The sequence below is a fragment of the Chlorocebus sabaeus genome, chromosome 20 (assembly GCF_047675955.1).
Source record: "Chlorocebus sabaeus isolate Y175 chromosome 20, mChlSab1.0.hap1, whole genome shotgun sequence".
In the NCBI taxonomy this organism is placed as follows: Eukaryota; Metazoa; Chordata; class Mammalia; order Primates; family Cercopithecidae; genus Chlorocebus; species Chlorocebus sabaeus.
The window spans coordinates 70,454,050-70,526,138 of NC_132923.1; positions in this window are offsets into that span (position 1 = coordinate 70,454,050).

Below are 72,089 nucleotides of genomic sequence, written 5' to 3' on the forward strand. Positions count from 1 at the left end.
GATCATACTTTTCACACATAAAAATGAAAATGTAAGTAAAATAAATTATTTAAACAATTTCTAAGCCTCATTTACATTTGGAAGTTGCCCATTCTCAATCAGTTTTGACAAAATTGCCAAAGTCCAGGATTTTCTACATAACGAGCGTCAGAGTCATGAAGAGACTCGTCCTGTCATTTTTTTTTTTTTAAACCAATACTTCACTCCAGGATTCCAGTTCCAGGAATTTTCTTTCAAGCTGCTGAAACCCATTTCCCAGTTTTGATACTTGAGCATCTTAGATCTGACTATAGGGTGTCACACAAAATGTTTTCCAACAATCACGCTTCTTGTTTCTTCCTAAAATAGTCCTTAATGTTTTGTGGCACAGAGCAGATGCAAATGTCGTGTCATGCCACCTGGGACGCAACTGTCTTAGCTCCTGAGCAATCGCTAACCACCTCATCAGGACTGCTGCATGCCCATTAGTGAGTGTAAGCCCTGTTCATTTTAAGAAGTCTTGAGATGTCATCTTGAGATGTCAAAATGTGGGGAAAAAATACGGCCTTATGACTGATGATATACTATTAAACCATTTAATCCTCACAATACCATGAAGCAATTACTCTCATCTCCATTTTACAGATAAGAAACTCAAGACATAGAAAGTTCTGGAACCCTCACATAGAACCAAGATTTTGACCTCAAGCAGTCTGATTTTGGAGCCCCTCATCACATGGTTCTATCACCAATTCATGTCTGTGCTTAAAGGTCACTTCTCCAGGGATGCCTTCCCTGGCCACCTAAAGCAGGGTAGCCCCCTTTCCTCTCTAGATTGTAAACTCCATGAGGTCAGAGGCCCTCACTTTGTATCCAACTATTTATAATAATGTCTGGGACTCAGTATGTCTGGGACTCAGTAGGCTCTATTTGATGTTTCTACACATCCTGGGGGAAGGAAGGGGCTAATAGCAGGGCCCAGGGCATATATAGACTCAGATGAAAATACACAGGGACTTACCATTGTTTGTTGTGATCATTATGGTAATAGAATAACTTCAAAAAACAAAACAAAAAGAAAAACAAAACAAAAAAACACACATTGCAAGGAATCAGCCCATTCAAAATGCATTAACATCTGGTTCTCTCCATGAGTCCATCAGCTCCTTAAATCTAAGGACCTGTCATCCATTTTTCAATGGCCCATCACATCCAACCTGTTGATGAGAGAAAGCCTAATGTCAGAATATGCTTCCTCTTGTGGTCAGACCCAACTGGTCTTGTCCAGTCAAGATAGTCATTTTAGATGCCCAACACTGATTTTCAGGGAGACCTCTATTTGCTAACAGATTGAAGGAAAAGATCTTCTTGGATTAAAAAATGTGATATTTACTAAACAAACACTTCCTCCAAAGGTTAAACTTGCTCCTGTCTACATTGTTTGCCTTCTTGATTAGAAACAACAGCAATAAGGCAGAATATGCTTTTTAAAAATCTTCTTTACTTTGGTACTAGTAAAAACTGTTGGGTTGGGCACCATGGCTCACACCTGTAATTCCAGCACTTTGGGAGGCTGAGGAGGGAGGATTGCTTAAGGCCAGGAGTTCAAGACCAGCCTGGGCAACATAGTGAGACTCAGTCTCTACCAAACAACATAATGAATAAATAAAAATAAATATCTGTGTTAGCATCCAATCACAGAGACATACTTTGTTGTTTGGACTGTCAGTCATTATAGCAGGCACTGCTTTTCATTTTTTTTTTCTGCTAACATACTATTGCTTCCCTTACTAAATATCAGTCTGTTCTTTGAAAAATATTTTTACTTTCCTTAATTTGATGTAGATTCAGTTGGAAATGAGCTAGCTTGATCCTGTTCATCAACTCAAAAGGGAATCCTCAGGTGATTATAACCTACTGTTCCAAAGCAAAACTCATAATGAGATGATGAAGAACAAATAGAGGCACAACATCTTCATGTCTTTGGCAGGAAAAAAAAAAAATTACTAAGGATGTTTTAAAAACCTATATTGTGTAAAGCGATATTCTAAGTGTTTTACAATAGTAACAAAGTTAATCTTTAAAACAACTCTAGGTAACCAGCCCAATGAACTGATGTAACCAGCCCAATGAACTTCTGTTACTTGCCCAGATCACAGGCTGGGAGATGGGGAACTTGACTGTGGGCTCTGGCAGGGTGACTCCAGCACCCAACTGCTTTTTGTTGTGTGTGTATGTTTCATAACCTGCTTATATTTGCTTACACATTATTTAAACATATGTGTACACAAAGCCACATGGGTATTTTCAGAGGAGCACGTGGAGCATTACACACATGTAAATAACATAGTCATTGCCTCAGGGGCTTTTTTCTCAGGTGGCAAATCTGTTGCCTCTCAGAGGCTCTCAGTTACCCTCTCACTACATTTTTCCAGATAAAAAGTGTACCCTGAAGTGAACCAGGCTCTGGAATGTTCCTGAACCTCCTTTCTCCCCTTGGAATGAACTGCCCTTCTAAGCGTCTAATTTAATGGAAAAATAATACATCCTAAAATGTTAATGATTTCTTACAAGTTAGTATCATAGCCTTCCCAGATAACATATCTTTAAATCCGTAGTACTCAACCTTAATGAAGAGAAGTTTAATTAGGTTATAAGGAAGCTATTTTCTGCCAAGTAGATCATACAGCTCCCTTCTCTTACAAAAAGACCTTGGATATACTTGACATCAAGTTAAAATGAACTAGAAAGTCAAGCTTGTGCATAGTAGGAACAAAAATGAAAAAAGAAGCAATAGATACTTTTAGATTAGGCAGGTACTCTTAGCTAAAATTGTGTATCTCTTCTGAGCCTCTTAGCCTGAGACTGAAATAGATGCAAAATTTTTCTCCTTCATCAGAAACAATCAGTTAACTAGAACCTAGTATATCCTGAGCTAAATTAGGTTTTTTACTAGGTACTAAATATAATGCGAGAGAGAAATGAATGTTAGATAGACATTGCGGTTCCCAAAGCTTGCTTTGTTTAAATGGCATGGTTTGGTCCAGTGACAGGTGATTCTTTTTTCTCTGTCTTCAAATTAGTTAAAAAAAAATTTCCGACAGTGAGAGCAAAAATAATAGCTGTTTCCAGCTGAGTATTTACTCTGGAATAGGCACAAGCACAGCCCTTCACAGTAATCCTCACAAAAGGTCTATGGAGTGAGTATTCTTGTCCTCACTTTACAGATGAGAAAACAGGGTGCTCAAAATAGCCACTAGCTTGTTCAAGTTTACGTAGCTAATTGGTAGCAGAGCCAAGATTTAAACCAAACACCCATGTACTGTGTTGGATAGTGTCGCCTAAAATTCGTATGCTTCCCAGAACCTCCAAATATGACTGTATTTGGAAATACGGTTGTTGCAAATGTAATTAAGTTAACATATAATTAAGATGAGGTCATGCTGGAGTAGGGTGGGTTCCTAATCCAATAAGGCTGGTATCCTTATTAGAGGAGAGGGAACACAGAGACCCAGACACACAGGGAGATGCTGTGTAATGACACAGGAGTTAGAGTGATGAAGATTACCGGTAACTTCAGAAACTGGGAGACAGGCATGGAACAGATTTTCCCCGAGAGGCTTCACAGAGAGTGTGGCCCTGCCAACAATTTGATTTTAGATTTCTAGTCTTCAGAACTGTGAGACATTAAATATGCCCGTGGTTCTAAGCCACCCAGTTTGTGGTATTTTGTTACAGTAGCTCTAAAACACTGTTGGAGCTCAGGACAAATAACCCCTAAATATTCCTCTTGGGCATCCTGTTTATTAGCAGGTTATTTTGAGAAACTAGAGCAGCTCTGAATAGCTGCCCTTTTGTAAAATAAATGTGCACCTATAAGGAAAATTTGCATTAATAAAGATAACTGTATCAAGGAAAGAGCTGCTCCTGAGACAACTCTTACCACCTGAGAGATCCTTATCTGTATAATGAGACCACATTTATTCACTGTACATTTCCCCCCTCATCCTCCCATAACTTGTTCCCACTACTCCTTAGGAGCCCCAAGCCCCTCCCTCTGTCTGTAGCACAAGATGCTATAATATATAAGCATCAATCATTCAGCTCTTCTTTGAGTCTCATATTTTTGTGGGACTCCTGTGCATACATACATAATTCAAATTATTTTTCACCTCTTAATATGCTTTATGTTGATTTAATTCATGGCTCAGCCAAAGAACCTAAAGGGTAGACAGAAATCAGTTTTTCTTCCCATGCAAACCTAATACAGCTTGCAATCCTAAGCAATAGACCCTGTCTACCTATGTATTGTAGAAATTTTAGAAAATAAAAAAGAAAGTGTACAAAGCATTCATGATCCTATGTTCCCAAGTCTATCACTACAGATTGTATATTTTTACGTTTGTTTTTGCTTCCTCCCAAAGACCATTTCATTCACTTTCATCGTTTAAAATAGCAGCAACTCTCTTGTGTATTTTCTTTCATTTTGTCGTTTGATCAACTCTACTCCTTGTGGGATGTGGGTATTCAGTTAGGAAAAGAAGTCAAATTGTTCCTGTTTGCAGATGACATGATTGTATATTTAGAAAACCCCATCATCTCAGCCCAAAATCTCCTTAAGCTGATAAGCAACTTCAGCAAAGTCTCAGAATACAAAATCAATGTGCAAAAATCACAAGCATTCTTATACACCAGTAACAGACAAACGGAGAACCAAATCATGAATGAACTCCCATTCACAACAGCTTCTAAGAGAACAAAATACCTAGGAATCCAACTTACAGGGATGTAAAGGACCTCTTCAAGGAGAACTACAAACCACTGCTCAGTGAAATAAAAGAGGACACAAACAAATGGAAGAACATACCATGCTCATGGATAGGAAGAATCAATATTGTGAAAATGGCCATACTGCCCAAGGTAATTTATAAATTCAAAGCCATCCCCATCAAGCTACCAATGACTTTCTTCACAGAATTGGAAAAAACTGCTTTAAAGTTCATATGGAGCCAAGAAAGACCCCACATTGCCAAGACAATCCTAAGCCAAAAGAACAAAGCTGGAGACATCATGCTACCTGACTTCAAACTATACTACAGGGCTACAGTAATCAAAACAGCATGGTACTGGTACCAAAACAGAGGTATAGACCAATGGAACAGAACAGCACTCAGAAATAATATCACACATCTACAGTCATCTGATCTTTGACAAACCTGACAAAAACAAGAAATGGGGAAAGGATTCCCTATTTAATAAATGGTGCTGGGAAAATTGGCTAGCCATAAGTAGAAAGCTGAAACTGGATCCTTTCCTTACTCCTTATACAAAAATTAATTCAAGATGGATTAGAGACTTAAATGTTAGACCTAATACCATAAAAACCCTAGAAGAAAACCTAGGTAATACCATTCAGGATATAGGCATGGGCAAGGACTTCATGTCTAAAACACCAAAAGCAATGGCAACAGAAGCCAAAATTGACAAATGGGATCTAATTAAACTAAAGAGCTTCTGCACAGCAAAAGAAACTACCATCAGAGTGAACAGGCAACCTACAGAATGGGAGAAAATTTTTGCAATCTACTCATCTGACAAAGGGCTAATATCCAGAACCTACAAAGAACTCAAACAAATTTACAAGAAAAAAACAACCCCATCAAAAAGTGGGCAAAGGATATGAACAGACACTTCTCAAAAGAAGACATTCATACAGCCAACAGACACATGAAACAATGCTCATCATCACTGGCCATCAGAGAAATGCAAATCAAAACCACAATGAGATACCATTTCACACCAGTTAGAATGGCAATCATTAAAAAATCTGGAAACAACACGTGCTGGAGAGAATGTGGAGAAATAGGAACACTTTTACACTGTTGCTGGGACTGTAAACTAGTTCAACCATTATGGAAAACAGTGTGGCGATTCCTCAAGGATCTAGAACTAGAAATACCATTAGACCCAGCCATCCCATTACTGGGTATATACCCAAAGGATTATAAATCATGCTGCTATAAAGACACATGCACACGTAGATTCATTGCAGCACTATTCACAAGAGCAAAGACTTGGAATCAACCCAAATGTCCATCAGTGACAGACTGGATTAAGAACATGTGGCACATATACACCATGGAATACTATGCAGCCATAAAAAAGGATGAGTTCGTGTCCTTTGTAGGGACCTGGATGAAGCTGGAAACCATCATTCTTAGCAAACTATCTCAATGACAGAAAACCAAACACCACATGTTCTCACTCATAGGTGGGAATTGAACAATGAGATCACTTGGACACAGGAAGGGGAACATCACACACTGGGGCCTATTGTGGGGAGGGGGGAAAGGGGAGGGATAGCATTAGGAGATATACCTAATGTAAATGACGAGTTAATTGGTGCAGCACACCAACATGGCACATGTGTACGTGTGTAACAAACCTGCACGTTGTGCACATGTACCCTAGAACTTAAAGTATAATTTTAAAAAATAGTGAAAATGGCTATTAATCTTGCAATCCTCAGTTTTTTATCATCATCATAACCATGATCATTTCAGCTCACTATCTCGCCTTACCTTCCTAATTGCTGCTTTGCAAGCCCTTCTCTTGCTTGTGCACCAACTTTTACTCCTGTAACTCCAAATTAGTTGTGTTAGAATTTGCTTCCATCATCTCATCTGTGTCTCTTGATCATCTGTTCGGATACACTATCTTTTTATATCTCTGGACTGTGTTATAGGTAATTTATTCGAGTTATATTTTCCAGCTCTCTAATACTCTTTTCAGCTTTGTTTCATTTGCTGTTTCATTCAGCCATTGAGGTCTGGGTGTGTATTTGAAATCTACACATTTTATTTAGTTGTTTCTAAAATCTGCCATATTGGTTTTGAATTTTTTTAATTTATTTTTTGAATGTGTTTTTTTGTAGATATGGAGGTTTCACCATGTTGCCTAAGCTGCTCTCAAACTTCTCGGCTCAAGGACTGCCACCTTGGCCTCCCAAAGTGCTACAATTCCAGACATGAGCCATTGCGCCCAGCCCGTTTTTACATTCTGTTTTTCTTGCTTTTTTAAAATTTCCTTTTCCATTTCTTTTGACCTTATACACATGGTTGTTTCTGTTGACAAAAAGCCAAACTCTGTAAAATATTTGAAGAGATTTCTTCTAAGTCAAATGCAAAGATCATGATCTATGACATGGCCTCAGGAAGTCCTGAGAACATGTGCCCAACGTGATTGGGTTACAGATTGGTTTTATACATTTTAGGGAGACATAGGACATCAATCAATACATATGAGGTATACATTGGTTTGGTCTGGAAAGGTGAGACAATTTGAAATGGGGGCTTACAGGTCATAGATGAATTCAAAGATTTTTTGATTGACAATTTGTTGAAAGAGTTAATTATTATCTAAAGACCTGAAATCAACAGAAAGGAGTGTCTGGGTTAACATAAGGTGTTGTGGAGACCACAGTTTTTATGTAGGTGAAGTCTCATAGGCAGCTGCCCTTAGAGGTAATAAATGGCAAATATTTCCTATTCATACTTTTAAAAGTGCTAAACTCTCATCTAATTCCTTCAGGGTCAGAAAAATACCTGGAAAGGGAAGGAGATTCTCTGCAGTATGTAAATTTTCCCCATAGGAGACAGCTTGGCAGGGCCATTTCAAAATATGTCAAAGAATTATAATTTGGGGTAAAATACTTTTGTTTCTTTCAGGCTCCTGCTATCTGTCATGTGATGCTATACTTGAGTCAGGTTGGAAGTTGGTATCCTAACGTTACAAGAATCTGTTTTGTCAGTCTTGAGATCTCTGTTTTAGTGTTAATGCTGGACAGTTGTGCCTAAATTCCAAAGAGAGGATGGTGTAATGAGGCATGTCCAATTCCACTGCCCTTCCCATCATGGCTGCAGCCAGTATTTTATGTTTCTTTGGAATCCCCTTGGCTGACAGGAGGGGTCCATTAAGTTGGTTGGGGGTGCTTAGAATTTTATTTTTGGTTTACATTTCACATTCTTTATCAGATCACTCCAATATCTGAAGTCTTTGAAAGTCTAATTTTTCATGTATTATTTCTACTGTCTCTCATGTACTCCTTGTGTGTTTTTTGGTTTTGGTTTTTCTGTTTTCGTTATGAGCTACATTTTATGGAATAAAATCTGTAAGAATCCAATAATCTATATTGGAGGTGCTGATTGCAGCAATGTAAGCATTTATTTCCAGACAATCCAATTTATAACTCCCTCCTCTGCTCACTTGCTTATTGCTACAGCTGCCTGCTCAGGTTGTAGTGCATTGTTTCTGTTACTATTTATTTAACTCTTAGAGCCTCAGAAGTTTTCCTTCACTTTTTAATAAGTGTAACAATGCATTAAAATTATGTTTATTGTGTGTGTATAATTCATCATTGGATTACATTTTACCTGGAAGGTCTTCTAGATTAAAGAGTGTGCCATCTTGCCAGAAACTGTCATCCACATTTTTCTTTGATGAGTTAGTATTTTCAGGTCAGGCTAAGAGTTTGAGTTGTCTGAAGCTCTAAGAAATGTTGCATACATTTTTCCAGAAGGATAACATACCTTCTGGTTATCTGTGTCAAATTATTCTGAATTCTATTTTTTTCCAGTGGCAGAAATGAAAGTCAGAGGGATGAAACAATTTATCCAAGTTACTTCCAGCATTTGAAAAAATACTAGGATTAGAATTTATCACTACAAACTGATAAACTTCTCAGGTTTATCGCCTAGTCTGTAAATTGAACTCAGAAAAATTCTAAGGCAATGGCAAAGAAGGAACTCTTTCAGCGTCAGATTGCTTGACCTCTGCAAGTAATCCAGGACTTCAAGCAAAGATGCCTTCTTCACCCTGTAATTTTCTCCATCTGGACTTTGATCAGACCCTACAAGGTAGAGTCATGATAAATTGGAAGGAAAGGAAATTTACCAATTAGTCAGATACTTTTTGAGCCCTGAGCATCATAGGCTGTCCTCTTCAAGACATCATATAAAGTCCTATTCCATCATAAGAATCTCTCTCTAAAATTCCATGAGAATGACCTGAATCTTGATGTCTCATTCTCCAAGACTCAAGAAGCACATATATTTGCATTCTCAGACTGATAGCAACTGAATGGTTATCATTCAGGGAGAATTTGTGAAAGCCTCCTCTTCCCCAGAAATGTCCACATCAGGTGCTTGGCGTTTAAGAGGTCTCTATGTTCTGGGATCTGAGTTGTCTGAGGATCACTTTGGATTACAGATTCAGGAGTGAGAGGGACTTGGTAGTCAAGACCGCAGACTAGAGATGCTTGTAAGAGTAACAGAGAGAGAGATTTCTGAAATTGGTATATGGTTTTTTGTAATTAACTTTTGCTATGTCCCCAGTGTCTAGTGTAAGCTCTGACAAATTGGAGACTTTAGAATAAATACTTGTCGGCTGAATTAAAAAATCATGAACCATTTTTGAGCTTTAGCGACAGTATTGCTTTCTATCACTAGATGGTGGTGTAAAACCACTTTCTGTCTCTCTCTCAGGTACACAAAATGGCCTTCGTTGCTTTCTGGCCTGCCAAGCAGAAGATTCAGCTCCCCAGTCTCAGCGTTTCAAATCATCTCAATCTGATATCATGTAGCCTTTTTTTTTTTTTCTGAGGAAAGTTTGAAATCTTTCAGATTCATTCTTGAAAGCTGTGATTGTTCCAGCAACACATCTACTAATATTTGATTCACACTGGGAAGATTTCTATGGCTCTGACATCCAGAATGCAGACACATCTATGGAGCATGGTTGTTGTTGTTTTGGTCAGAGGTGGCAGTGTAGGTTAATTAATGGAAAGAAAAGAAACCAGGAATTGTAAGATTTGGATCCCAGACTCATCTCTGTGGCTTTCCTTAAAGTAAAAATATCCAGCTTGGTTGGTGGTTTCCAAATTGTGAACTTGTTCCTCAATGACCTAAGGAGTCTTCAGAGACACGTCCAGTTGACAAGGTGTGTGCATGTGTGGCTGTGCATTTGCACATGTGTGTGCATGTGTTTGGTGATTGGAGCAAGTATGAAAGGTTCAATTATGTTGATGCCCCTTCTAGCCCTCACATTTGTGGTTCTAAGTTCTTTCATTTTCATGATTGAATTTTTCACCCTAGTCTACTTGTGTGCATACTAAGAGAATGTGGGGCTCTGGACCAGCCTGAAAGGAGACCCCTGCCGTCTCTGTTCACCTCCAACACTCTCCTCTTCTCTCTCCTGGTGCTGTCTTTCTACTGTCTTCCTGAGCTCTCGCTGCCTGGCTCAAATAACTCAACACAGCAACAAGAGGTATTTGGAGAAGGATTGGAGAGACAGAGTTTTCATTACAGTACAATTAATTGAAAAGAAAAGATAACCAGTTCTTATAATGAGCCTGAGTAAGTACATAAACAGAAACGGAATGTCAAGACTCTCAAACAGGAAAGCGTCACCCCAGCAGGCTGTGCACAGAGGCAGGAACAAAGCCCACAGAGGCAGGAACAAAGCCCACAGAGGAAGGAACAAAGCACACAGAGAAGAGGGTCGCAAAGATGGGCAGGTGGGACCGTGACGTCAAACAGTTCCACAGGTGTGCTTTGAGTGTCTACTATGTGCTGGGCTCTAAGAATATGGAAATAAATGTAAGGAAATCTTAGGAATTGGGAGAGAGGTTCCAAACTAGAGAGCTACCAGGCCCTATTTAAGTGCTTTGACAGTAGGAGGGACAGAGTGCCAGGGAAATTCAGAGAAAAGGTACCAAATTTAGTGATGGTGGGTTTGGGAGACTCCCTGAAGGAACTAATGCACAGAAAGAAAATGGAAAGGAAAGGAAAGGGAGAAGGGAGGGAGGGAGGGAGAAATAAAGAGAGAAAGAACAAAGTTTGTATGAGCTTAAAATTGTCGCTCCAATCCTTCTCCAAACACCTCTTTCCTGATGCTGACATGTTGACTTATTTGGGCCAGGCAGCCAGAGCTCAGGGCGACAGTAGAAAGACAGCACCAAGAGAGGGAAGAGCAGGGTGCTGTGGGTGAGCAGAGACCCGCATTCATTTTTAGCTGAAGGGTTATCTCTTTTCAGGAGAAATTTTTATCAGACTTCTTTAATATATATTTGGTAGTTGGTTTTATACAATTATGTAGTATTAATAGCTACTTTTTGTTAAGTTCTAAGCATAGTTCTAGGCAATTTACATACAATTCCACATTTAATCCTCACAACAATCCCTTGAGCTAGGCAGTAGTTTCAAGATCTTTATGTTGAAAACTGTTTTATGGAAAATTTTAAACTCACTCCAACTTTCTTTCTTTCTTTCTCTTTCTTTCTTTCTTTCTTTCTTTCTTTCTTTCTTTCTTTCTTTCTTTCTTTCTTTCTTTCTTCCTTCCTTCCTTCCTTCCTTCCTTCCTTCCTTCCTTCCTTTCTTTCTTTCCCTCCCTTCCTTCCTTCCTTCCTTCCTTCCTTCCTTCCTTCCTTCCTTCCTTCCTTCCTTCCTTCCTTCCTTCCTTTCTTTCTTTCCCTTCCCTCCCTTCCTTCCTTCCTTCCTTCCTTCCTTCCTTCCTTCCTTCCTTCCTTCCTTCCTTCCTTCCTTCCTTTCTTTCTTTCTTTTCTTTCTTTCTTTCTTTCTTTCTTTCTTTCTTTCTTTCTTTCTTTCTTTCTTTCTTTCTTTCTTTCTTTCTTTCTTTCTTTCTCTTTCTCTCTCTCTCTCTCTCTTTTTCATCCCCATTTTACCCATCACCCAGTAAGAACACTTATCAACTTGGAGCCAATTGTGTTTCATCTATGCCCCCCACACTTTCAGATGTCAGTAGTATGTTAAAGAAAATTCCAGATGTCTTATCATTTTATCTGTACATCACTCAATATGTTAATCTAAAAGATAAGGATACTTCAAAAAATGTGAACACGAGTCTGCTTCCAGTGAAGGTGGAGTAGCAGGGATTGAATTTATCTTCCTGCCTGAAACAACAACAATAACAACAAAAGAAAAAAATATGTGAAAGAGTGTTTTTGAAGTTTCTAGACATCAGGCAGTGAGGGACGGTGACACCTGAAGCAAGCGAGCTGAAGTCAGTGCCAGAGCTTATTGCCTTGAGGAAGTCCAGGTGTGACCAGGAGGAGACAGGAAGTCCAGGCGTGACAAGAGGAGCCTGATGAACTTCCGGAGCAGGACTTTGTGAAAATTAATAATTTGAATCTAGAATTCAAATGGAAGTGCAAATGACTTGGAATAGCCAAAACAACTTTGAAAAAGAAGAGCAAACTTGAGCCTGGGAGGTCAAGGCTGCAGTGAGCCATGATCATGCTACTTCACTCCAGTCTGGGCAATAGAGGGAGGCCCTGTCTCAAAAATAAACAAAATTAGAGGAGCAAGGTTGGAGGAGTAGCCTTACCTGATTTCAAGACTTATTATACCTCAAAGACATGGAGCCAATGCAAAAGCCCATGAATGGTAGACTAGATAAAGAAAATATGGTACGTACACATCATGGAATACTATGCAGCCATAAAAAGAATGAGATCATGTCCTTTGCAGGAACATGGACGGAGCTGGAGGCCATCAACCTTAGCAAACTAACTCGGGAACAGAAAATCAAATACTTCATGTTCTCACTTATAAGTGGGAGCTAAATGAGGAGAACACATGGATACATAGAGGGGAACAACTCACCCTGGAGCCCACCTGAGGGTAGAAAGTAGGGCTAGGGAGAGGAGCAGGAAAAACAACTAATGAGTATTAGACTTAATACCTGGGTGATGAAATAATCTATACAACAAACCCCCATGATACGAGTGTACCTATGTGACAAAATTGTGCATGTATCCCTGAACTTAAAATAAAAGTTAAAAAAAGGACTTATTATAAAATTACAGTCATCAAAACAGTATATGATATTGGCATTAAGATAGGCAACTAATATCAGTGGATCACAATAGAGGTTCCAGAAATAAACTACACACACACACACACACGCACACACACACATATATGTAGAGAGTGAGAGAGAGAGAGAGAGAACTGATTTTTAGTGAAGGTACAAAGGAAAGTCTATGGAGAAAGGATGATCTTTTCAGCAAATAGTGCTGGAAAAAATGAATAGTTGTGTGCAAAAAAATGAAACTTGATTCATAATTTGTAGAATAAACAAAAATGAATTTAAATTTAAAACCTAAAGCTATGAAACCTCTAGAACATAGGAAACTTTTGTGACTTTGGGTTAGGCAAAACCTTCTTAGATATGACATCAAAAACGCAATTCGCCAAAGAAAAAAATTAAACATTTGGACTTCATCAAAATTTAAAACTTGTAATCCTTAAAAGACACTCTAAAGTGAATGAAAAGACAATCTACAGGCCAACAGAATATGTTTTGCAATGATAAAATACTTGATTATATAAAGAGATTGAGTATTCCTTATCCAAAATGCTTGGGACCAGAAGTGTTTCTGTTAGATTTTTCAGCTTTTGGAATATTTGCACATATATAATGAGATATCTTGAGGATGGACCCCAAGTCTAAACATGAAATTCATTTATGTCTTATATGTGTCTCATACACATAGCTTAATGGTAATTTTATACAATATATTTAATACTTTTGTGCATGAAACAAAGTTTGTGTACATTGATACATCAGAAAGCAAAAGTGTCTCTATCTCAGCCACCCAGTTGGACAATCTGTGGTTGTTTTGCATCACCATCATTCCTGACTCTGCACTTATATGCTGCTTATAAGCAATCAATTTCTTACACTTACTTGCACATAGGTAATTAATAACAAAAATTATGACATACCATTAACCCAATAATGGAACACTAAGCATGCGGGAGTTATTTATATCCTACTGCTCAAGGTCATCACCAAGGTTGGAGTGCAAAAATTCAAAAAATTGTAACCTCAGGCATAAATGGGTTAATACAGTGAAAAAAATAATGTGTTCAGGGTAATGGAGCAACACAGTAGCTCCTCCAGAATACCTGTATTAGCTGTTAAACAACAGCAACAACAAAGCCAGGCTTTCAGTCTCTAACTGTGAAGCTGTGTTTTGATTAAAAGGTTACTGTACACTGTATTCTACTTTTTTTAGGTGAGAAGAAACGTTAGAGCAGTTGAAGGAGCAGGAAGTGGAACCTCCAGGGATGAGGAGGCATTCTGCTGGATGGCTTTTAAAAATGTTTTCTCCAGTCATTTGCTCCACTAACAACAATTTTGTCTTAGAACTTTTTCCTTGATTTTATTAACTGACATAATGCCTTGCTCTAGGATGCACAGTTTTCTTATTTCTTAATAAGCCCATCATACATTTTCACTATGTCATCTATAGGCACTTTCTCTGTGTTGTTTAACCAAGTCATTTATGCTCTTGATCTCTATGTATATAAATACTTGTGTATATATATACACCCACATACATACATGTAAGTGTGTGTACACACATATATATGTATATATTTCTGGACCCCTTATTCTGATCCACTGATTTATTTGCCTATCTTAATGCCAATATCATATACTGCTCTTGATGACTGTAACTTCATAATAAGATTTTTTTTTACTTTTATTTTAAGTTCAGGGATACATGTATACATGTACATATATGTACACATATACATATATGTATATATACATACACATATAAATATATACACATATACATAGATATGAATACATACACACATATATACCTCCCTACATATACACACACAAACATATATACACACATATGTATATATTAGCATTCTCTATATACACACATATACACATATATGTATGTGTATAAATTCTTATATATGTATCATACATATGTGCATATATAGACATAAACAATGCACATATGTATGTATATGTGTATGCATATATGTATACACAATTATGCATATATGAACACATATACATACACCCATATATATAAGATAGATATATATAGTGTGTGGTATGTGGAGTATATATACATATATACATATATGTATATTATACACACGTGTGTGTATATATAAACATATATGCATGTATATGTGTGTATATATGTGTATGTATATATGTTTGTATACAAATGTATGCATGTATATACCACCACTCTCTCTTCCTATATACACACATGTATACCTACATGTACATATGTATATATGTATAAGTATGTACATATTTGTATACAAACTGATACATGCATACATGTATACATACATATGCATATGTATACACATAAGTGTACATTCCTATATGCACATATATACACACATACTTATACATATGTGTGTTTGTGTATATATATATATAGAGAGAGAGGTGATATATATATAAACAGTCATTCATGTGCTACCTAATAATGGTTCAGTCAATGAAAGACCACATATATGACAGTGGTCTTATGAAATTATAATGTTGTGTCTTTTCTATGTTTAGATACATAAATACTTACCATTGTGTTACAATGGCCTACAGGATTCAGTACAGTAACATGCTGTACAGGTTTGTAGCCTAGGAGCAATAGGCTATACCATACAGCCAAGGTGCAAAGTAGGCTATGCTACTTAGGTTTGTGTAAGTTCACTTTACAATGTTTGCATAATGATGAAATCACCTAACAATGCATTTCTCAAAATGTACCCCCATTGTTAAGAAATCTAGGACCATAAATATATACATATTCAGCGCACTTCATCAAAGCCATTGTATGTATGGGTGATAAGACCTAGAAAAGATGATCAAAATCATCAATGATTAGATAAGACCTAGAAAAAGATGATCAAAATCATCAATCAGCAATGACATGCAAATTAAAACCACCATGAGATACCACCACTCACTTATTATGGCTAGAAATAGAAAAAACTGAAAATATCAACTATTGCAAACATGCAGAGTTTAGTACTAGTACAGAACCTGGAGTCAGTTCTCCAAACACATTTCTAATTTTCTGTCTTTTGTCTAAACACCCACATACCTAATCAGTGAACTCAAGTCTGGGGTAAATGCAATAAAAGGAGACCTGAGGATGTGGTCCTTTGCCTTTCAAGTAGGGAACGCTGAACAATTAAGGAACTTCAGAGACTGAGAAGTTTTGAGTTTAATGCATGTTGAAGTTTCAGAGGGCTTCAAACATGGATCAGAATTTATGGGCTTCCTAACTGAACTAGATGTGAGGCTGCCCCAAGAAGAAGATAGAGAGGAAGGTGTCTTTATTGAGGTACATATCAACAGGACACATTTTCTTCCCCGGACTCTCAGTCTCCATCGTAGTTCAAATATTCATCATGAATGGAAGTTTGATATTATAACTCCAGTGTCTGTTAGGAAGAAGAAAGAAATTAAAGGGGAATGGCTACTGTGTCATGGAAAAACACCAGATGTGTGTACCTGGTGAGAATGACTCAAAAGTGCCAGGAAAAATTTCAGGTAGCATTTTCAAACAATCAGGATAATAATCAAGTATTCTAAAACACAATGACTTAAGCTGTTGTTTCTGGTTAATAACAACACTACAATTTAGCAAGACAGTAAATAATGATGATTTTACTTAAACAACTGTATTTTTAGCTAGAGGAGTACACATTCAGTATTCGAATCATGGAAGTGAGAATTTGGAATTATGAATTGTTGTGGACACAGTTCCTCTCTTGCCCTAGTACCCTTCAGCTTTATTATTTGGTCAAAATTGCAGGGCTGTCTTGAACAGTCCTTTTAACCATCTGGTGCTTCAGCTTTGTCCTCTGCAAAATAGAAAAAAAAAATTGTACTATTTGTTTACAAAGAGCATACTAGAGGCTTAATATGTATTTCTTAAATAAATTGGTGGGTCGTTTTTACCAGCATTAAAGTGCTATCCAGGTCACACTGATGACCATACTCTTCCAGGGCCTCTAAACCCTGCAAAGGATGTAAACTAGTTCCTGATTTCAACTGTAAAACCCAACTTCCTCATTTCAGTATAAATGATACATTAACAATGAGTCAATACCATGGAAGTGTGCACTTCCTAATACTGACATGCTTTTCAAAAATTTTCAGTGCTTTTTCTTTCATTTTAAGTTGGGGGAAAATCAACAGCCCTCTAGTCACTACTAGTCTTTTATATGAGCAAAGTGAGGCCCCAATGACTGATTAACTTGCTTAATTTTATGTAACAAAGACCCTAGATCTATTGATCTTTCTTCTATCCAAGTATATTTATTAATAGAATTGCCTATCCTCAGTTAAGTCCTAGGACAAATAAAAGTGTCTGATGCTCCATTAAACCTGCTATTGGTACCAGACAGTAGATGTGAATCTGTTGTAAAAATTGACTGAAGGGGTGGTAGGAGTCATACTGATAAAGGAGTATGGTTGTCCAGACTGGTTTAATCCCTGGTCACTTGAATCATCCTGACGTGTTAAAAAACAAAACAAAACAAAACAAAACATCCAAGAGGATGAGTGCATCAGAGAGGAAGGATATGGAAGATTTGTTTAGTCTTAGAAGTAGCACACTAATGCCAAAAAACAGGATGGCTTCGACTTCGAAAGAAATTCGAAGGAATCTGAATTCCCCTTTTGAATTTCAACGGTAAGGAGAAGGAAATGATTTGAAAAGATTTTCAGTGCAGATCTCTGCCTTTTGGGCCACCCATCCCAGCCAAGCTAGTCATGATGAGATCCAGAGTTGGGGCTAGAGGAAGGGGTGTTGTTGAAAAACAACACGAGTCACAATCCAATGGAACAAAAATGTCATTTCTAGAATATGATGTTTTAAAAAAATAAAAGGGCAGAAGAAGATGCTCACCTGGGAGCACTAAGATTGTAGTCATAAAAGTTACACGATGACTGCTTTGAAATGCATACCATCTCAAGCAAATATCTGTAGCCTGATTTCCAACAGGCCCGTAGGAAGTTCTGCCCTACGTTTTGCTTGCCTACAGGGTCTGCTATTATAGACGCAGTTAGGAGATTAGAGCTGGCCATTTCTGGCCATAACCATTATTTCCAACTACTACAAGAACATTTATAATTCTGAATCAGAATATAAGAATGAGACAGGCTCTGGAACACACAGTTTCTATCTTTGGCACTATTGACATTTTGGGTCTGATAATTCTTTTTATGGAGAATTTCCTGTGCATTGTAGGGTATTTAGCAGCATTCCTGGTCTCTGCCTGTTAGATGCCATAAGTAGCTCCCCAATGGTGACAACCAGAAAATGTCTTCAGACATTGTCAAACGCCCTTTGGGAAGCAAAATCATCCCCAGTTGAGAACCACTGCCCTAAAATACTGTACGCAATCTTTGTCACATCTTCCACACATAGAAAATCTTTTTGTTCTATACAAAAGTTTTCTCTAAAAAAACTGGAGGGTGATCTGGGAATAGATCAATGAAGCTCAGTGAAAAAATTTGTCACTCTTTATATTTATATCCTCATGGGAAAAATAAAATGCAAGATGTTTAGAAAAATATCAAATATTAAATTTATATAAAGATTCCAAATAAAATAATTTTAAAAAATTAGAAATTTGAACTTACTACCATTGACATATCTTTTTACCAACAGACACCATATTCAAAATAGCTATGCAAAACTCTAATTAAGACTTTTTAATGATGATTGTTTCAAATTCCTAGTGGTGTGTATCAGTAAGAATCTTCATTCCCACAATAAGATGATTAAAAAAAAATTAAAACCGTTGTTTACAACTATTTGAAGATTTGCAACATTTGAAATTAAAGAACTTAATAGCTTATCCTTTTCTTATACTGACAAGTTCATGTTTAACTTTTTATGATAGAGCAAAGGTAATTTAAATTCAGACTTTTATGCTATTTAGCGTTCCAAAATAATAAAGAAGGTCTAATTTGTATATTGCATATGCGTTGTAAAAGCAGTTGCCCTAAAGCTAGCATGGAAATCACTAAATGGACTTTTTTATCCAGTCGCTGAAGATGAATCTGATATATGTGGAAACAGAGATTCTGGGCTATCCCTTGTTGCTGGGCAGACCAGAAACCCCCACCATGTTTCTGCACTCACTCATCCCCACTGGCCGCATCTTGGGTTAAGCTCTAAGCTTCTGGGCAGCTGGACACAAACTCCCTACTGATCCTCAGGCCTTACCTAGGATGGTTAGTGGTGCTAACGGCTAGGATGGTTGGCTGCTGAGATGCACATGCAGTAGAGAACCTACCTTCTTGGCTGCGTACACTCAGGGCATTATAGTGGAGAAATGCATGGTAAACGTGGCTCATGGTGCCCACTGTCTCCTCTAGGGACTATGAGGGTAGTTCTTGGACTTCTACACTGCTCAGACTAGTCCCCAAGAAGATTCTGCTGAGGCTTCTCTTGACTAGAGGCACATTCTGAGAGCTGAGGAACTCAGTAATTCATAGCACACCTGTAATCCATTTGTGGCACACCAGTGTGAGACTACATAAAAGCTAGCAAGCTCTGCCTTAAAGAATTCTGCCTAGCCCTAAGGTAGCACCCTGTGGCCCAAAGAGAGGCATGACTCAGCTCAAATCACACCCTCAGTTAATATCAGTGCTGGAACCAGTACCTAACGCTCTGGCTCCAGGCACCACAATCATGTCAATCCTTCATTTCATGCCTTTCTTCCTCCCACTGATGCATTCACCACAAACTCTTCATGTGCCTCACCTACTAATCGAAAACATTGGCTGGTCCAGCACCTACCACAAGGGGAGCAGTGTTTCTTAAGCTCTGTAGTGCATAAGAATATAACTTTAAATATAAGTATATTTTACTGCTGTGTGTTTGTGGAGAAAGTTGAAGCAGGAGGAGAGAAGAGTGAAGCTTTATTATGGGAAGCACACGTAGAATTTCCATTCTACTCCATCTAATTTCACTGGCTGAGTCCTAGTCTGAATACTAGATCCTGGTGAGCTTAAAAGAGATCTAGAAACCCAAAGGCTACAAGTATGGAAGAGTTCGAAAAACAGGTTATTTTATCTATAAAAATAGAAGTGATTTCAGATGCTAGAAGGGAGTGTGCAGTGGTTTCTAAATTCTAGAGAACATGAGAATTTCACCAAGAACTTACTTAACTTACCTATGCAAGTAATTCTAAATCGGTTGATCTGGACCAAAGACCAAAGATCTGCATTTTAACAAGCATTCTAAGATTATCTGATTGAGAACTGCTGAAATAGGAATAAGACCGTATATCTTGAATGCACTGTATAATGTGGACATTGCAAGAAGCTAAGAGGAAACTAAATTTTTAATTAAAAAATTCTAATTTCTCTAGGGCAACTCCTAGAGTATAAATATTGTAAATTATTTCCTAAAACCAAACCAAAGAAACAAAATTTTTCTCTGCTCTTCTCCTCTACTTTCTGTCTATTCTGAAGCTGGGAGAAGGATTGTCTGGTGTTTGTCTTTAAATGAATGCAGGCCATTTACATAAAAACCACATCATGAGTGGAATAGCCAAGTCACAAGTTTTCCTGGTCCTGTAAGTCTTTGACACTTTGCTGTGACCATAGGTCCAAATACCAGTGTAATTTCCCTTGTTTCGATCAACTTGATTAGATACATCTGTGCTCCCTCAGAAAAGGCAAGATTGTTTGAAAAAAATATAGGATAGAGATAGTGTGCTAGTAACAGCTTTTATGAATTGATGCTTGGAGCACCTCTCTCCAGTTGTAAGAGAGGCATGACCTCAAGATACAATATGGTAGAGCCCAGAATGTGGTCCCAGAAATGGGCTTATAAACACATCTGACCCAGAGTTAATAATTTTCTTCTCAAGGTCATTTTAAATAAATCTTATATGTATGTGTGTTATGCACTATGCTGTATATGTGGGGTGTGTGTGTGTGTTTGTGTGCATGTGTATGTGTGTGATTGATTACTACCGCTTTATTCATGGGAAAAAGAACATTAAGGGTTTCTGGCATCCACATCAAGTACTGTGGTGAATATTCATATTTATTTTCTTATTTGAGCCTCATAAAAGCTTTGTGAGGAAGATAGAGGTGATATTATTCAATGGAGATTTATATATTTAACATATTATATAACTTTGAACAAGTTATTAAACTCTTCTGAACTTCTGGGTTTTTTTCTAACCCATAAAATAAGGAGATTGGCATAACTAATCTCATGGTAACAAGATATCATAATTAACTTGCTCCAAATCACAAAGCTAGAAAAGGACTTGAACCCAGATCTTCTTTCTCCAGCATATAATCTTCTAAATGACACTGCTTATCAAAAAGGACAACATAGCTGGGATTGGTGGCTCACACTTATAATCCCAGCACTTTGGAAGGCCAAGGCAGGTGGATCACCTGAGGTCAGGAGTTCAAGACCAGCCTGGCTAAGGTGGTGAAACCCTGTCTCTACTAAAAATACAAAAATTAGCTGGGTGTGGTGGCAGGCGCCTGTAATCCCAGCTACTTGGGAGGCTGAGGCAGGAGAATCACTTGAACCTGAGAGGCAGAGATTGCAATGAACCAAAATTATACCATTACACCATTGCACTCCAGCCTGGGCAACAGGAGAGAAACTCCACCTCAAAAAAAAAAAAAAAAAAAGGGAGGGCAGAGCAAGATGGCTGAATAGGAACAGCTCCAGTCTCTAGCTCCCAGTGTGAACGACACAGAAGACGGGTGATTTCTGCATCTTCAACTGAGGTACTGGGTTCATCTCACTAGGGAGTGCCGGACAATTGGTGCTGGTCAGCCTGACCAGTGAGAGCTGAAGCAGGGCGAGGTATTGCCTCACCTGGGAAGTGCAAGGGGGAAGGGAATCCCTTTTCCTAGCCAGGGGAACTGAGACACACAACACCTGGAAGATCGGGTAACTCCTACCCCAGTGCTGCGCTTTACCAAAGGTCTTAGTAAATGGCACACTAGGAGATTATATCCCACACCTGGCCTGGAGGGTCCCACACCAGTGGAGCCTCCCTCATTGCTAGCACAGCAGTCTGTGATCTAATGGCAAGGCAGCAGTGAGGCTGGGGGAGGGGTGCCTGCCATTGCTGAAGCTTAAGTAGGTAAACAAAGCCGCTGGGAAGCTCGAAATGGGTGGAGCCCGCTGCCTCCTTGAGGCAGCTCAAGGAGGCCTGCCTGTCTCTGTAGACTCCACCTCTGGGGACAGGGCACAGCTAAACAAACAAACAAAAAAAGCAGCAGAAACCTCTGCAGATGCAAATGACCCTATCTGACAGCTTTGAAGAGAGCAGTGGATCTCCCAATGTGGAGGTTGAGATCTGAGAACGGACAGACTGCCTGCTCAAGTGGGTCCCTGATCCCTGAGTAGCCTAACTGGGAGACATCCCCAACTAGGGGCAGACCAACACCCATACCTCACACGGCGGGGTACACCCCTGAGACAAAGCTTCCAAAGCAAGAATCAGACAGGTACACTCGCCGTTCAACAATATTCTATCTTCTGCAGCCTCTGCTGCTGATACCCAGGCAAACAGGGTCTGGAGTGGACCTCAAGCAATCTCTAACAGACCTACAGCTGAGGGTCCTGACTGTTAGAAGGAAAACTATCAAACAGGAAGGAACCTACACCAAAACCCCATCAGTACGTCACCATCATCAAAGACCAGAGGCAGATAAAACCACAAAGATGGGGAAAAAGCAGGGCAGAAAAGCTGGAAATTCAAAAAATATGAGTGCATCTCCCCCTCCAAAGGAGGGCAGCTCATCGCCAGCAATGGATCAAAGCTGGACGGAGAATGACTTTGATGAGTTGAGGGAAGAAGGCTTCAGTCCATCAAACTTCTCAGAGCTAAGGAATTACATATACAGCACAAAGAAACTAAAAATCTTGAAAAAAGAATGGAAGAATGGATAACTAGAATAATCAATGCAGAGAAGGCCATAAACAAACTGACAGAGATAAAAACCATGACACGAGAAATACGTGACAAATGCACAAGCTTCAGTAACCGACTCGATCAACTGGAAGAAAGAGTATCAGTGATTGAGGATCGAATGAATGAAATGAAGCAAGAAGAGAAGTCTAAAGAAAAAAGAGGAAAAATAAATGAACAAAGCCTTCAAGAAGTATGGGATTATGTGAAAAGACCAAATCTACGTCTGACTGGGGTGACTGAAAGTGAGGGAAAAAATGGAAGCAAGTTGGAAAACGCTCTTCAGGATATCATCCAGGAGAATCTCCCCAACCTAGTAAGGCAAGCCAACATTCAAATTCAGGAAATACAGAGAATGCCACAAAGATACTCCTCGAGAAGAGCAACTCCAAGACACATAATTGTCAGATTCACCAAAGTTGAAATGAAGGAAAAACTGTTAAGGGCAGCCAGAGAGAAAGGTCGGGTTACCCACAAAGGGAAGCCCCTCAGACTAACAGCAGATCTCTCGGCAGAAACTCTACAAGCCAGAAGAGAGTGGGGGCCAATATTCAACATTCTTAAAGAAAAGAATTTTCAACCCAGAATTTCATATCCAGCCAAACTAAATTTCATAAGTGAAGGAGAAATAAAATCCTTTACAAATAAGCAAATGTTTAGAGATTTTGTCACAACCAGGCCTGCCTTACAAGAGACCTTGAAGGAATCACTAAACATGGAAAGGAACAACTGGTACTAGCCATTGCAAAAACATGCCAAAATGTAAAGACCATTGATGCTAGGAAGAAACTGCATCAACTAACCATTATCATAAAAAGTTAGGGCAATCAGGGAAGAGAAAGAAATCAAGGGTATTCAGTTAGGAAAAGAAGAAGTCAAATTGTCCCTATTTGCAGATGATATGATTGTATATTTAGAAAACTCCATCATCTCAACCCAAAATCTCCTTAAACTGATAAGTAACTTCAGCAAAGTCTCTGGATACAAAATCAATGTGCAAAAATCACAAGCATTCTTATACACCAGTAACAGACAAACAGAGAACCAAATCATGAATGAACTTCCATTCACAATTGCTTCAAAGAGAATAAAATACCTAGGAATCCAACTTACAAGGGATGTAAAGGATCTTTTCAAGGAGAACTACAAACCATTGCTCAGTGAAATAAAAGAGGACACAAACAAATGGAAGAACATACCATGCTCATGGATAGGAAGAATCAATATTGTGAAAATGGCCATACTGCTCAAGGTAATTTATAGGTTCAATGCCATCCCCATCAAGCTACCAATCAGTTTCTTCACGGAATTGGAAAAAACTGCTTTACAGTTCATATGGAGCCAAAAAAGACCCCACATTGCCAAGACAATCCTAGGTCAAAAGAACAAAGCTGGAGGCATCACGCTACCTGACTTCAAACTATTCTACAAGGCTACAGCAACCAAAACAGCATGGTACTGGTACCAAAACAGAGATATAGACCAATGGAACAGAACAGAGGCCTCAGAAATAACACCACACATCTACAGCCATCTGATCTTTGACAAACCTGAGTAATACAAGAAACAGGGAAAGGATTCCCTATTTAATAAATGGTGCCGAGAAAATTGGCTAGCAATAAATAGAAAGCTGAAACTGGATCCTTTCCTTACTCCTTATACGAAAATTAATTCAAGATGGATTAGAGACTTAAATGTTAGACCTAATACCATAAAAACCCTAGAAGAAAACCTAGGCAATACCATTCAGGACATAGGCATGGGCAAGGACTTCATGTCTAAAACACCAAAAACAACGGCAACAAAAGCCAAAATTGACAAATGGGATCTAATTAAACTAAAGAGCTTCTGCACAGCAAAAGAAACTACCATCAGAGTGAACAGGCAACCTACAGAATGGGAGAAAATTTTTGCAATCTACTCATCTGACAAAGGGCTAATATCCAGAACCTACAAAGAACTCAAACAAATTTACAAGAAAAAAACAAACAACCCCATCAAAAAGTGGGCAAAGGATATGAACAGACATTTCTCAAAAGAAGACATGCATACAGCCAACAGACACATGAAAAAATGCTCATCATCACTCGCCATCAGAGAAATGCAAATCAAAACCACAATGAGATACCATCTCACACCAGTTAGAATGGCAATCATTAAAAAGTCAGGAAACAACAGATGCTAGAGAGGATGTGGAGAAATAGGAACAATTTTACACTGTTGGTGGGACTGTAAACTAGTTCAACCATTATGGAAAACAGTATGGCGATTCCTCAAGGATCTAGAACTAGAAGTACCATATGACCCAGCCATCCCATTACTGGGTATATACCCAAAGGATTATAATCATGGTGCTATAAAGACACATGCACACGTATGTTCATTGCAGCACTATTCACAATAGCAAAGACTTGGAACCAACCCAAATGTCCATCAGTGACAGACTGGATTAAGAAAATGTGGCACATATACACCATGGAATACTATGCAGCCATAAAAAAGGATGAGTTTGTGTCCTTTGTAGGGACATGGATGCAGCTGAAAACCATCATTCTCAGCAAACTATCGCAAGAACAGAAAACCAAACACTGCATGTTCTCACTCATAGATGGGAACTGAGCAATGAAATCACTTGGACTCGGGAAAGGGAATATCACACACCAGGGCCTATCATGGGGAGGGGGGAGGTGGGAGGGATTGCACTGGGAGTTATACCTGATGTAAATGACGAGTTGATGGGTGCTGAGTCGATGGGTGCAGCACACCAACATGGCACAAGTATACATATGTAACAAACCTGCACGTTATGCACATGTACCCTAGAACTTAAAGTATAATTTAAAAAAAAAAAAAAAAACTGAGCCAAAGACAAAAAAAAAAAAAAAAAAAGAAATCACACATGACTTTGGATTACCATTATTATATTTGGGCTGGTTTAAAATGTCAGCTTTGGGGAAATGATAGACACTGGAGTCTACTTGAGGGTGGAGGGTGGGAGGAAGAAGAGAAGCACAAATAATAAATACTGGGTACTGGACTTTATGCATGGGTGATGAAATAAGCTGTACAACAAACTCCTGTGACACGAGTTCACCTATGTAACAAACCTTCACATGTACTCCCGAAACTAAAATATTCATTTAAAAAAAAAAAAAAGACAACACTAGGCACAGCTAACTCTAATTGGAAACTCACAAATTTTGCTCAATCCAGGGTAATAAAGTCCAGAAATGTTCCTTGCACTGCTGTCCCTCTGAAGAGCCATGGTAGTCTATTTGGCCCAAACCCCTTTTTGTGGCCATGTGCTATGTGCTATGGCTGCCCTGAGGAAGTCCTATGGCCTTGGATATTCCCATATACTCAAGAGTCGGAGAGTCAGGATTTGGTGGGAGTACCAGGTCAGCAGTAGCAGCCTTCCTACAGGATGGTCCTGCTCAGCCACAGAAGGTGAACATGTGTCTGTTGGAATTTTTAGGCAACCACATCTGCATCCAATAAGCCTTAGAGGCAGTCTTTTTGTCTCATTTCTTTGAGGTTGATGAAATATTGCCCTTCTTGCAACACCCAATCATCAGTTATAAATCTTGCACATAGCAGAACAAATAAAACTGCAAATTAGAAGACCTCATCCTAGTCCTAAATAATTGTGCGACCTTGGGAAAGTCATTTGACCTCTTAACTGCACAAAGAAAATTTACCAGCTTGATTTCTCTTGAGTGTTGTGTGTCTTCACCACCATGCCCTTTGCTCAAATTCTGTTTTTCCTAACACACTCCCATACTTTGTCTACCCATTGTCTAAATTCCATTGATTTTTAAGCCCAGCTTTTCAAGTTCACTTCCTTTGTGGTAGTATTTTCTGATCATCCCTCTTGACCATGATCTCTTCTTTATACCTGTCACTTTAGTCTGACACACAAAATGACAGTTTCATCTTTTCTGCCTTTGTGGAGTGCTCCTCTTGGAATCAACAATCACTCCCAGTGACACCACATGGTGTCTCTTAGTGGTTTTACATTTCTATATCCCCCACAAGGCTTTGTACAGAGTAATTATTTAATGTAGATTAACTGCACAAGCTTTTCTCATAGAAAGCCTTTACTGGTTAAATAACAAAACTGGTATGCACTTGGATGAGCTAATTAGCTTCTGACATTTTCTCTGTTTGCAAAATAAAAGAATCAAAACAGGATACTCCTCATCCCAGGATGTTACAAGAAACAGTCTTTTAAAATGAATAATTGTTGACTAAGAAACAAAATGCACAGGTGCATCTGCCTGCTTAGATTAAGAATGCTTCCTTCAAGTAATAATGTTATTTTCCCTCTGTGAGGGATTTCCTGACATCATCAGACAAGCTTGTTTTTAACAATAATATTTATTGAATATTACAAAAAATTGGGCACTTTATTAAGTACTTAGTGTATGCTATTTTATTTCATGTTCACAATCACCCTATGCATTGCTTATTATTAACCTTATTTCTTAGATGGGGCAATTGAAGCTTAAGGGATTAAATAATTTAGCAAAAATCAGCAGCTAGCATCAGAGCCAGAATTTGTATGTAGGTGAGTCTGACTCTAAAGCCTATGCACTTAGTTATTGCATTATTTTACTTTGCTGTAGATGACTTAACATCATACAGCCTTTCAGTTGTTGTTTGCTTGCTGGTCATTTGAGAATACTGTCAGTTCTTTGGAAGGGAGTATAATGTATTTTCATTTCCATGTCTTTAGTGTCTGGCAAACAGTAGGTGGTCAATGAAAGCTAAAGGAATGCAGACAGAAAGGGAAAATAAGAATGAGAGAGACTACAATAAGCCTTGAGCTAGGTGACTGTAACAAGGGTGAATAAACACCACCAAAACTATAAAAGGCAGAGGATGAAGGGAGTCTCTCCTGCTGTTAAGAAAGACCAATGGCAGGGTTAGAAAAAAAAGGCAGCTAGGAGGCAGGACTAACTTGCAGCTCCCACTCAGATGGACAGAGCAGCATATGGAGACTCACATCATGAACTTTTGCTCCAAGAACTACTGCAAGAATATACCAGGAAAGCCAAGTGAATCCACAGACCCTTTGAAGCAAGTGGGTTGCCACTGCATGCTCCAAGAGACACCTGAAGAACCGTGAGTATCCAAAGTTTGAAATGGGGTTCTTCTGCCCCCAAACATGCACCCTCACTGGGTAACCTGAAGGTCCAAATCATAGAAGAGGAATTTGACCTTACCTAGAGCTGAGACAAATTTAGAGAGCCAAGTGAAATATAGGGGTAGAAGAAACAGTGGGAAGAGCACTGTGGGTGCTCTCAATCCCCAGGGAAGCCATTTCTGACTTTGTCTCACAGGGGTCCTTGGAGAGGGCTGCCAGAGGAACTGAGAAAAGACTACAGGGAGAAGGAAACTTCTAGCTGAAGTGTGTAACAATTTTGACTGAATGTGACGTTTCCAGGACAGAACCCTGGTGGTGAGGGGTGGGGGATGAGGAATTGGAGCAGACTCAGCATAGAAGTTACCACAGGCAGGGAGGCACAAAACCTGAAAGCCCTACTTGCTTTCTCAGCAGGGAGGCTGGCAGCCTGGGGTAAGTTCTCAGCCCTGATCACTAGCTGCCTGGAAATAAACTTGGTGTTACTAGGCAGCATGGTGAGAGTGAGACCAGCCTTTTGGACTGCATGGGAGCTGAGTGAGGACTGCAACTAACTTCTGGATTTCCCCCATTTCCCTGGTGACTTACATGATGCACCAGAGGCAGCCATAATCTCCCTGGGAACATAACCCCATTGGCCTGAGAACCACATCCCCATCCTCCACAGCAGTCACAGTAAGCCCTACACAAAGACGGTCTGAGCTCAGACATGCCTAATCCTGCCCCCTCCTGATGGTCTTTCTCTACCTGCCCTGGTAGCCAAAGACAAAGGACATAATCTCTTGGGAGCTCTATGATCCCACCCACCACCTGATCCTTTCTATACTACTGCAGTTGATGCTCTCTTGAAAGCACCATCTCCTGGCTGGAGCCTAACCAACACAAAACTACCACAATAAACAAAACTTCAACCAAGGACCCTCACAGAGTCCACTTTACTCCCCTGCCATCTCCATCAGAACAGATGCTGGTATCCATGGCTGAGAGACTTGAAGATGGTTCACAGGGCCCTGTGCAGACAACCCCTCATAAGAGCTGGAAGACTGATAGCTCCACTGGGTGGCTAGATCCAGAGGAGAAATAACAATCACTATAGTTCAGCTCTCAGGGAGCCATATCCCTAAAGGAAGGGAGCGCCCTGTGGGATGAAAAGAATCTGAACAGCAACCCTTGAGTGCCAGCTCTTCCCTCTGACATAATCTACCCAAATGAGAAAAACAAAACAAAACAAAACAAAACAAAAAAACAGAAAAACAATTCTGAAACTATGACAACAAAGTTTTATTAAAACCTCCAAAAGATCACACTAGCTCACCAGCAATGGATTCAAACCAAGAAGAAATCTCTGAGTTGCTGGAAAAAGAAATCAGAAGGTCAATTATTAATCTAATCAAGGAGACACCAGAGAAATGTGAAGTCCCAGTTAATAAATAAAAATAGTAATAATACAATACATGAAGGGAAAAATCTTCAGTGAAATAACATAATTAAAAATAATCACAGCTTCTGGAAATGAAGGACACACTTAGAGAAATGCAAAATACACTAGAAAGTCTCAGGAATAGAATCAAACAAGTAGAAGAAAGAACCTCAGAGCTTGAAGACAAGGCTTTCAAATTAACTCAATCCAACAAAGACAAAGAAAAAAGAATAAAAGAAAATGAACAAAGCCTCCAAGAAGTTTGGGACTATGTTAAATTACGAAACCTAAGAATAATTGATGTTTGCAAGGAAGAAGAGAAATCTAAAAGTTTGGAAAATATATTTGAGATAATAATTGAGGGAAACCTCCCCAGCATTGCTAGAGATCTAGCCATCCAAATACAAGAAGCTCAAAGGACATCTGGGAAATTTATCATGAAAGATCATCACCTAGGCCCATAGTTATCAGGTTATGTAAAGTCAAGACAAAGAAAAGAATCTTAAGTGCTGTGAGGTAAAAGCATCAGGTAACCTATAAAGTAAAACCTGTGAGATTAACAGAAGATTTCTCAGCAATAACTCTACAAGGTAGGAAGGATTGGGGTCCTATCTTTAGCCTCCTTAAACAAAATAATTATCGTTCAAGAATTTTGTATCCAGTGAAACTCAGCTTCATAAATGAAGGAAAGATAAGGTCTTTTTTAGACAAACAAATGCTGAGAGAATTTGCCTCTACCAAGCCTGCACTACCACAACTGCTAAAAGGAGCTCTAAATCTTGAAATTAATCTGCAAAACACACCAGAATAGAACCTCCTTAAAGCATAAATCTCACAGGACCTATAAAACAAAAACATAATAAATTAAAAAAAAAAACACAAGGTATTCAGGCAACAAATGGCATGATGAATAGAATAGCACTTCACATCTTAATACTAACATTGAATATAAATGGCCTAAATATTGCACTTAAAAGGTACAGAATGGCACAATGGATAAGAATTCCCTAACCAAATATCTTCTGTCTTTACGAGACTCACCTAACACATAAGGACTCACATAAACTTAAGGAAAAGGGATGGAAAAAGATATTCCATGCAAATGGATACCAAAAGTGAGGAGGAATAGCTATTCTTATATCAGAAGAAAACAAACTTTAAAGTAACAGTAGTTAAAAGAGACAAAGAGGGGCATTATATAATGATAAAAGGACTTACCCAACAGGAAAATATTGCAATCCTAAATATACATGCACCTAACACTGGAGCTCACATATTTATAAAACAATTACCACTAGACCTAAGAAATAAGATAGATAGCAATACAATAATAGTGGAGGACTTTAATACTCTGACAACACTAGACAGGTCATCAAGACAGAAAGTCAACAAAGAAACAATGAATTTAAATATACCCTAGAACAAACGGACTTAACAGATATTTACAGAACATTCTACCCAACAACTGCAGAATATACTTTCTATTCATCAGCACATGGAACATTCTCCAAGATAGACCATATGATAGGCCACAAAACAAGTCTCAATACATTAAAGACAATTGAAATTATATCAAGTACTCTCTCAGACCACAGTGGAATACAATTTGAAATCAACTCCAAAAAGAAACCTCAAAACCAAGCAAATACATGGAAATTAAATAACCTGCTCTTGAATGATCATTGGGTCAACAATGAAATCAAGATGGAAGTTAACAAATTCTTTTAACTGAATGATGATAGTGGCACAACCTCTGGGATACAGCAAAGGTGGTGCTGAGAGGAAAGTCTGAAAGAGCACAAATAGACAATCTAAGGTCACACCTTGAGGAACTAGAGAAGCAAGAACAAACCAAACCCAAACCCAGCAGAAGAAAAGAAATAATAAAGATCAGAGCAGAACTAAATAAAATTGAAACAAAAAAAAAATACCAAAGGCAAATGAAACAAAAATCTGGTTCTTGGAAAAGATAAATAAAATTGATAGACCATTAGCAAGATTAACCAAGAAAAGAAGAGAGAAGATCCAAATAAGCTTAATTAGAAATGAAACAGAAGACATTACAACTAATATCACAGAAATACAAAAGATCATTCAAGACTACTATGAACACCTTTATGCACATAAACTAGAAAACCTAGAGGAGATGGATAAATTCCTGGAAATATACAACTCTCCTGTATTAAACCAGGAAGAAATAGAAACTCTGAACAGGCCAATAACAAGCAGCAATATTGAAATGGTAACTGAAAATTTGCCAACAAAAAAAAAGTCCAGGACCAGGCAAATTCACAGCTGAATTCTATCAGACATCCAAAGAAGAATTGATACCAATACTATTGACGCTATTCCACGAGACAGAGAAAAACTCCTTCCTAAATAATTCTATGAAGCCAGTACCACCTTAATACCAAAACCAGGAAAAAATGTAACAAAAAAAGAAAAATACAGGCCAATATCACTGATGAACATACATGCAAAAATCCTTAACAAAATACTAGCTAACTGAATCCAACAGCATATCAGAAAGACAATCCACCATGATCAAGTGGGTTTCATACCAGGGATACAGGGATGGTTTAACATATGCAAGTCATTAAATGTCATACACCACATAAACAGAATTAAAAACAAAAATTACATGATCATCTCAATAGAGGCAGAAAAAGCATTTGACATAATCTAGCATCTCTTTATGGTTAAAACCCTCAGCAAAACCTACATCAAAGGTACATACCTTAAAGTAATCAAAGCCATCTATGACAAACCCACAGCCAACAATACACTGAATGGGGAAAAGTTGAAACCATTTCCCCTGAGAACTGGAACAAAACAAGGATGCCCACTCTCATCATTTCTATTCAACATAGTACTGGAAGTCCTAACCAGAGTCATAAGACAAGAGAAAGAAATAAAGGGCATCTGAATTGGTAAAGAGGAAGTTAAACTGTCGCTGTTTGCTGTTGATATGATCATATTCCTAGAAAACTCTAAAGACTCCTCCCAACAGCTCCTAGAGCTGGTTAATGAATTCAGCAAAGTTTCAGAATACAAAATTAATGTACACAAATCAGTAGCTCTGCTATACACCAACAACAACCAAGCTGGGAATCAACTAAAAACCTCAACTCTTTTTATAATGGCTTAAAAAAATAAAATACCTAGGAATCTATATAACCAAGGAGGTGAAAGACATAAGTTGGTGAAAGACCACTATGTTGGTTACTGATGAGGGGCTTGTATAGGTCAAGGATACTGACCTAAGCCATTTCATAGCCCAGATGATCCATATGTCATCTGAGTTCTTAGTTGCAAACACAGAATCCACCCTAACTAGATTAAACAGAAAAGAAATTTAACACAGGTCTTAGGGAGTGCACAGAATTCCAAGGAGAGCCAAAGATTCAGGTTCAAAATCCCCTTGCAGAAGAGCCACTGCTGGAAACAAATACCTAGGCTCATATTGATGATGCTAGACCAGGGAAGCCTGAATCTCAGCCAATACTATACCCCAAAACTGGAAATCCCCTTTGTTAAATTTGGAGTCCCTGGGGTACCTGCATCATCACACTGCTATCTTCCTGATCAAAGAACAAGAGATTGCTCAGTTAAGCACAGCTTTATCCACTGACATCCAAACTTCAAGACCTGAAACTATAAAACTACTAGAAGAAAACATATAGGAAAAACTCTGCAACATTGGTCTGAGTAATGATGTTTTGGATATGGATCCAAAAGCACAGGAAACGAAGGAAAGATAGACAACAGATTGCATCAAACTTCTGCAAAGCAAAAGAAACAATTAACAAAAATGAAGAGACAGCCCATGGAGTAGGAAAAATATTTGCAAACCATACATCTGATAAGAGGTTAATATCCAAAATATATGAGAAACTCAAAAAACTCAATAGCAAGAAAAAAAAAAAAACCTGATTTAACAATGGGCAAAGGACCTGAACAGACACTTTTCAAAAGAAGACATATAAATGACTGGCAGGTTTGTGAAAAAATGCTCAGCATCACTAAGCATTTGAGGAAATTCAGATTAAAACCACAATAAGATATTGTCTCACACCAATTAGAATGACTTTTATCAAGGTGATGAAAGACAAGTGTTACCAAGGATGTGGAGAAAAGAGAACACTTGTATAATCTTGGTGGAAATGTAAATTAGTACAGCTGTGTCTGGAGTTGGTTCCTTCCGGTGATTTCATGGTCTTGCTAACTTCAATAATGGAGCCACAAACCTTTGTGGTGAGTGTTACAGCTCTTAAAGATTGCACAGACCCAAAGAGTGAGCAGCAGCAAGATTGATTGTGAAGAGTGAAAGAACAAAGCTTCCACAGCGTGGAAGGGAACCTGAGTGGGTTGCCAGATGTCTGTCACTCCCCAGGGCAGCATAGTCATCTTGGGGACTTGTCCAGGATATCGACACACGGTGATATCCTTTCACTTGCTATTCTGTCCTATTTTTCCTTAGAATTCAGGGGCTAAACACTAGGCACCTGTCAGACTAAAGACATGGGTGTCAGGCTTTCTGGGAAAGGGCTCTATAACAACCCCTGACTCTTTGGAGTTGGAAGCGTTGGTTTGCCTGGAACCAGCTTCCACTTTTCCTGCCCTTCTGGGCTGAGCTGATGGTTGACAGAGGAAAGCCATTCAGCTCCAGGGTCCCAGCAAAGAGTTGGTTGACCCTGCAGCCATGAGCAGAACTCTCAAAGTTAAGTCACTCAAGTGAGACTCGCCCATCTATCCTATCTATCCTGACTCTTGCCTCCTGGGTCCTAATGCCTGTCAGACAAAATTCCTCCCACTCCTCTTCTCTGAGGCTAGTCCTGCTTCTACAAACCACTCCCTGTCCCTGGTGCTCTTCTAGTCTCTCCTATAAGAATGATTTCTAGTATAAATTTTGGGACTCTGTTCCCTTCTTTAGGCACCTGGGCTCACCAATCAGAAGGACATAATTTTTGGCCAAAGCCCCGTTGCAGGGGCACTATCTGGAATTTTAGGATCCCTCCTCAGACTAGCAGACCTAACAAAGGCTATTCCCAAAGCTAGGGTATGAGGAGCCTCAGAAATTATAACCTTCCCATTCATATGATGAGAAGTGAGGACAAAAGACATCACTCTTCCAACCCTGGAGATCCCTTCCCTCCCTCAGGGTATGGCCCTCCACTCCATTTTGAGGCATATCGTCTTCACAGGACAAGGGTAAGGTCCCATTACTAACAGGAGAATGGTTAGGACTCTAACAGTTTTTCGAGAATGTGTCAGTAATGACCACTAAATCTAATTTTTCTTGGTACTCTTTGTGGTCTAAGAGGAAAGGCAAGGGTGCAGGTTTTCGAGAATTCGTTGGTAAGCACCACTAAATCCGACCTTCCTTGGTCCTCGTTGTGGTCTCTGAGGAAAACTAGTGTTTCTGCTGCTGCTTCGGTGAGCACAACTATTTCAAACAGCAGGGTCCAGGGACAATTGCGGGTTCTTGGGCAGGGAAAACAAAGAAACAAAAAACCCAAAATCATAGGTATTTTTTTCTTTCAGATGGGAAACACTTAGGCATCAACATGCTCACTCTTAAAATGCATCCTAAGCCATTGGGATCAATTTGATCCAAAAACCCTGAAAAAGAGGCAGCTTAATTTTTTTTCTGTACTACGGCCTGGCCCAATATTCTCTGATGGGTAAAAATGGTCACCTCAGGGAAGTACAAATTACAGTACTATCATGCAGCTTGACCTTTGCTGTAAAAGTGAAGGCAAATGGGGTGAAATACCTTATATCCAAGCTTTCTTTTCATTGAAGGAGAATCCACAACTATGAAAAGCTTACAATTTACATCCCACAGGAGGACGTCTCAGTTACCTCCATATACTTGCCTCCCTACAGCTCCCCTTCCTATTAATGATAAGCTTCCTCTAATCTCCCCCACCAAAAAGGGAACAAGCAAAGAAATCTCCAAGGGACCACAACCCCCCCCCCCCCAGACTATCAGTTATGTCCCCTTCAAGCTGTAAGGGGAGGGGAATTTGGCCCAACCTGGGTACATATCCCCTTCTCCCTCTCTGATTTAAAGCAGTTCAAGGCAGACCTGGGGAAGTTTTCAGATGATCTTGATAGGTATATAGATGTCCTACAGGGTCTAGGGCAAACCTTCAACCTCACTTGGAGAGATGTCATGCTATTGTTAGATTAAACCCTGGCCTTTAATGAAAAGAATGCGGCTTTATCTCTAGCCTGAGAGTTTGGAGATACATTGTATCTTAGTCAAGTAAATGATAGAATGATAGCCGAAGAAAGGGACAAATTCCCTCCCAGTCAGCAAGCCATCCCCAGTATGGATCCCAGCTGGGACCTAGACTTAGATCACGGGGACTGGAGTGGCAAACATCTGTTGACCTGTGTTCTAGAAGGACTAAGGAGAATTAGGAAAAACCCATGAATTATTCAATGATGTCCACCATAACTCAGGGAAAGGAAGAAAATACTTCTGCCTTCCTCGAGTGGCTATGGGAGGCCTTAAGAAAATAAACTTCCCTGTCACCCAACTCCGTTGAGGGTCAATTGATCCTCAAAGATAAGTTTATTACTCAATCAGCCACAGATATCAGGAGAAAACTCCAAAAGTGAGCCCTGGCCCTGAACAAAATCTGGAGGCATTATTAAACCTGGAAAACTTGGTGTTCTATAATAGGGACCAAGATGAAGAGGCCAAAAAGGAAAGTGAGATCAGAGAAAGGCCGCAGCCTTAGTCATGGCCTTCAGATAGACAAACCTTGGTGGTTCAGAGAGGACAGAAAATGGAACAGGCTAATCACTTGTTAGGGCTTCCTATCAGTGTGGTTTGCAAGGACACCTTAAAAAAGAGCGTCCAATGAGAAACAAGCAGCCCCCTCACCCATGTCCACTATGCCAAAGCAATCACTGGAAGGCACACTGCAGAGGACCAAGGTTCTCTTGTCCAGAAGCCCCCAACCAGATGATCCAACAATGGGAATAAGAGTGCCCGGGGCAAGCTCCAGCTCATGTCATCACCCTTACTGAGTCCCGGGTAAGTTTAACCATTCAGGGCCAGGAAACTGACTTCCTCCTGGACACTGGTGCAGCCTTCTCAGTGTTAACCTCCTGCCCTGGACAACTGTCTTCAAGGTCAGTTACCATCCGAGGAATCCTGTGACAGCCTGTAACCAGGTATTTCTCCCACCTCCTCAGTTGTAATTGGGAGACATTGCTCTTTTCACATGCCTTTCTTGTTATGCCTGAAAGTCCCACACCCTTATTAGGGAGGGACATATTAGCCAAAGCTGGAGCTATTATCTATATGAATATGGGGGACAAGATACCCATTTGTTGTCCCCTATTTGAGGAAGAAATCAGCCCTGAAGTCTGGGCATTGGAAGGACAATTTGGAAGTGCAAAAAATGCCCACCCAATCCAAATCAGACTAAAAGACCCCACCACTTTTCCTTATCAAAGGCAATATCCCTTAAGACCTGAAGCTCATAAAGGATTACAAGGTATTGTTAGACTTTTAAAAGCTCAAGGCTTAGTAAGAAAATGCAACAGTCACTGCAACACCCCAATTCTAGGAGTACAAAAACTTAATGGTCAGTGGAGACTAGTGAAGATCTTAGGCTCATCAATGAGGCAGTAATTCCTCTATATCCCACTGTATCCAGCCCCTATACCCTGCTCTCTAAAATATCAGAGGAAGCAGAATGGTTCACTGTTCTGGACCTCAAGGATGCCTTCTTCTGAAGTCCCCTGCACTCTGATTACCAGTTTCTCTTTGCCTTTGAGGATCCCACAGACCTCACGTCCCAGCTTAAGTGGATGGTCTTGCCTCAAGGGTTTAGGGATAGCCCTCATCTGTATGGTCAGGCACTGGCCTAAGATCTAAGTCACTTCTCAAGTCCGGGCACTCTGATCCTTCAGTATGTGAATAATTTACTTTTGGCTACCAGTTTGGAAGCCTCATGCCTGCAGACTACTCTAGATCTCTTGAAGTTTCTAGTTAATCAAGGGTACAAGGGGTCTAAATCAAAGGCCTAGCTCTGCCTACAAGTCAAATATCTAGGCATAATCTTAGAGGAACCAGGGCCCTCAGCAAGGAAGGAATACAGCCTATACTGGCTTATCCTTGCCCTAAGACATTAAAACATTTGCAGGGTTCCTTGAAATCACTGGCTTTTGCCGACTATGGATCCCTGGATACAGCGAGATGGTCAGGCCACTCTATACTCTAATCAAGGAGACTCAGAGGGTAAATACTCATCTAGTAGAATGGGAACCAGAGGCAGAAACAGCCTTCAAAATCTTAAAGCAGGTCTTAGCACAAGCTCTAGCCTTAAGACTTCCCACAGGACAAAACTTCTCTTTATACATCACAGAAAGAGTGGGAATAGCTCTTGGAGTCCTTAGTCAGACTCATGGGACAACCCCACAACCAGTGGCATATCTAAGTAAGGAAATTGATGTAGTAGCAAAAGGCTGGACTCACTGTTTATGTGTAGTTGCAGTGGTGGCCATCTTAGTATCAGAGGCTATCAAAATAATACAAGGAAAGGATCTCACCATCTGGACTACTCATGACATAAATGGCGTACTAGGTGCCAACGGAAGTTTATGGCTATCAGACAATTGTCTGCTTAGATACCAGGTACTACTCCTTGAGGGACCAGTGCTTCAAATATGCATGTGTCCAGCCCTCAACCCTGCCACTTTTTCCCCAGATGATGGGGAACCAATCGAGCATGACTACCAACAAATTGTAGCCCAGACCTATGCCATCTGAGAGGATATTTTAGAAGTCCCCTTAGCTAATCCTGACTTTAACCTAAATACCGATGGAAGTTCATTTGTGGAAAATGGGATAGGAAGGACAGGTTATGCCATAGTTAGTGATGTAACAGTACTTGAAAGTAAGTCTCTTCCCCCAGGGACCAGTGCCCAGTTAGCAGAACTAGTGGTGCTTACCCGAGCTTTAGAAGTGGGAAAGGGAAAAAGAATAAACGTATATACAGATAGCAAGTATGCTTATCTAATCCTACATGCTCATGCTGCAATATGAAAAGAAAGGGAGTTCCTAACCTCTGGGGGAACCCTTATTAAATACTACAAGGAAATCATGGACTTATTGCACGCAGTGCAAAAACTCAAGAGGTGGTAGTCTTACACTGCCAAAGTCATCAAAAAGGTGAAGAAGAAAAGGCAGAAGGAAACCACTGGGCAGACATTGAGGCCAAAATTGTTGCCAGGCAGAACTTCCCATTAGAAACACCTACGGAAGGACCCTTGGTATGGAACAACCCTCTCCAAGAGATTAAGCCCCAGTATTCCCCAACCGAAACAGAATGGGGACTCTCGCGGGGGCATAGTTTTCTCCCCTCGGGGTGGTTAATGACAGAAGAGGAAAAGGTATTCATACCCAAAGCCAGCCAGTGGAAAATACTTAAAACCCTCCAGCAAAATTTTCACATGGGTATTGAGAACACTCATCAAATGGCTCAATCCCTGTTTACAGGGCCAAATCTCCTCTGGACCATTCAATAAGTAGTCAAAGACTATGAGGTGTGCCAAAGGAATAATCCCTTGATCCATCATAAGGCCCCTCTGGGGGAACAAAGAGTAGGGCACTATCCTGGAGAGGACTGGCAAATAGACTTCACCCATATGCCTAAGTCAAGGGGATTTCAATACTTGTTGATCTGTGTTGATACCTTTACAAATTGGATAGAAACCTTCCCCTGCAAGACAGAGAAGGCTCAGGAAGTGGTTAGAGTCCTAATTTATGAAATAATTCCTAGATTTGAACTTCCCTAAAGCTTACAAAGCAATAATGGTCTGGCTTTTAAAGCCATGATAACTCAGGAAATTTCCAGGGCACTAGGGATACAATATCACCTTCACTGTGCCTGGAGGCCACAATCCTCAGGGAAGGTTGAGAAGGCAAATGAAACACTCAAGAGGCACCTAAGGAAACTAACACAAGAAACTCATCTCCCTTGACCTACTGTCTTGCCCGTGGCCTTGTTGAGAATCTGAAATTCTCCTCACAAAATGGGGCTCAGTCCATATGAAATGCTGTATGGACGACTTTTTCTCACAAATGACCTCCTACTTGATCAGGAAACGGCCAACTTGGTCAAAGATATAACTTCTTTGGCAAAATAGCAACAAAACCTTAAATCCTATGTGAAGGATGTCACAGAGAAAAGGGAATGGAGTTGTTTCAACCGGGAGATCTAGTGTTGGTCAAATCCCTCCCCTCTGTCTCCCCATCTATGGATTCTTTGTGGGAAGGACCATACTCAGTAATCCTCTCTACCCCCACTGCAGTTAAAGTGGCAGGAGTGGAATCTTGGATTCACTACACCCGAGTTAAACTTTGGATGCCCCCTGAGCAACCTACGGGACCAACAGCTCAGGAGTCCCAAGATCAGCCAGACCAGCCTTGATACCCCTGTGAGCCACTGGAGGCCTTGTGTCTCCATTTTGGAAGGAAACATCCCAGACTGAAAAGACTCCTACAGCTGATCTTGAGGAAAAACCTCTTCCTACTTCAAAAAGATAAGTGAAAACCTACATAATCTTTAACACCTCTCCTTACCCCTTTAATGGAATCCTTTCACTGTTTCATCACATTATTAACCAGTATACTAGCCATACTCTTTGCAGTAGGACTATATACTGTAGCTCCTGCCAGGATGAAAATCCTAATCACGTCAACCTTTTTTCTTTCATCCTTCCTTCTAACAGCAATGTACTCCTACCATTAACTCAGACTGGATAAAATGATCTCATCTTCCAGGGTGCCCTCTTTACCTTCCTACTTACTCTTTGCCTATCTATCCCTCCTGCTTCCTTGGATACCCCACATAGTTGCTCCTCCCCTTCCACTAGCTCCTAATTACCTCTACAAGACTCTCAAATTAACCCATTCTCTGTTAAACCAGTCCAATCATTCCCTGACAAATGACTGTTGGCTTTGCATCTCTCTATCAGACACTGCTTACATTACCACTCCTGTTCCTGCAAAAACTGGGTCTTTACTAACTTAACCTACCGTCCCCATTATGAAGGAAAAGACCCTTTCCAACTTCTAAATATGCAATCATTAGCCTACTTCCTCATCTCTGATAAGACCAAGAATACCCTAACAGGACGCACAATCCAACTTTTATGCTCTTACATTTCCAACCTCACCTATTACACGAGCAATAAGAAGTCCATACACAACCCTGCAACTACAAATACCGTCTTAACTTTCCAAGCCCTTTTAAACATCCAACGCAACCTGCTATCAGGCCTCCCCCTGGGGCATCTACTATCCCATCAGCGTAATTACACTCTACAACTTCAAGCCCCAACTGATCATAGTAACTTCCAAGTCACCCAAACAGCTCCATTCAGACGACTTGTCTGCTTCTCAGGGACTCCAAAAATCATCACCTCCTCCCTGCTTAATAAACAGGCTGGGTTTTGTAATGGCAAACATACTCCCTGCATGACCATTCACCCCTGGACCTCCTGCAGCAGTGTCCCCACCACTAATGAATGCCTTCTCATCCCCGCTTTCAATCACTCCCTTGAATGGTTCCGAGTAGATACAAAATGGTTTTTTTCTCCAATGGGAAGATAGAACACAGGGAGCCACTCAGTTTGCTCCCAACATCCCTTTCCAGCTGCTCCAGAGCTACCTTGGCAAGTATTCTAGGAGTATGGGAAAATGAAAACAACAAACTCACACACCTTTTCAATATACATAAACCGTTCTGTCTACCCAGCCAAGGCATATTCTTTTTGTATGGAACTTCAACCTATATCTGCCTCCCCACCAACTGGACAAGCACCTGCACCTTAATCTTCCTAAGTCTCAACACCGACATTACCTCAGGAAATCAGAATCTATCAGTGCCCCTCAAAGCTCAAGTCTATCAGTGCAGGGCCATACAAGTAATACCCCTGCTTATAGGTTTAGGGATGGCCACTGCTACAGGAACTGGAAAAGCAGGTTTGTCCACTTTGCTATCCTACTACTACACACTCTCAAAGGATTTCTCAGACTGTTTGCAAGAAATAACTAAATCTATCCTTACTCTACAATCCCAAATAGACTCTTTGGCAGTAGTGACTCTCCAATACTGCTGAGGCCTAGACTTCCTCATGGCTGAGAAAGGAGGACTCTGCACCTTCTTAGAGGAATAGTGTTGTTTTTACACTAACCAGTCAGGGAGAGTATGAGACACCACCTGGCATTTATAGGAAAAGGCTTCTGAAATCAGACAATGCCTTTCAAACTCTTATACCAACCTCTGGAGTTGTGCGACATGGCTTCTCCCCTTTCTAGGTCCCATGACAGCCATTATGCTATTACTTGCCTTGGGGCCCTGTATTTTTAACCTTCTTGTTAAATTTGTTACCTCCGGGATTGAGGCCATCAAGCTACAGATGGTCTTACAAATGGAACCCCAAATGAGCTCAACTCACAACTTCCACCGAGGACTCCTGGACCGACCCACTGGCCCTTTGACTGGCCTAGAGAGTTCCCCTCTGGAGGACACTACAATTGCAGGGCCCCTTCTTTGCCCCTATCCAGCAGGAAGTAGCTAGAGCAGTCATCACCCAATTCCCAAAAACAGTTGGAGTGTCTTCTTTAAAGGGGGAATTGAGAGGTAAAGCCAGCTGGACTTCCTGGGTTGAGTGGGGACTTGGAGAACTTTTCTGTCTTACAAGAGGATTATAAAACACACCAGTCAGCACTCTAGCTAGGATTGTAAAATGCACCAATCAGTGCTCTGTAGCTAGCAAGGGGATTGTAAAATGCACCATTCAGTGCCCTGTAAAATGCACCAATCAGGGCTCTGTAAAATGCATAAATCAGCAGGAGCCTAAAAGTAACCAATTGCAGGGAGGATGGAAAAAAGGGCACTCCAATATGACAGAAATGGAACATGGGAGGGGACAAATAAGGGAATAAAAGCTGGCTACCCCAGCCAGCAGCGGTAACCTGCTTGGGTCCCCTTACATGCTGTGGAAGTTTTGTTCTTTTGCTCTTCACAATAAATCTTGCTGCTGCTCACTATTGGGTCCGTGCCACCTTTAACAGCTGTAACACTCACTGTGAAGGGCTGCAGCTTCATTCTTGAAGTCAGCGAGACCACAAGCCCACTGGCAGCAACAAATTCTAGACCCACAGCCATTATGGAAAACTGAATGGAAGTTCCTCAAAAAACTAAAAATAGAACTATCATACGTCAATCAATCCCTCTTCTGGGTATTTGTCCAAAGGAATTGAAATCAATGTGTCCAAAGGATATCTGGACTCCTATGTTCATGGCAGTGCTGTTCACAATAACCAAGATGTGGAATCAACTTAACGTCCATCAACAGATGAATAGATAAAGAAAATGTGGTATATATAGACAATGGAATACTATTCAGTCTTAAAAAAGAAGAAAATCTTGTAATTTGTGACAATGTGGATGAATCTGCAGGATATTGTGCAAAGTTAAATAAACTAGGCACAGAAAGACACATACTGCATGATCTCACTTTTATGCAGAATCTAAAAAAGTTATACTCATAGAAGTAGAGAGTAGAATGATGGTTACCAGAGGCTGGGTGGAGAGGTGAGGAGAAGAGAGAGGGAATGGGGAGTTGCTGGTCATAGGGTAAAAAGTTTCAGTTAGACAGGAGGATTAGTTTTGCGATCTATTGCACAATAGGCTGACTATAGTCAGTAATAATGTATATTTCAAAACAACTGAGGGAATACATTTCAAATGTTTCCTAACAAAAAATAAGGGAGGTGATAGATATCTTAATCATATTGATTTAATTATTCCATAATGTACACATATATAAAAATATCACACTGTGTCCCATAAAGTTACACACAATTATGGTTTGTCAATGAAACACAATACTAATTATGTTTCCATACATATATATGTGCACACACACACAAAAGCACAGTAAATAAAAGGGGAAAATGCTTGCAAATGAGTTCAGAGAGATAGGGCCCAGGCTGTAAACAGCCTTGAAGCCACTCCCTTATTTAAGTTTTGTTCAATACAAGGGCAGCATTGGAAGGTTTTGAGCAAGGATATTCCATGATCTGATTTAGTTTTAACTAGATTGCTACCGCTGTTGTGTGGACAGTGGGGCAAGAATAGAAATAGGGAAGTTGTGTGGGAGGCTATGTTAACACTAGAATAGGAGAGAGAAGAGTTGGTCTGGAATGATGGTATTGGGGATGATAAGAAGTGGCTGAACTTGGGTTGGAGCAGATAGGTTTCCTAATGTGTTTGATGAGGGCAGGGCAAGAAAACTGACTTAAGCATCTGGGTAAATGGAGATATCATTTCTTGAGATGCAAAATACATGGGCAGGAAAAGCTTTGGAGGAAAAATCTAGACTCATGGTACTTTGGATATGGACATTTGGAGTTGCTTACCAGACATCTGAGTGAACATGCACAGAGGCATTGGATGTAGGAGTTGGAATTTCAGGAAAGAGGTCAGGACCAGAAGTATACACTTAGGTGACATGAGTATACAGATCATGTTTCAAGTCTTAAGACTAGATGGGATCACCTTAGTTTGAATTCTATAAATATTTGCTAAATATTGAGTAAATCTTTAAGGATAGAGATTGATTTGACACATAAGTCTGACTCAAAACCTTAAGACACATAAACTACACTACTCAGCTGTATGACCTTGGTCATGTACTTTGTCCTTTCTGAACTTCAGGACAGGAAGAGGAAACAACTTTACTGAGGGACAGAGAGAGAGAGAGAGAGGTTGAAAAGGACAGAGCCATTGAGGAAAAAAGGACTGGAAGGAAGATGCTAGATGGGGCAGAAACTATGCAAAAGAGAGACCTGTAGGAGGAAGGGGAAGAAGAGGACAAGAGCCTCCACAGTTCCCAGCTGGGCCTCTTCTCATCATCTGTGCTCATGCACTGCTGTTTGCATTCTTACCATCACCGTCTCTGCCCACTGAATGCTTTCCTTGGTTTTTATTGACCACATTTTCTGGAATTACTCATGAAGCACACTTTGTAAGTCTTCTTGGGAGAAACTTATTTCTATTTGATATCAGGAATAGCTATCTTTTCTTGAGAAACTTAAAATAAATCCTAAGAAATCTAGGAATCCCATAATTTCTATCAGGCGTGTGTGTGTGTGTGTGTGTGTGTGTGTGTGTGTGTGTGTCAATGCTGGAAAGCTTAAGGCTGCTTGAGTGGCATTTTTACATGAGCTTCATTTCAATTCTATCTTATACCCCAATCATGCTTATCATTTTTACTTATATGGGCTTCCTTTTTATGTTTCTTTGAGATCTTTATTCCTAGCAGTGGCATTAACTCCTATAGGGAGTGACATAGAAATAAATAACAAACAAATGCAGCATCTGAAAGAATCTTCATTCCAAATTATCTTTTCCATCACCATTATAAACCCACTTGTTGCACTTGTTAGACATGTGACTCAACTTCTGGTTGAGAAATTATGTTTTAAGGTGACTTTCCATTAAGAGACTGTGCCCCAAGTTTCTGCTGTTTCGTTTTTCCAAAGTAAAGAGTAAATGAGCTTAGTTCTCCTTCCTCCAGTCATTCAGAGAACAAAAGTAGAACTAGCTTAACTACTTACATCAGGAATGAAAGAGACTCAAGTGTTGTCAGCACACTTATCATCAGCTTCCGGGTCAAATCTAGGCTAGTTCAACTCCTGATGCAAAGCCAGTGCAGACACTTGCTCACTTTGGCTTGCAGCATGGGTCCCAGCTTGGCAGTTTAAGTTGTACTCGTCATGGGACACAGATCCTTTCAAGCACATATGAAGAACAGGTGGGATGGGCCTCCAAAGGCATGTCCTCATGATGGATACTGCCTGAACCAGAGTCAGTTCACATCTGGAATGGAGAGGTCACCGTGTTCCAGAATCATGCTTATATCAAGAAGACTTTGGTATCAGCAGTGACAGAAGACATCACCAGTGCAATCCTGAAGAGTAACGGAAAAATCAGTATCCAGGAACTCTGTTCAAGGGCCTATATGACATAGGCCACCCCCTGAGGATTCCCAGAACAAGCAAAAGAAGGGTTGGGGTGAGCTCTCATTATTGCAACAGCTGGCGGGAAAAGAGCCAGAGAAATAATGCTTTGTTACTGATTATTGAGACTCAAGCTGGTTTGGCCTGGAGAAATATTAATCACAGAATCTTTTTAGATGGAGTTGAATATTTAAATACACTCCTGATAGCTTCCATAAACACTAGAGTAAATTTCCCTGTAATGCAAAAAAAAAAAAACCCTATGAACTCTGTCACTGCTGGAAATGGGTAAGCTGTGTACTGGAGAAGGGAGATGTATTTCCAGTCATTGATCAGTCATTTGTGAAAATGTATTAAGAACTGATTACAAGCTTGCACCCTGCTTGGGGCAGATCTATTTATAGAAAAAATGTTGTTGTCATGGAAACTGCAGATCACTATAGTCCCCCCGCACCCAAACGAGGAGCTAAAAGCCCTCTGACCAAATTATTTTCTCTAGGCAAAAAGCCTAGGAGCTTTGAGACTGTTCTAAAACTAGGCTTGTGGTTTTATGCATTACCTTCTCATTCCAGTTCTGAAATGTGCTTGCTATTTAATCAAGGCCCTTCTGATGAAGAGAAAGATAATGATCTAAGCAGAGGTAGCACACCCTTCAAGATCTGTGCTGCCTTCCCAGAGGGTGCAAATCCACCCTTGTCTCTGTGTTTGCCTTACCCTGGCTTAAGTGGCAGGTTGCAGAGAGGGAGCAAAGGGGTTGGAGGGGGGGTTATCTGAAACACCAGAAGTACTAGGGTGAGTTAATCATATATATACATCTCTGTCTTGTTCACCCTAATGCTTTTAACAGACTCAGAATCCCAAGGACAAACAGCACAGACCAAAGACAATGGGCTTGCCTTTCCCTTGAAGTGCCTGCCCTCCTCAAATTCCAGCTCTACTAGTTAATGTCTCTTTTACGTTAAACAAATCCCTCAGAGCCCCAGTTACCTCCTATATTAAATGGGAATATCAGTTATTAGATTACACAGTAGCTTTATGATAAATGAGAAAATGCCTGGGAAGAATTTTTGGTTTCCTTTTCAAATAGGAATTTATGGTACTTTGAGTTTCATGGAAGGAGGTTAGCAACCAGTTCAGGGCTATGTTGCATCTTATGCAGCTTTGAGTGCTCAGATTCTGGCATAATGCCTGGTTTAACATAGGAGTTTAGTAAATATTTGTTGTTGAAGAAATGACCAAGGGTTGCAATCACTTTGCCTGGAATCCCTTTGATATTTCATTCCAAGAATTGACAGGGAAGTCTGGAGGTCATCTGATCTATGCCTCTGCTTCTGGTCATGCAGGAGACATAGTTTGGTATGGAATGAAAGCTGCTACAGGATATGTGTGTCTGTGGATCTCACAGCTGATCGACAGAGGCTTGGGATAGAAGATGCAATGGGACATGACACAGAATGAGTCTGGCCTAGCTTCAGATAAGGCAGGCTCTTTCTGCATACACACCATAAGGTTTATCCCCTTTAAAATAATTCTACCATCTCTATCTTCCTGTTGGCTTATGGGACAATTCTCTAAAAAGCCCCTGTTGAAAATATGCTTATGTTCTCAAACAGTGCTAGCTTACAAAGTCATGAGCAAATTCTTAGTAGGGGCCACTTTTGAGCTTTTGGGCATACAGCTCAGGAGCATGAACAAGCTGGTGAGCTTCAGTGGATCCCAGACAAGAGGAAGACAACACAAAAACACTAGGAAGAATATAACCCAGACACAGAAGCTGTGAGATGTGCACATAAGGTAGATGTGGCAACTCCATCATTTTGACTCATCTTTTTTATTATACTTTAAGTTCTGGGATACATGTGCAGAATGTGCAGGTTTGTTACATAGGTATATATGTGCCATGGTGGTTTGCTGCACCCATCAATCCATCATCTTTATTAGGTATTTCTCCTAATGCTATCCCTCCCCTTGCCCCCACCCCCCAACAGGCCCCTGTTGTGTGATGTTCCCCTCCCTCTGCCCATGTGTTTTCATTGTTCACCTCCCACTTATGAGTGAGAAGAGGCAGTGTTTACTTTTCCGTTCCTGTGTTAGTTTGCTGAGAATGATGGTTTCCAGCTTCATCCATGTCCCTGCAAAGGACATGAACTCACTCTTTTTTATGGCTACATACTATTCCATAGTGTATATATGCCACATTTTCTTTATCCAGTCTAACATTGATGTGCATTTGGGTTGGTTCCAAGTCTTTACTGTTGTGAATAGTGTTGTAATAAACATACGTGTGCATGTATCTTTATAGTAGAATGATTTGTAATCCTTTGGGTATATACCCAGTAATGGGATTGCTGGCTCAAATGATATTCCTAGTTCTAGATCCTTGAGGAATCACCACACTGCCACACTGTCTTCCACAATGGTTGAACTAATTTATGCTCCCGTCAACAGTGTAAAAGCATTCCTATTTCACCACATCCTCTCCAGCATCTGTTGTTTCCTGACTTTTTAATGATCACCATTCTAACTGGCATGAGAGGCTATCTCATTGTGGTTTTGATTTGCATTTCTCTAATGACCAGTGATGATGAACTTTTTTTCATATGTTTGTTGGCCACATAAATATCTTCTTTTGAGAAGTGTCTGTTCATATCTTTTGCCCACTTTCTGATGGGGTGATGGGGTTGTTTGTTTTTTTTCTTATACATTTGTTTAAGTTCCTTGTAGATTCTGGATATTAGTCCTTTGCCAGATGCATAGGTTGCAGAAAATTTCTCCCAGTCTGTAGGTTGCCTCTGATGATAGTTTCTTTTGCTGTGCAGAAGCTCTTTAGTTTAATTAGATCCCATTTGTCAATTTTGGTTTTTGTTGCAATTGCTTTTTGTGTTTTAGTCATGAAGTCTTTGTCTATGCCTATGTCCTGAATGGTATTGCCTAGGTTTTCTTCTAGGGTTTTTATGGTTTTAGGTCTTATGTTTCAATCTTTAATCCATCTTGAGTTAATTTTTGTATAAGGTGGAAGGAAGGGGTCCAGTTTCAGTTTTCTGCATATGTCTAGTCAGTTTTCCCAACACCATTTACTAAATAGGACATCCTTTCCCCATTGCTTGTTTTTGTCAGGTTTGTCAAAGATTGGATGGTTGTAGATATGTGGTGTTGTTTCTGAGGCCTCTGTTCTGTTCCATTGGTCTATATCTCTTTTTTGGTACCAGTACGATGCTGTTTTGGTTACTGTAGCCTTGTAGTATAGTTTGAAGTCAGGTAGCGTGATGCCTCCAGCTTTGTTATTTTTGCTTAGGATTGCCTTGGCTATATGGGCTCTTTTTTGGATTCATATGAAATTTAAAGTAGATTTTTCCAATTCTGTGAAGAAAGTCAGTGGTAGCATGATGGGAATAGCATTGAATCTATAAATTACTTTGGTCAATATGGTCATTTTCAGGATATTGGTTCTTCCTATCCATGAACATTGAATGTTTTTCAATTTGTATGTGTCCTCTTTTATTCCTTTGGGCAATAGTTTGTAGTTCTCCTTGGAGAGGTCCTTCGTGTTCTTTGTAAGTTGTATTCCTAGGTATTTTATCCTCTTTGTAGCAATTGTGAATGGGAGTTTGTTCATGATTTGGCTCTCTCTTTCTCCATTCTATCTGTGTAGGAATGCTTGTGATTTTTGCACATTGATTTCATATCCTGAGACTTTGTTGAAGTTGCTTATCAGCTTAAGGAGTTTTTGAGCTGAGACGATGGGGTTTTCTAAATATACATTCATGTTATCTGCAAAGAGAGATAATTTGATTTCCTCCCTTCCTATTTGAATACCTTTATTTCTTTCTCTTACCTGATTGCCCTGGCCAGAACTTATAATACCATGTTGAATAGGAATGGTGAGACAGGGAATCCTTCTCTTGTGCCAATTTTCAAAAGGAATGCTTTCAGCTTTTGCCCATTCAGTATGATATTGGCTGTGGGTTTGTCATAAATAGCTCTTATTATTTTGAGATATGTTCCATCAATACCTAGTTTTTTAAGTGTTTTTAGCAAGAAGGAGTGTTGAATTTTATTGAAGGCCTTTCCTGCATCTATTGAAATAATAATGTGGTTTTTGTCATTGGTTCTGCTTAAGTGATAGATTATGTTTATTGATTTGTGTTTGTTGAACCAGCCTTGCATCCCAGTGATGAAGCAGACTTGATCATGCTGGATAAGCTTTTTAATGTGCTGCTGAATTCAGTTTGCTGGTATTGCATTGAGGATTTTCACATTGATATTCATCAGGGATATTGGCCTGAAATTTTCTTTTTTTGTTGTGTCTCTGCCAGGTTTTGGTATCACAATGATGCTGGCTTCATCAAATGAGTTAGGGAGGAGTCCCTCTTTTTCTATTGTTTGGGATAGTTTCAGAAGGAATGGTACCAGCTCCTCTTTGAACCCCTGGTAAAATTCGGCTGTGAATCCATCCAGTCCTGGGCTTTTATTGGTTGGTAGGCTATTAATTACTGCCTCAATTTCAGAACTTGTTTTTGGTCTATTCAGGGATTCAACTTCTTCCTGGTTTAGTCTTTGGAAGGTGTATGTGTCCATGAATGTATCGATTTCTTCTAGGTTTTCTGGTTTATTTGGGTAGTGGTGTTTATAGTATTCTCTGATGGTAGTTTGAATTTCTATCGGATCAGTGGTGATCTCCCCTTTATCATTTTTTATTGTCTATTTGATTCTTCTCTCTTTTCTTCCTTATTAGTCTGGTTAGTGGTCTATGTATTTTGTTAATCTTTTCAAAACACCAGCTGCTGGATTCGTTGATTTTTTGAAAGGTTTTTCGTGTCTCTGTCTCTTTCAGTTCTACTCTGATCTTAGTTATTTCTTATCTTCTGTTAGCTTTTGAGTTTGTTTGCTCTTGCTTCTCTAGTTCTTTTAATTGTATGTTAGGGTGTTGATTTTAGATCTTTCCTGCTTTCTCCTGTGGTCATTTAGGGCTATAAATTTCCCTCTAACCACTGCTTTAGCTGTGTCCCAGAGATTCTGGTATGTTGTGTTTTTGTTCTGATTGGTTTCAAAGAACTTATTTATTTCTGCCTTAATTTCATTATTTACCCAGTAGTCATTCAGGAGCAGGTTGTTCAGTTTCCATGTAGTTGTGCAGTTTTGAGTGAGTTTTTTAATCCTGAGTTCTAATTTGATTGAACCGTGATCAGAGAGAGTGTTTGTTATGATTTATGTTCTTTTGCATTTGCTGAGGAGTGTTTTACTTCCAATTATGTGGTCAGTTTTAGAATAAGTGCTATGTGGTGCTGAGAAAAATGTATATTCTGTTGATTTTGAGGGGAGAGTTCTATAGATGTCTATCAGGTCCGCTTGGTCCAGAGCTGAGCTCAAGTCCTGAATATCCTTGTTAATTTTCTGACTCACTGATCTGTGTAGTATTGACGGTGGGGTGTTAAAGTCTCCCACTATTGTTGTGTGGAAGTCTGAGTCTCTCTGTAGGTCTCTAAGAACTTGCTTTATGAATCTTGGTGCTCCTGTATGGGTACATATATATTTAAGATAGTTAGCTCTTCTTGTTGCATTGATCCCTTTACCATTATGTAATGCCCTTCTTTGTCTTTTTTGATCTTTGTTGGTTTAAAGTCTGTTTTTGTTTGTTTATTTGTTTTTAGATAGAGTTTCACTCTGTCACCCAGGCTGGAGTGCAGGTGCAGTGGCGCAATCTCGGCTCACTGCAACCTCCACCTCCTGGGTTCAAGTGATTCTCCTGCCTCAGCCTCCTGAGTAGCTGGGACTACAGGCGCGTGCCACCACACCCTGCTAATTTTTTTGTATTTTTAGTAGAGATGGGATTTCACCATGTTAGCCAGGATGGTATCAATCTCCTGACCTCATGATCTGCCTGTTTCAGCCTCCCAAAGTGCTGGGATTACAGGTGTGAGCCATCATGCCCTGCCTAATGTCTGTTTTATCAGAGACTAGGATTGTAACATCTGCTTTTTTTTTTTTTTTTTTTTTTTTGCTTTCCATTTACTTGGTAAATCTTCCCATTTTGACTAATTTTTAAGGTAATTATAATGTTTAAATTACAGTTACCTTAATTTTCTCATGTAACACAACTTTGGTAGTCAAAAAAAGAGTGTTATCACCCCATAGTTTCAAGTGAGGAAACCGAGGTTTAGATCAGTTAAGTGATGTGTTTAACGTTGCTCAGATATTATGCAGCAGAAGTGGTGCTAGAGTTTATTTCTTCGGTTCTAATTTACTACCTGTTTAAAATTAAGTCCTGCTGTTTCTCTGACTTGGACAACCTACCAACAAGACAACGACAGTAAAATAAAGATAATACTAGAAGCCCTCTCTTATGTTGCTATTGCTATGTAGCAGACATTGTGTTAAATAACTGAGGAACACTTTGCCATTTATCATTTATCATGTGCTTTACAGACGTTGGAAATGTGTCTCAGATGGGATATATACCGTCCCATAATCCGACAGCTAGCAAGACATGGAACGCTGATGCAAATCCAGGTCTGTCTGCTGTCAAAATGTGGGAGTGCTCAGAAATCTTGTACAAGGGGATCTCTGGGTTGCAGGATCTTACAGGTACTTTGGCATAATCATCAATATAAATCTTTCTTCAATGTCCCTATAAATGGTTTTCTAGGTCTTTGACCTAGAGGAGTCAATCTCCTTACTTCCTGGGGCAGCCTCTTCCATGGTTGGGACAGTTCTTATAGCTGTTATCACCAAAGGGAGATAATTTTATTCTTACAGCAACACACATAGAATATTTTCATAAGAAACTGCCTTGATAGCCTCACTTGAGGCAAATCTAAGGCCCTCAAGGTCTGGGAGTTGGTTGGTGACTCTTCAGAGAAAGGGACCAGGGGATTGCATTAATAAGTTGTAGTTCCTAAGGGCTGGGAAAGGGCCAGAGAAAAAGAAAGGGAGACAAGAGGGACGAAGAGTGAGATAAATCATGGCAAGCTGTGTGCTTCTCCATGAAACTCTTCTTTAACCACCATTTCCCCAAACAAACAAGCAAATAAAATTTCTGCAAAGTCTACAGAACCGTAAAACATTTGTTGGTCTTTTAATAGAACTCCCCAAATGCATTAAGAGAGCGCTTGTAGACAAGGGAACTCCCTTGTGATTGTAAAGCTCAGAGAATTGGCAAGCAAGTCTGGGATTCAGGCTTATCTAGGTGGTGGAATTGGAGGCTGTGGTAACTCTAATTACATCTCATACATCTCATAGTCTAGAAGGCTTCAGTTTATGCTTGAGGTATAGTTGGAAGATTCTTTCCAGATCATTGCAGTGATGTATTTTTTTTCAACTAGATTGTTCCAAATAGAGAAGACAAAAATTAGTCCAGTAGACTCTTGACATGCAAATGTGATACTATTTGAGATTTTCTTGAATTCTCATTTTTATGTAGATTACCATAGCCCATAGCCCATGATCTATTCATGAATCTGTAAAATGAGAGTAATAATACCTCCCCAACAGGCTCTTTGTGAAGATTAAAGGAAATCCTGTATTAAGTGGAGACAAAATACCATAGAAAGGTAGGTATCAGGCAATTAGCTGGGCTCATTCATTTGTCAAACTACTTGCCTCTCATTGTGCAATCCAAATTTGTGCCTCAGCAAAACTTGTAAATGGTGGCTTGACATGGCCTTTAGAGGGTAGCTCAAATGTAAAATGTAAGAGCCAATGTTTGCCAATGTCAAGCAATATATTTAGAATATCTTCCATATTCCCTGGGTTAGGAAACCCCAGGTCTTTTTTTCTTTTTTTCTTTTTTCTTTTCTTTTCTTTTTTTTTTTCTTTTCTTTTTTTTTGAGATGGAGTCTTGCTCTGTTGCCCAGGCTGGGGTACAGCAGCACAATCTCGGCTCACTGCAACCTCTGCCTCTTGGGTTCAAGCGAGTCTCCTGCCTCAGGCTCTTGAGTAGCTGGAATTACAGGCACATGCCACCAAACCCGGCTGATTTTTCTACTTTTAGTAGAGACAAGGTTTCACCATTATTGGCCGGGCTGGTCTCAAATTCCTGACCTCAAGTGATCCACCCACCTCGGCCTCCCAAAGTACTGGGATTAGAGGCAGGAGTCACTGCACCCAGCCAGCCCCAGGTCTTTGCACGTCAGCCCTCAGTTTCACACTGAAACAGATTAATGATGCCAGCTTTTTCTGACAGCTAATATTGATCTCATCTCAGGGGCCTAATTCTCCTTCCTACCAATTAATATCTAGGAGCAGGCAGTAGCTACTGATTAGATCCCCACTCTTTGCCTCTTGTGTCACCAGCAGAGGTAGAAGGAGATGTTGTTTAACATCATGGGAAAATCATGTTGAGGACTGAGGGTGGGGCTGGAACCAGAGATCAAAGCTTGGCTGGATGCCAGGTCTGTGGGGAAAGATTATCTTGTTTTGTCTCTCACAGGATTTTTGGGAGACTAAGAACTCCACTTGTTTGATTAGAGAATATGAATCTTCACAGCAGAGATAAGGAGTGAGATTGGTATCATACATAATTTTGGAAATGATTGGGTGGTCCCAAACATACTGTAAGCATCCATGGGCGAGCCGGAACTTGAGTTTGCACGTTTACATCGTCTACGTGAGCCCCTGAACTTCCAGCATGGTGGATGATTGACTCTCTTTGGAAAGGGACCAGCTCAGGTCCCCTACCCCTCTGAAGATAAGACAGGGGAAGCAATGACAGGAGGGGAGAGGCCCAGAAATTGCATTCCCAAGACAGCCAGAAGGGATCGGCAGAATGGCTCGGAAATGTTGTTTCTTGCAGGAAAGACGTGGCATTATCTCAGAACCATCTGGTGGCAGCAGGAACGAGAAGGGGGAAGGAGGCTGTGAGCAGTGGTCACGTAGCCTTCTCTTGCTGTTTGTAGACGCCCACAATCCAGCTATTTCCTGACAGAAGCAGGTCAGCTAATAGCCTGGACTCAGGGAAGAATGGAATCTCAAGGAAAAAGAAACTGTAGAGTTTCTCTAGCAAGAAAACTTTAAGTCATGACTTAAAGCTTCCTGTACCATAGGCAAAGGCCCCAGACTCAGGGAACACGTAGGGTGCACTTGATATTTCGACACGAAATTAACCTGGATTCAGGTGGGCTGACTCTCTAGGAATCTCAGAATAGGATGGCATTTGTGGTGTCCCCCAGGACTTAATGTGGCCCACATATGCCTTTTGTTTAACACACATTAATGCTAACAGAATGGTTGGCTTAGTCCACAATTTTAAGACATCGAGGCATTTCACAAAAAATATAGATTTCTGGCTCCTTTTGAAAAATGGAAAAGCTGGCAGTTCTGGGCCCATGTTCTCACATAGCAACATTTGGTTGGAGTTGAGTAGTTAGCGCCTCAAGAAGGCAGAAACCAGCTGTCCCCTCCCTTGCACTCCCCACCCATCCACTTAACTCAAAGCCCCTGGAGGCCTTTGTATTTGTGACTCTTCCTCTAGAATGCAACTGCCACAAAGGCAAGGATTGAGAGCATATGTCCTGAGTGAAGCTTTATCTCCAGTGCAGTTCTGCACAGTACTGGATTGTGCGTAGGCATTTAATAAATATTTGCTTAATAACAGAGAATGAATGAACACAGCTTTGTCAAAGCAAAACAGATCTGCATTTAAATCCAGGCTACGTGATCTTGGGTCAGTGACTGCACTATCTAAATCTCTGTTTTTCTCATCTACAAGGTAGGAATCAAAATACTTGCCTCATAGGGTAGCACAAGAGAATGAGTGCAAAGTGCTTAGCAGGATGCCAGCACATAGTGTGCACCCAATAAATACTTGCTGTATGCTTGGAAGAATGTTTAGTCACAGGGTTGCGATCCATGGGCCTTCGGCTGGATAAGCTAGAAATGCATTTTATGAAGCCAGCATAAGAATGGTGGTGGACTAGAAAGGAATCACAAATGGTGATAAAAATAGCAGTTCTCATGACAGTGAGGGATTGCTGGGCAGAGAATGGTGACTTGTTCCTCTCTTAAACTGTTGATGATTGGGGCGATAGCCTAGTTTACAATGGTAGAGAGAAGGCTCCTAGGTGAATTGTAGAGAGGAAGATGTGGGTTATAAGCACAGGCTTTGGAGACAGACGGAAGTTTAACATATGCTAGGCACTTTGCTAGGCTACTAAATACATTTGAGACCTGTTTCCTCAGTTACAAAATAAGGGCAATAATACCTACTCTATGGGGTTCCATCTGATTAGTTAATATATTAACTAATGTACCCCTGGCACAATAGGATATGCTCAGCAAACAATAGGTGTATTGATATTAGAGGGAAAACATTGTTTTGAGGTTTACAGTCATTGCAATTCTAGTGTGTTTTTTTAGTTTTAGTGTTGTTTTTGTTTTTTCTTTTTGTTTTGTTTTGTTTTAATCCTCCCAGTTTCCATAGCAGTCCATGCTGTTTTTTATTCCATCACCTTGCTGTGTGACCCTGGGCCATCCACTTTTCTCTAGGCCTCTGCTTCCTAGAGAATGAGAGATTTTGCTTGTGCAGTGGATGCTGTGGTGTGCACCTAAATCCCCCCCTTTAAAACAAAGGCATTCAGTGCCCCCCCATGGTTGCAAACATTGCTTGCTGATGGCCCATAGGTAAGTTTCTTTTGAAAATTGCTCTCTTTACCAAAGGTAACTGCCTTGTCCAAGGTTACACACAACCCCCTCCCTGGAAGCTGGTCTGTGCAGAGATACAAAGATCAGAGAGGTTAATCTGAGACATCTCTGAAAGGCCAACCGAGATTCAGAGCTCCCCCACGGGATCAGCTTAAACCTCTGTTTCATTCTATTCAACTCTCTCTGCCCAGTCCTGTTTCCCTTGGTCCCTTATAGATGTTGTTCCCAAGAGCACTCTCCAAGAAACACCTGGCACAAATCTCCCTCGATGAGTCTGTTTCTAGGAAACCTGACCAGTGGCATTTTGGGTAATTTCAGCTTCAGTCTGTCTGATCTCAAAATTATTTTGGTTTGTTGTATTTGGGTTAGGTTATAAGGAATTGAGATGCATTACAGAGGAAGATCAAGGATATCTTCCTGTGAAATCCCTAATATAGGCTCTTTAGAAAATTCTCTGAGGAGGATCTTAAACTAACATGAGAGTGGGGCTAATACTTTCAAGAAGGACATGAGGTTTTAAGCAAGTAGCAGATGTCATCTCAAGCTGCTGACACAGGATTTTGGAGCTTGAGGCACACATAGTACACAGCTCTATTAGACATGCCTTTCAAGGACCTACATGGAAACCTGGACACTGAGCCTTCAGGATAGATGTCGAAAACACTCAAGTTTTCTTCCCCAAAGTGCTGCATGCAGGTTCTGCTGAGACTATATCTTCTTGCCAGCAAGGAGCATAGACGTTGGCGAGTGCTGCCTCCATTTCAGGAAGAGGAAATTATGAAAATCAGCTGGGATAGAGAGATCTGGTACAGTCCAAAAGCACCAGCTCTTGTTGGAAGTTTTCTCCCTGACAGCAGGCATTTCTGTGCTTGGAAGGGTGAGGAGAGCTTGCCTTTTGCTGCAGAGATATAGGCATATTGACCAATGCAGGATGATCCCAGATGCTCCTTCAGTACCCTTCAGAAAGTGAATAGTGTGCTTAGTTCCTCAGAGTGTGGGTGAGAGCTCGTCCAAAAACAGTGTGTGCAAAAAGAGTCGCAGCTGCAGCTGGTGTTTGCACTGGTGTCCCTGGGACTTGACACTTGGAGTCATGTGAGTCCTCTGGCTCAGAAGCAAAGCTGCAGAGCCAAGAAGCTAAATCCATTCTTCACAAAGACTCCCACGAGGGGAGAAGGCAAAGCAGCCAGGCTAGACTCTTAGGAGGCCAGAATGTAGGGATCATTTTGTGGTCTAAGCAGATGAGCAGAGGAGAAGGGGTCCTTCTTGCAGGTCTAGGTAAAAAATATTTACCGGAAATTCCTGACATGTACAGAGGAGTTAAGGATGTGTCTTAGAGTCAGAAAATGGACTGTTCCTTGGGCAAGGTATTTAACTCCTTTGAATTCATATATTCTCCTTCTGTAAAGGGTATTGGCTTTATAATACCAATTGCTGTGAGGACTCAGTGAGGTCACATACTTGGAGCATGTAGCACAGGCCCTGAGCCTCAGCGTGCACTCTGGAGTGATCACTATCTTTATCTCCATTCTTCAAAGTGGCTGGAGGTGAGAGGTGCAGGCTGGAGCAGTGTGGGCTCTGGGTGCTTTTAGGACAGGTGTCCACCAGGACTCCATTTACGAGATCCTGCCTGCAGCAGATAGCAGCTTGTGCCTGGAATTGTTATTGTGTCCAGACCGGGTCATCCTCCTGCCTTTGAAGCCTGAATCACTGTCATCGATAGAAAAGGATTATCTTTCCCTTCAAATATTCCTTAGTAGTTTATTCTAGTCTCTCTTGACTCCAGTGGACAACTAGTTTAAAATAGCAGAAGCAACTAGTGGAGTTATTTTTCTTCATTATTAATGGCATTATTGCAACAAATTTTGATTTATTGAGTGCCTATGTGCTATCTCATTTGATCTTCATGCTCACTATTGAGTGAGGCAGCTTCATCACGGAAAATGAGTTTAAGAAAAAAGGAAAAATGGTTTCCAGTTGCATCCATGTCCCTACAAAGGACACAAACTCATCCTTTTTTATGGTTGCATAGTATTCCATAGTGTGTATGTGCCACAGGAAACCATCATTCTCAGCAAACTATTGCAAGAACAGAAAACCAAACACCGCATGTTCTCACTCATAGGTGGGACTTGAACAATGAGGTCACTTGGACACAAGAAGTGGAGCATCACACACTGGGCCCTATTGTGGGGAGGGAGGAGGGGGGAGGGATAGCATTACAAGATATATGTAATGTAAATGACGAGTTAATGGGTGCAGCACAGCAACATGGCACATGTATACATATGTAACAAACCTGCACGTTGTGCACATGTACCCTAGAACTTAAAGTATAATTTTAAAAAAAAGTAAAAAGGAAAAATGGGGTCAAAGCAACATAGTAGCCAACAAAGCTGGTTCATGAGTACATGTGGGATTCTACCTGGGGATGCCCAGAAATCACTGGAGCATACTCTCCAGGACTAAGAGTTTTTTTCATGTGGCAAGAGTCTTCTGAAATCTCCTAATCCAAAGTTTTATAATTTGGTATAAAACATCTTCAATATCTTTCTCCGTATCTCTGGGTCAGGATTTCCCTATGCCAGAGAAAACAAACTCCAACTCTTACCTGTTAACACTCTCCTTGATATGGGAGTTCAGCTCTTTAATTAAACCTTTAGGCCAGGAATGGTGGTTCATACCTGTAATCCCAGTTTTTTGGGAGGCTGAGTCAGTAGCATCATTTGAAGCCAAGGTTTGAGATCAGCCTGAGAAACATAGAGAGAACCATCCCTGCAAAAAAAAAAAAAAAAAAAAAAAAAAAAAAAAAAAAATTAGCTAGGCACGGTGGTGTGTGCCTGTAGTCCCAGCTTCTCGGGAGGCTGAGGTGGGAGGATGGCTTAAGCCTGGGAGGTGGAGGCTGCAGTGAGCCCTGATGGCATCACTGCACTCCAGTCTGGGTGACAGAGTGAGACCCTGCCTCTAAAACAAAGCAAAACAGAACAAAGCCAAACAAGACAAAAAAAAGCCTTAGTCCAGGCATGGGGCTGCGAGGGGGAGAAATTTGACCCCTACACTGATCTCAGGATTACTGAGAAACGTCTAGCACCACCTGTGAGAGTCAGAACCTCTTTGAGGGCATTTCTCGAAGCTTTCTTGTGGATTTCCCTACTGATGCACTCATTTTCCATGGAGTAAGTTAGAACCTTCCCAGATTTCCTTTGATTTGGAAAGGGCCCTAAACACAGAAACTGGCTTCTTTCTTTCCTTTTTTCCCCTTTTCCTCCCCTTCCTTTCCCTTCCCTTCCCTTCCTTTGCTTTTCTTTCCTTTTTCCTCCCCCCCTCCTCCTCCCACCCCTCCCCCTCCCCCCTCCCTTCACCCTCCCCTTCCCTCCCCCTCCCCTTCCCCCCTCCCCCTTCCCTCCTCCTCCTCCTCCTCCCCCTCCTCCTCCTCCCCCTCCTCCTCCTCCCCCCTCCTCCTCCTCCTCCTCCTCCTCCTCCTCCTCCTCCTCCTCCTCCTCCTCCTCCTCCTCCTCCTCCTCCTCCTCCTCCTCCTCCTCCTCCTTCTTCTTCTTCTTCTTCTTCTTCTTCTTCTTCTTCTTCTTCTTCTTCTATTCTCTGTGTGCATTTGGGCAAATGACTCACTTTTCCAAACCTCAGTTTTTCTCTCTAAAATGTCTGAGGTAAATTCTAACATCCCTTTCAGTCCTAAAATCAAAGTTCATACTAACACTCAGAATAGTAAATAAGAACTTGGACCCTGGAGTCAGGACTGGGTTTGAAGCCCAGGTTCGCAGCTTACTGCATGATTTTAGGCTAGAAGGGCACATCCTTTGTACCTTTGTTTCTCTAACATGAAGAGAATGCTGATCTACGGTGAGCAGGATTTGGTGTGCTAAATGTACTGAGTGTGCATGGGCCTAATTCTGCTCTAAGTTCTTTCTGTGTGTTGACTCATTTCATTAGCAAAATATCTCTGTAACAAGACATTTTACTTTGTGAGTGTCTTTGCTTATTTTTCTGTCTTGTTGAAGGTTTTCATTTGTTTGCTCATTTCAGGCTTAATTTCATCATTTTCTAGTTTTGACTCATGTACAAACACAACACAAGCAGCTTTTCTGTCTTCATTCAATATGTTCTTTAAAAATATATTATAAAGGCTATGGCCAAGAATAGAACATTAAGAAAATAGTGATTAAAACTTTGCATGTTAGAACACTAGAGAATTTTTGAAACATTCAAATGGCTGGAGTCCATACCAGACAAACAAAATCTAAATTTCTGAGGGCGGAGCCAGATATTGATGTGTTGTAAAAGTTTCCTTGTTGAAGAGTTGACCAGGACGGCAAACCACTACTCTACTTCCTGAATCTAGGGATCCCATCTAGACTAATTTGCCATGAGAGAATTTGGGTAAGGTAGTTACAGACTACAACTATGGCTGTCTTATCATTGCAACCACATTTTTGCAATTACACAACTCTCAAATCTCTCCCTAAAATCAGAATACATTACTTTTAGTATGTTCCTATTCAGGCTACTCTTGTAACCCTAGCAGACAAATACTAGCTCCTGGTGAGGACTACTTTCATGGCTAACTGTTTAGAAATATGCTTTAGTGTTTTGCCAAAATTAACGGCACAGGTTTATCATTTCTGAAATTCAGCTGTGTTTTTTTTTTTGGAAGGAGAAACTATTTCTAGTCTTCTATAATTTTACTCCATACTCTTCAAAGATTATAAAAATTGGCTCCCTCATTACACCTGCAAACTTTCTTTAAAAAATTTTGTTTTTGAGACAAAGTCTCACTCTGTCACCCAGGCTGGAGTGCAGTGGTATGCTCTCAGCTCACTGCAACCTCTGCCTCCCGGGTTCAAGCAATTCTTCTGCCACAGCCTCCCATGTAGCTGGGACTACAGGTGCAGCCACCACACCCGGCTAATTTTTGTATTATTCGTAGAGACAGGGTTTCACTATACTGACCAGGCTAGTCTCGAACTCCTGACCTTGTGATCCACCCACCTCAGCCTCCCAAAGTGCTGGGATTACAAGTGGGAACAACTGCCTCCAGCCAATTTTCTTAATTTTATGTGTTATAATTTATATGTATTTCTTACCTCAAGGTTAAAGACTCTTAATGCTCTTTTTCTATTTCTTACCTATTTCAGGTTATAGTCATATATCAGTTATTCATTCAATCATTCATTCAATAAATGCTTATTGAATATCAACTTTGTACCTGGCACTATGCCTGAAAAAGTTAAAACCCGGGAGTTATCTGAGACTCCATTCACTAACACCTCTCTCTGAAGAAATCCTCTTCACAAATCCTCTTAATCTTCAGCATCCCAACTCTCTCATCTCTTCAATGTGTGCTAGTCATCTAATGGTTTTCTAACTATTTCCTTTTTGTGGCTTAAAATTTTGGATGGACAGCTTTCAAATTTGCTCAAGTGTCCAATATCTAGTCTGTCTGTCTTTTGGTGACACAGTTTAATAACCTCTTATACTCCCGGGGTGAATGGGTAGCTCATTTACCAAACCTGGTGAATGAATGCAGAGCATACACCTGCCCTCTTGGTTGTTTTTATAAAGGTCTATTGTGTAGTACTCATACTTAAAGACAACTTATGTTGAGAAAAGGTGAAATAAGTTGTCCTTTCTGTTTTCTCCTTCCCACTTGCCCTAAGGTCCAACTTTAAAGATTCCACGATTATACTTCCAAATTCTCTTTATACACTAAGATAGTTTATTATTACGAAGTCCATCATGTGCCTAATTGTTAAACATTTCAACTCCAATAATCCTCACAAAGTCCCTTGAAGATGAGCGCTTCTGTGTCTATTTTACAGCTTGGGAAGCTGAGATTCTGAGTTACTAAGTAAACTGCCCAAGTTCCAGCAGATACCAAGTGGCACAGCTGTGATTCTGACCTGGAGCAGTCTGATGACAGAGCCCCTTTGCTTTATGCAGCCACAGTTAGAACATCCAGCTTCAGTCCATTCCAGGTTTACATTGTTTTGTTTTGTTTTTTGAGCCCAGGCTGGAGTGCAGTGGCATGATCTTGGCTCACTGCAAACTCTGCTTCCTGGGTTCAAGAATTCTCATGCCTCAGCCTCCCGAGTAGTTGGGACTATAGGCATGCGCCACCACACCTGGCTAATTTTTGTATTTTTTGTAAAACCTGGGTTTCACCATGTTGGCCAGGCTGGTCTCAAACTTCTGGTCTCAAGCCATCTGCCCCCATCAGCCTCCCGAAGTGCTGGGGTTATAGGCGTGAGCCACCGTGCCTGGCCAGGCTTATATTGTTAACGGATAATAGTATTCTTTCCTACTGCATCCAGATATACCCACCGAGTCTCAACACATTATTCCCATAGCCATTAATTATCCTCAGAATTGGAGGTAAGTTGAAGGCTGTTTGTCATACCTTCACAATATGATGGGTACTAACCATATGTTAGTATATAATACAATGATATGATGTTGTGTTAATCATAACCTAAACAGATTACTTGCAATTTTACAGCCCCTGTAAAAAAAATCTTAATTTTTAAAATCTGAATTCCTCCCCATCCTTTTAGAACAAAGACCGATTCTATGTGATCACCAGTGTTCTGCATATTCTGGCCCCTTCCTGCCTTTCCAACCTCATCTTGAACTTCTTTAACCCACTTTTTCTGTGCTCTAGACACAGAGAATCTTTCAGTTCCTCAAATAGTCTATGATTCTTCTGCCATAAAGCCTTTGCAAATGCTGTTCTTTCTCTCTGTGACATTCATCCTCTCCTTCTCTTCTTCCTTTAGACTTCTGCATGCCATATCTTGAGCCCTCAGCTAGATCAGACCAGACAACCATCTACCCCTTTAAATGCCATCAAGCTCTCTTTAATGGTGCTTATAATCATTTGTGCACATGCCATTCAGTGTGTCATTATGTAATCTTCGTGTCACTCCTCCATTAACTTTCTAACCCCCAGATCCAGCATATAGTAGGAAGACAATAAACAACAAATATAGATGAATGTCTTCAAATTCTGAATCAATTATAGTAGCCTCCTGAAATGCCAGGTTCCTTTGTGCTTTGTGCATTTTAATTTTCAGTATTAATCACAATTAAATGTACAGAGGACTAGATCAGGAAATAATGTATTTGTAAAACAAGGCAATGTGAGTAAGATGGCAGCCCTTCCCTCCCTGGTGGCCCTCTAGTCATATGTATCTGCTTTCCAACACATGCTTTCTTGTTGGGCTGCTTCTTTTTCATCCAGTGGCATTGGCCACCATGACAGAGGCAAAAGTGGAAGTGCTGGTGTCAGCCTGGGGTTTGAGTTCCAGCTCGAATACTCTGTAGCTGAGCAACATGAGTCACATTGCACACTCTTTATTCCTCGGTTTCCTCATCTGTTAAACGCTTCACTCATGGGACTGTGCAGCACTCTAAATGGGTTGTGAGTCTGAAGCACCTACCCAGCACAGAGTCTGATTTGCTGTCTGAAAATTATGTTCCTTCCCCTAGTGTACACTATATACCTGCTAAAACAACAGTGCATTTCTTAAATCAAGTTATATGATTAAAATAACTGACACTATGTCGTGTACATTGTTCTAAGCATTCCCCCCATATTAACCCACTGAAAACTCATAAGAGCCCTATGAAGCAAACACTGGTAATTTCAGCCTCATTTCATGCATGAGGAATTGAGATTCGGGGTGATTAAGTAACTAGCCCACAGTCGGGCCAAAATGTAATCCCAGCTAGTCTGGTATGTTCTTATACTGCAACATGATCTTGTGTCTCAGCTGGATAATTAGCAAGGAATCACAGCAATGAAGAGTGGGCTTTGAAAAGAAAAATATCTCCCAATTCTACTATGCTCTGGGTGACCTTGGCCAACTCAGTTCTCCCTTCTTTAAAATGGGGATACTATCCTCTATCTCCCATGTGAAAGCTGATTGAGATGGCAAATGTAAAACTCCTGTACACTTCTGTCATTTGCCTGTGGCTGAGACAATTTCTCTTTCTTCTTATAGAAGTATAACCTTTGAGTTTTATCACCAGCAACCTGGCCAGGGTAACATTGGTCTTTGGCCAATTCTAGAGCTTCTCGAACAAAAATTGTTGATATTGAGCCCACACAAAGCTGGAAACTCCCAGAGGGATAACTGTGCAGGCTCTGACCCAACAAGATTTCCCCTGAATTCTACAGAGTTTCAACACATCTGAAACTCTTAGAGAGTGAAGCCCAAAGTTCCGGAAACAGAGAGCCTGGCAAGGAGAAGAGGGAGCTCTACTCTTTTGAAAGAGGGGGAATCTTGGCAATTAAATTTCACAGATGTGGCTCCAGCCACACCACCCCTGACCTTAAGAACTGTCATGAATGTCTCTCTAGGAAACACTCCTCACACACACACACTACTCCAGCATCATCCAGAGTGACGATTGTTAAAAGAAAAAAGAAATTATCTGACATTGACCTTTGCATTGTCAGAGGCTCCCTGCTCTATAAAGGAGAAATGTCTGCCCAAGGTGGCCTTACGGTAGATGTACAGCCCTGGGGAGGGGCTTTGAGTCTGCAGTGTGCTTCAACCCTCATCCACGAAAGGGAGAAAATCATGGTTATCTCCTACGGTTATTGTGAAGAGGAAATGCAATAATAAACGTTCAGAGCCTAGGACAAGGCTAGCCCTTGGGAAGCACCCAGTGAATGGCAGGCATCATTGTGGTTGTGTTGTAACAGCAGCTAGGCCACTTGCCCAGGATTACCCAGCAAAATAAGTAAAGAAATGAGAACTGTAACAAACATCTCATGGACTGGCAGTCCCAGCTCTTTCTACCATGTGAAGCAGCCTCTCCCCTGTGTGTCTAACCATCAGCTTCTTACTTTGTGTAATGAAAGGGCTAAATCATATTAGAGAGTGTTGTGGGATATGCAGTGTAAAAATGGCTCCCCACAACTCTCCACTTCATTCCATCCTATGAGATCCTATGCCGTTAAAATTATTCCCAGCCCCTTATCCCTCTGGGTTCTCTGGACCCCTGAAAAACTCCCTGAAACCTCAGGAACTCCCTGTGGGATAGAGGCACACGTAGATTTTTTTAAATGGTGTTTTACTCCAAATTCTTATGTTTTGCTAGGTAGTGGGTTCTAGGTGTGGCATCTCACTGTCAAAGGGGTGTCTGTGACCCACAGTAGTCCCGAGTTCAGGGATGGTGGATCTGGCTGTGTCCTGGCCTGGGTCAGCTTTGCCAGTAAAACAAAGGCCACGTTCCCAGTCTGTGTGAGACCTAAGGGGACGGGACCCTTGTTCTCATGACAGCAGGTGTATAGGGGTAGGTGGCACTAACAGGTTGTGGAGATTTGAGCTGGGGAAGGCAGCCTGGTTGGTGGACAGGCAGGAGTTTGGAGGTAGACAGAATTACTTTTCTGCCTTAAATTAGCTTGGGATCTTACATAAGTGATTTTGTGTCTCTGAGATTCAACTTCTCTGCCCGAGAGAGATCTTAATGCCCTTCTTATGGGGCCCATGGGAGAATTCGGAGGGTAATTCAGGTAAAGTGACCCAATATGTGGCTGTTCACATATCCCATTCCTCTTCTATTGGAATACAAATACAAATAATGGATCTGGGTCCCAGGAAGATGAAAGGAGAAGATTAAAAAGTTAACAACAATCCTTCAGTATTATTAATGCTCTATGCAATAAATTGTTTTATAGTCTCAATAACCATATGAAATAAAGACTATTATTATGCCCTTTTGACAGGGAAAGTGGAGAACACTGAGACTTGGAAAGGATAAATGACTTGCCCATCACTACAGATGTGGCAGAGCTGGGACGTGAACACAGGCCTCTGTCGTCTAAGCTCACCCGCCACCCAAGCATGTCCGTCATCCATGAACAGAGTTGGCTGTGCTCAGTCAAGCAGCTGTCGCCCAGGCCTCCTTTCAGCATCTCTGGAGACTCCCCGCAGCTGAAAACTCTTCTGAGCAAAGTTCTGCCACTTCCTCTTTTGGTGTGGCCCTGTTTTCATCCTTTTCTTCTGAAACACAGATCCCCTATTAGCTGCCCACTCTGAGCCACATGAGGGGGAATGTGCAGCTGGGACAGGAGAGATGGCCCTGGCTGGTTAGACCCTCCTGCGGTATGTCCAAGCTGGTCTGAGACTGGGGCTGGGCCATTGGCTGAATTTGGCTGCAGTCCATCAGGAATGTACTTCCATTTATCTGCTGGTCCAGTTTGCCCAATCCCCTCTTGGTACATGGCTCCTCCTCTCTCAGGGCCTGGGCCCCGCTGTGCCCACCTCCCACTCCCTTCCATTTCCCACACTCTGCTCTTGACTTCCCACAGTCCTCCCTCGCACAGTCTTCAAGGCCTTTCACTTCCAGCCACATCAGCTGTCATCCCTTCCTGCCCCCACACCCCATGCAGCTGTACTTCTCATCACACGGTATCAAAGCCCAGGGCCTTTGCATATGGTTCTTTTTGCTTGGCAAGCCTGTACATTTCTGCCCTTTTTCAATGGCAGACTCCTTCAAGTCCTCCCAGACCAAGGCCACCACCTGCCACAACTACCATTCACATTGTGGCCTATGGAATGACCCCACCACCACTGCTAGTACCACTGACACCTACTTTTAGATAAAGGAGATCTGAGTGTTAGGGCAGGGGTGGAAAACCATGGTATATTTGGATGTGAGGTGGGTAGAATTTGCAGATTCCCTCAGTTCCTTCACCTCTTAAATAGGCATGGAGCCTTCCAGATTGAAAGGAACTCAGAATCTGCTCAAGGGTCTAGGCAGGTGAGGATTGGTCTCTTGGGCAGCAGGACTGAGGCCTGGACATATGTCTACTTTCTGGTCTTAAGGTTTCAACAAGAATGGCCAGAGCTTGAGATGAGTTGGAAAACTGCCCTTGCCCTGCCATGTCCCCAAAAACACTGAGGGCTGGTGGCTTCTCTGTCTGGGGGCCTGTAAAGGGATTCTTTGAAACAGGCTATCTTGGGGAGGTCTATTTGGCTGCATATTTGAGGAGGCACCTTTACTCTGCTTGCAAATAGCATTTGGTCTTTGCCAACCATCTAACTTTCTGATTACCTGGTTTGTTTATGGGAAAAATGAGAAGGCAGGCCAGGTTTTTGTTCATGTTCTTTTCTAGGGTTGATATCCTATGAGGTGGTAATGAAGCCTTAAAAAATATTTTCATTAATTTTTTTCTGATTATAATATAATGTATTCTAATTGTAGAAAATCTGGACAACATAAAATGAAAAAGTGTAAAAATAATAAGCCAATAAAATGCTTAGCTCTGAGAAAATGTTAATCTTAATACATCAGGGTTAATTATTCTTTTTTCCTGTAGTATGTATTTGCATGCTCAGGTATTTATTTACAGCTTTTAATAAATTTAAACGTAAATATAGCATTACAATGCATAATTATTGTTCAAAATATTATTTTAATAATATAGGATCCCATTATATAATTATTTTCATGTTGTTACATACTGAGACTATTTTACATTTTTTGCCTTTGTTAATATTGTAATGAATATCTTATCTTAAACCTATGTGTACCTTTAAATCATTTCCTCAGTACTATTTAAAAATGGAATTCGTAAAGAATTGGCAGGATTTGTTTTAGGTTTTTGATATATAATAGTCAAAAGACTTCAAAAGAGGGCACTGCTTGACATTTCTGCGAAAAGTGAGCATGTAGAGACTTGAAATTTGTTTATCACATATTGGGTTTGATTTTTTAAAAATAATTTTTTCAGTTTGAGAAATGGTATTCTGCTTTTATTTTAACTTGCATTTCTTTTGTTACTTACAAAGTTAACATTTTTCACACAAAATTGGCCATTTAGATTTCTTTTTATGTGAACCCTTCGTTCATGAGTTTCACTCATTTTTTTGAGTATAGTATTCATTTTTTCTTTCCTTCTTCCTTTCCTTTCCTTTCCTTTCCGTTCCGTTCCTTTCCGTTCCGTTCCGTTCCGTTCCTTTCCCTTCCCTTCCCTTCCCTTCCTTTCCCTTCCCTTCCTTCTTTCCTTCCTTCCTTCCTTCCTTCCTTCCTTCCTTCCTTCCTTCCTTCCTTCCTTCCTTCCTTTCTCTCTCTCTCTCTCTCTCTCTTTCTTTCTTTCTTTCTTTCTTTCTTTCTTTCTTCCTTTCTTCCTTTCTTTCCTTTCTTTCTCTTTCTTTCTTTCTTTTTCTTTTTCTTTCTTTCTTCCTTCCTTCCTTCTTTCCTTCCTTTCTTCCTTCCTTCCTTTCTTTTCTTTCTTCTTTATTTCTTTTTTTTTTTTTGACAGAACATCACTCTGTCACCCATGCTAGAGTGTAGCAGCAACATCACAGCTCACTGCAGCCTAGAACTCCTGGGCTCAAGCAATCCTCCCATCTCAATTTCCTGAGTAGTTTGGACTAAAAGCGTGCACCAGCACACTTGGTTGATTTTTTTATTTTTAATTTTTTGAGAGACAGGGATCTTGCTATCTTGCTCAAGCTGGTCCCTAACTCCTGGCCTCAAGCAATCTTCCCACCCCAGCTTTTTGAATAGCTGCGATTAAAGGCACAAGCCACCGGACCTGGCATCTTTTCTTTTTCTTCTTGATTTAACAATCAAAATCAACCCTTATTGGTTTTTGAGACATCTATTACATAAGGCTAATAATCGTGTTTCATACATGTGGCAAATATTTTCTACATGTATTATTTCCTTTAAGTTGCTTATAGTGAGTTTTGATATAAAGATTTTAAATTTCATGGAGAAAAGTTGATTTTTTACTCTATAATGTTCTTTGTTTTCATGCTTTGAAAAATCTCTCTCTATCTTGAGATCAGATGGTCTCATATACTTTCTTGTAATTCATTTCTATCTTTAATCAATTTCAATTTAAGTGATATATAAAGGGGGCAACTATTTTTCTCTTATAATTAATAAATAGCTCCACATTAGATCAATATTTATTAAGCCTTCCCTTCAAAAATCACTTACTACAGAGCCTCTAATCCACATAAAAACCTTACACATAGGGAGCTCAGTTTATAGGCTATTTTGTTTCATGTGTCAATTTTCTTAGCTGGTAACATTATCCCTTTTCTTAAGCATTATAGTTCTGTAATAATTTTAGTTACCTGGAAGTTCATGTTATCTATTTTTTATTTTTATTTATTTCATTTTTTATTTTATTTTATTTTTTTAAAGACAGAGTCTTGCACTGTCCCCCAGGCTGGAGTGCAGTGGTGTGATCTGGGCTCACCGCAAGCTATGCCTCCGGGGTTCGCACCATTTTCCTGCCTCAGCCTCTGGAGTAGCTGGGACTATAGGCGCCCGCCACCATGCCGGGCTAGTTTTTGTATTTTTAGTAGAGATGGGTTTCACCGTGTTAGCTAGGATGGTCTCAATCTCCTGACCTCGTGATCCGCCTACCTTGGCCTCCCAAAGTGCTGGGATTACAGGCATGAGGCACCGTGTCCAACCCATGTCATCTATTTTTTCTTTCCAAATGTATTCAGCTACTCTCTTGCTTTGACCTTTTAGATGAATTTTAAAATCAAGTTGTTATCATGGAATACTATGCAGCCATAAAAAAGAACAAAATCATATCCTTTGCAACAACATGGATGCAGCTGGAGACCATTATCCTAAATGAAGTAATGCAGGAGCAGAAAAACAAACACCTCATGTTCTCACTTAAAAGTGGGTGCTAAGCACTGGGTACTCATGGACATAAAGATGGCAACAATAGACACTGGGGACTACCAGAGTTGGGAAGAAGAGAGAGTGGCATGGGTTGAAGAACTATTGGGTTAGTACCTTGGTAAAGGGATCAATTGTACCTTGATCAGTACCTTGGTAAAGGGATCAATTGTACTCCAAACCTCAGCATCCCAATATATCCTTGTAACAAACCTGCACATGTACTCCTTGCATCTAAAATAAAAGTGGAAATTATTTGTTTTAAGAAAGATGTGAAAAAAATCAAGTTGTTAAATCCCCTCCAAAACTACCATTGATACTTTTCTTAAAATTATGCTGTTTATATCCGAATTTGAGTTTGATTTATATTACGATATGGAGTCTTTTCACCCAGTGTAATGCATATTACCACTTAGAAAAGTCTTTTAAAGTCTTTCTTTATGGCTATAAGTAAAGTCTCTGAGTTCTTAGAGGTCCTACTTATTTCCTCTTAAGTTTGTTCCTAGGTATTTAAAAATATTTTTGCCAGACTATCGACAGAGGCAAACAAATGCCTAAGCAGATAGGGGTAGGTCCCTGTCAAAACCCCATGTCCAAGCTAAAGACAATTTAAAGCCTGAAAACCAAGCTACAAGTTAAATCTTTGGACCAGATTGTGTACTTGTCGTCCCATTTGGCACACTTTCCTCTGATTAATCTCTACCCTTCACCTATTTAACATATACCTACCTTTTCCTAATTGGGTTTTCTACACTGTCATGCCCACCTTTGAGTGGTGTCTTCACTTTAAACTTTTTGGCATACTCACAAACCAATCAGCATGCACTCCCCATTCTGAGTCCATGAAGGGCCCCAGACCCAGCAATGGGGCAACCATCCACTCCCACAACCCTCACCCCACATCACTTCTCCACTGAAAGCCATTTTCATCGTTCTTCTATGTCTTCCTCACCCTTCAATGTCCTGCATATCCTCATTCTTCTTGAGCACAGTATAAGAGCTTGGGAACCACCAAATGCAGGCACAAGCTATAACACAGATGAACTGGGGCACATCAGCATGGCTGACAGAGGCCCAGGTGGGGTGTTGCCAGTCAGGGGTCCTCAGTTTGCAAAGTGACTGAGAAGAAAAATCCTACGTCACTATTAGAAATGTGATTTTATTTTTTATTATACTTTCTCAGTGGTTATTATGTAATATCAGATTTTATATTTTTATTTTACTACTAGGCCCAGCTTACTGATATGTCTTATTAATTTAACTCCAAGTGTAGCACACAAATCAAATATAAATAACATTTTTTTTTTGTTTCTTAATGGTACTAAGAAGCAGGGAGTTCAGTTTTATTCCTGTTCTTAAACTACATCCACCCAACACCAAGCATTTCTTTATACCCATACCCAGTGCCTTTCATTTGGCCTGTGCTGTGCTTGGCAATGGAGCTCAAAAAGTTCCACTTTGTATTCACCTTTCAGAGTTAATTTGTCCTTCAAAGTCTTCTACCCCCACCCTCCCTTAAGCCATAGTGAGGAGTTGAGTGTGTGTATTAATTATGCTTTCTGGCAGCCTCCTGATGCTCATTTGGAGGCTTCCCGGACTTGGCAGCACTGACTTCCATTTTAATTAGCTTCTCAGGAGGTGTTTGCACAATTCATAAGAAAAATAAGCCTGCATTGGAAGTGGGAAGCCCAGTTTATAGCAGCCTGGTCTCCTGAGTAAAGCTCCCTGGAGCAACGTTTCTGAGAAGAGTGATCTAAATATGACAAGGGAAACAGTGGACTTGGTTGAACTCATCCTCACTATGGATCGGAAGCTTGGGCTGTTGCTGGAAATTAGTGCAATGCTGAACCATATTGGAAATCAAAAAGGAAAGAAAAATCAGTAATTCTGATTGTCTGTATTTTAAAAATTTATATTTTGTTCATCATTGACTTTTAGCATTCATTTAGATTTTTCAATAATTATTGCATTAAAATATTCTTTATTTTGATTACTGAGGGTTTTTCTTGGCATTCCCTTACATTTTGTACCTGATGTAAGTACCTTATTCATCTCACTATAGTCCTGAACCTGCTTGAAATGCCCCTATAGTGGGTTGCATTGTGGCCCTCCGAAAAAATATACTCATGTCCTATCCCCTAGAGTCTGTAAATATGACCTTATTTGAAAAAAGGATCATTGCAGATGTAATTAATGATCTCAAGGTAAGATCATCCTGGGTAATCTAATAGAACTTAAGTCCAGTAATAAATATCCTTGTAAGAGACAGGAGAAGAAAAGACATAGCCACACAGAGGAGGTTGTGTGAAGATAGATGCAGAGATTTGAGTTTTGCAACTATAA